Source organism: Taudactylus pleione, unplaced genomic scaffold, assembly GCF_031769625.1.
Source record: "Taudactylus pleione unplaced genomic scaffold, aTauple2 ptg000061l, whole genome shotgun sequence".
Classification (NCBI taxonomy): domain Eukaryota; kingdom Metazoa; phylum Chordata; class Amphibia; order Anura; family Myobatrachidae; genus Taudactylus; species Taudactylus pleione.
Window position 1 is genome coordinate 7239186 of NW_028284463.1, and position 72089 is coordinate 7311274.

The window sequence follows — 72089 nt, forward strand, 5'->3', positions numbered from 1 at the left end:
ATTTTGAGTGATTTCACATTCAATTTGAATTTGTTTTTTATTTGATTTTGCCTTTGGAGATTTACTAAAGGCAAAATGTAGTGTCAAATTGAACATAAAACTGAATCCTACTCAAATCCCACTCAAAATCGAATATTGGCAAAACATCACTACTTTTACATAGAACAACATAGAAACCCCTGTTTTACTAATATTTGGTTCGAAATTGAATACCAAATCAAACATAAAATCTCTAAAATAATAGACCTACTTTATGCTGGTGATTTTAGCATTAACAGGTGCGAATTACACAGACACATGCACAGATCAGTGAGATCTATGCATGCTTCTGTGTGGAAAAATGTGGAAAGTTTTAAAATGTAAAAAAATAACATGTGGTTCCTGCTTAAATGCACAACCAGCACTGGGCTATTCTGAGCTATTCTGGTTGTGAAAATACGGGGGGACAAAAGAAGTAGGGGTCCTCTGTATTTTTCAAAACCAGCACCAGGCTCAGTGAGCCAGTCCAAGTTTTGGAAATATAGGGAACAAAATGAGTAGGGGTACCCCATATTTTCCAAACCAGCACAGGACTTTATCTAGTGCATATGTAACGCTACATTAGGGGTACCCTTTCACCAGGTCCATGGGCCAAAGCACAATACCTTACAACTAGTCAGCATAGGCCAGGGATCACTGATGAAAATTGCATTCCAATAAAGGGGTTCCTCCTCTCCAGAGCAACCCAGGCCTGGGCTGGTTACCCTGGGCTATCCATGGGAACCCTGGCCAATGGGTGTGGTGTTGATTGTATATAAAAATATAATAAATAACATTGTCTTTTTTCAGGAGAAACTAGAAGTCCCAGCAAGCCTCCCCTACATGCTGGTACTTGTAGATCCACAAGTACCAGAATGCATGGCATTAATGGCCTACTGGTAACTCTATTTCACCTGAAAAAGAAATATTAAAATAAAGACATGACTCATACACTATGACAGTACAACTTTATTATACATACACTCACACATACTCACCTACAATCACTGTACATGTCTTTTTCTCCATGTAGGCATCCACCATCTTCACAAAACAAAAAGATGACTAAAACACGGACCCCATAGACATTACCATCCCCAAGGATGGCACTCCAAATTACAGCTTAGTCATGTCAATTCACAAAGAAAAGCATGGGTTGATCATTCATTGGCTGCAAAAAGGCAAGCCTCTGTCTCTCTCAGCCAATGAATGGTTCTTACCATTCACTTTATTGGTGATAATTGCTAGATTACCTCCCAGGGATCCCTGGACTGAGCTGACTTGTTGTCTGGTATAATACTTTGGGTACCTTACATGAAGAAAGGGTACCACAACTGTGGCATTACACCTCCACTAGAAAAAGTCTGGTGCTGGTTTTAGAAAATAAAGGGGACCCCTTCTCATTTTGCTCCCCTTATTTTCAAAGCCAGGACCTGCTCACTGTGCCTGGTGCTGGTTGTGAAAAATACAGGGGACCCTTACATCTTTGTCCCCATATTTTCACTAACAGGACAGGCTCCCAAAACCTTTTGCTGATTGTGTATTTAGGGGGGGAACCCGAGTCATTTTTTTTTACACATTTTATAAGTTTTTCCACACAGAAACATGCATGGATCTCGCAGATCTGTGCATGTTTCTGTATAAATGGCACCTGGTCATGCTAATATTGCCAGCATGAAGCAGGTCTATTATTTGGGGGATTTTGATTTTGTGTTCAATCTGGTGTTTCATTTGGACATGGGTATCCAAAATCAAACACGAAATCTCTAGTCAACAAAGTTGAACTTTGGTAAATATATAATATACAATAAATATACTTAACCACGATTAGTATTATTGATAAAACCCTGTCATGGCTTACTTATGACCATTGGATCTATTTTAAAGACAATTTTTGAGAGTATCTTTGAAGTGACATCATTGAACTTGAAGTTTAAGTCTAAAATACATCATATAATTGAAGAAATAAAGACCACTGATTGTGGACACAATATTTTAAGTTATTTCCACGTCTCAAATTTCACACTTTTTCATATCATATTTCACTGGCTTTTCTTTATTTAAAAGGAATATAAAAATGTTGTGTTTTAAATATTTTCTTGGGTCACTGGAATAGGTAGATTTTCAATGAAAATATTATTATAGCTCATCAGTCTGTAAAACTTTTTTCTTTTGATTATTAAGGTAACAGTGTTCAAGCTCAGCCTAAAGTAGAAGAAGCAGCTTTTCACAGATTTCTTTTGATTAGTTTTGGACACTGTTTGTTATTGTTAAAAATTTAGTGCACTATTGTATTATAACTCTCTAATAGACATTTCCCCACAAGGTGTATGGCAGTGCAGTATCAAGGGTGGGATTAAGGTCCTTGGGGGCCCCTGGGCAACAAACATGTGGGGGCCTCTATAATTAAAAGTTATATGTGTGTATATGTATATGTGTATGTATATATATATATATATATATATACATACACCGGGCTACCTGCCTGGTGTATGTATATATATATATATATATATATATATATATATATATACACCAGTATACAGCAGCATTCCATGCATGAAAGAATGAACCAGGTTGGTTTGTCCTTTCTTGAAAGGAATGCCACAATATGCTGGTTTTGGATATATATATATATATATATATGCACATATATATGTATATATATATATATATATATATACAGACATACTGTATATATACACCTGTATACATACACTCACACACATATATTACTGCTTGCCTGGTTTCAGAGGCAGCAGCAGAAGACAGCACTCTTTGCGGGTCATTAAAAAGAGGGCAGAGCCAAATGACGGGAAGGGCAGGGCTTAATCGCATGCCGCAGCAGGCAGCTTCATTAAAAGAAGAAAAAAGAGGATCATCTAAGGTATGTGGCTGGAGGCTGGGGCCCCGCTATGTGTGGGGGCCCCAGGACGACCGCCTCTGTCACCCAGCCTATAATTCAGCCTTGGCGGTATCATATAAATTAAATATAGGACTTACTGTGTTATTTTCACATATTTGTTTATTATATGAATTACTTGCTTTAAAGCAAACATTAAAAGAATAAAAGCTAAGAATTAATTTTAGAAGATTTTATGTCCCCAGTATAACAAAGACTGTCATTTTAACTTAATATCTTTTGAAAATCTAAATGATTATTTATTAATAATTATATGATACAAAAGCTATACAAAGTTAAATAATAGTGCATTAATGTGATAACAGGGCATTTAGTTGTCAGCTTTAAATAAACTTTAACCTAGACATTTTTTAACACATAAATTTAATCCCTGTAGTCTCACCAAAGCCCTTTTCACATATTTATTCCATAGACTGTAGATAAGAGGGTTTATCATGGGTGTAATAACTGTGTACACTGCTGTAAGGACTGGTTCAAGGACATCAGAATATTCCGATGGTGGCATCATGTATGCAGATACAGCCATCATATAATACATAATGACAATACTGAAGTGGGATGAGCATGTGGAGAAGGCTTTCTTTCTGCCATCCTTAGATTTTATCTGCAAAATCACTCTGAAAATATTTATATAAGATGCCAAATTGAACATAAATGGGAATAATCCATATACCAAAGTGACCAGATAGATCATAATATAAAACTCATCACTGCCAGCACAGGAGATGTCAACCAGAGCTTTAACATCATAGAAAAACTGGTGCATGGTCTGTGACTGACAGAAGGACATGTGTGAGGCTGGGATTGTAATCACAAATGAATTTAGGAATCCTGATATCCAAGTGCCAGATGCCAATAAGGTACAGTGTTTTTTATTTAAGATATCATGATAGTGTAAAGGAACACATATAGCAATATATCGGTCATATGCTATAATGAGTATAAGAACATCTTATGTAGAAGCAGCCTACACATAGAAGTGCATCTGAATGAGACATTGTATGAAGGACACTGTATAATCTCCAGATAGTAACATATACAGCAGATTAGGGACAGTAGTGGTTGTATAACAGATATTTACTAAGGCCAGGTTGCATAGAAATACATACATGGGTGTGTGTAATTGATCATCAAAGTATATAACTGTAATTATACTAGAATTGATGAATACTCCAAATATATATAGGAAGAAAAACACGCTGGTAGTTATTGATGTATATCCAGATTTTGTGGAAAATGGCACCAAGTTGAATTCTTTAATATGTCTTGTTTCCCATGCTATATTCTGATTATTCTGCAAAGAAACATTATTATTACTATTAGTGAATTAATTGTTGCAGTGGTGGAGAAGGAGAGAAAGGAGTTTGGACCTCATTCAGAGTCAGTCGTTGCGGCCGCACGGTCGTACTGGAAAAGGGTCCGGATATGCAAATGATGCACTCGCATGTTGCGTCCCTAAGTTCGGATCGTTAGCTGGCCGACCAAGGGGAGGAAGCGGTCAGAACACAAAAAATACGCCCCCTTCTTGAACGCATTACACGTCATCTCCGGCCATATAAGGATTAATCGCGAGCATCGGGAACCATCGGAACTGGTCGTAGAGCTTAAGGTTGGCCATACCCTCTCTTAAGCTCTACGATCATGTCAGTGTACAAACCTCCCATGTCATGTGTGCCACGACTCTACTTTGTTAATTATGCACTCCCATTAAATGCCGTTCACATAATTAGGCATGCCTGCATTCGGATCTCCACTCCCCCGTTTTCAAGCACCTTCCCCTGTTACCACCAACAAACACCTCAATCTGTCACTCAAACTACCGACCTGGCTGTGTTCAAGGACAGATAAATTTCTGATCGTAGTGGCTAGTTTGCGCACGCGCAATGCAAACTTTACGCATGCGCAGTTTAGCGAACATCGGTGGCGTACGACTGTGCGGCCGCAACGACCGACTCTGAATGAGGTCCTTTGTGTACAGTATCTGTTAGAGTCGTAACTAGACTTTTTGGTGCCCTGTGCCAGAAAGAGTATTGGCGCTCTCCTAATTTTTCAAAGGGACATAGGGCACCCAAAAAAGGGCCATGGCTTCATGGGGAAGAGCCAGGGAAGAGACAGGAGAGGCGAGGAGATGCTGGGGATGAAATAAGAGGAAGCTACAAGCAAGAATGATAATAAATAAAAATTTGACAGGCCCAGACAGCACCCCCTGACATGAGGTGCCCTGTGTGATGGCACCGTCCACACTACCCTAGCTAGGGCCCTGGTCTCTGTGTGCCCCTTCTCCCATTAACCTCTGACACCTTTCTACAGCATAGACACAGATTTTAGGCAAAATAGAGCAGACACCATTTTCCTGGTGATTTCTGCACCTGCCAGTTGGGAGCTATTATAGTCTATGGGTGAGCAGTGTGCAGTGTATGCTGCCCAGTCTCAGGGACCCATGTGCACAGCTCACCTTGCACCCACTACAGATAAGCCCATCAATAACATAGAGTAGAGTTGGATGTTTGCATCTTTTGGATTTCTGACCTGCACATGTGTACAATAAAATCATCTGCATCCATTAATTTGTTCATTTGATGTTTAGAGAGGTATAGGCAGTTCAAACTCAGTTAATGTCTGTTGTATTACTCTATACAGATGCACACAGGTTAATTGATGCTGATCGCGGTAAAAACGTGCCCACGTTCGTGGGAGTGCATCTCTATAGGATTGAATGGAGATGCTTTAGAACATCCCTGATCGCAGGGAGGGCGTCTCGCACCATACATATCGCATTTCGCTGTGCTATGAGCAACAAAGTTGGGCAGATATTTAGGTCCCTTTCTGTGAAAGTAAACTGTCCTACCTTTAAAAGACCAAGGCATATGTGCTGTTGTCTCACCCAGTATAAGACAAGGTAATGGTGGTTCCACTTATCAATAGAACAAGTATTTCAATCTCTTGTACACGTACATGCCCTGCCTGTTTTTTTCTTTTCTGCATTCTCAGAGATTTGTGGAAAGACCATCAGCTGTTCTGTCTTGACACTAGTTGTGGTGCTGGTCTGTGATAGGATTCACCGCACTACCCGGATTTGTTTTCCTACCCTCATCTATCTAGTCTATTTTGACAAATTATGAGAAGGAAACTAATGCTCTGGTAAAAGTCTATAATAGTTTTCAAACTCATTTTGAACTACCAATTATGTTAGTATCCTTACTAGGCATGACTAATAGCTCCTCAGCACTCTAATGCTCTTACTGCTAAATATATTTTACTGTTTAATGAGAGCTGAATTCCTAATTAGGATTTTGACAGAATATTGAAGACTTTTATCTCTCATATAAAATTAGCTGTAGACAGTAACAGCTATCTTAATTTTCCAGATAACATTTTTATGGATGAAAAAAAAATGTGCCCTGATTGTTGCCCATAATGTTATTGTAGTAAGACATTTAATGAACATTTTAAAATCAAAAGTTAAAGATTTCATAATTTGAGTATTTCCATAGACATCCTAGAAACCAGTATATAAAAATATGTTAATTTATTAACACTTATAATTATTAAAATATAAAATAAGTGTGACGTAAGAAACACATGTAGCTGGATAACACCAGTACATTAAAGCATACAAGTCAAATTCATTAAAGAAATAAAACCCAAGTGCATGCACAATACAGTCTAATGATGCTCACAGATGTTTTAGTGGAAAACTATTACTTGGGGAAACTTTGGATAGTATACAGTCTCCTTGTAAAACGTTTTCTTTTCTATTTTATATAAAATAGATGGTAAGTCTTAAAGTGAACACACACAAGGTCAACGGGTCAGGCTTTTCGGCTGACCCGTTGACCTAAGTATCTGATGATTGGTAAGCACGTACAGACCAATCATCTGTCCAATGTGCAGAGCTTGATATCACAACTGGGCGGGCATTTAAATAGTTGAGCTGTAACTCATCGCCGGGTCCCTGCAGCTTGTGTACAGGTGATTGGTACACACCAGCAGATGACCGATATACAGTATCTTTCAGAAGGAACGGCCAATATATCTATCAGTGTGAACCCAACCTTAGGCACTCACAATGGTTAGTACAGCTGTATTATTTGTGCTAGTTAGAAACAGATGGACACCAGAATCACCCAGGCAAAGTTGCAACTCACCACATGTATGATATGCAGTCTCCATGTCCGGTCTTTTTAACTTGCAGCATCACTTATTAAGGCAGTTTTTAATATATTGCCACAGTATTGAAGCCCTTTGCTTTCATTATTCCTCAGCACACAACAGCTTATTTCAGAAGTCAAAATAAAACTTATCAAGCACAAAATTCCTAAAAAATTCTGCACCTTAAAAGTGAATTTCACAACCACAATCTACATAATTTATAGTCAAGTTAAATACTATGCAAAGCTTCAATGAACATATATAATAATTTACACCACTACCTGCCCCATTGCAGTACAACACATACGCATGCACATACTGTACATCCATCTTTGTCACAAGTCAAATAAATGACACAGTATATATTTGGACTCTGGACCTCGCACAAACATGAGAAGAACAAACTAGCTCTATATAGATAAGCCATGGTTGGAAATTAGCAAATGACCCTAGAATGGTGAGTTAGCAATTGTAATCACTGTACCATCATGCAAGTATATTATACTGTAAGGGCAGCATATATATAAGGTATAAGTGACCTTATATTAAGATGAATCTAAGATGATACTAAAAAAACTTTCAAAACCCCCATCTTAGTTTTTTGACAGAGTCAAAGTAAAGATATTTAAAATATAGGTCATCAGATTTTGATACATGTATTAAGCAACATAGAACTTGTTTCCCATGTATCTGGTACAGTATGTGCATTTATCTACTGCAATGTAATAAACTTTCTCCAGATCATATGTTACCACATAGAGGGCTCTAAAGCTGCGTATGCAATAACAATGGCTAATTTATGCTCACAGCCTGTCACCCACTCTGCAATGGATACATCTGTGCGTGCGTAATTGCAGTGTGATCGCAGTGCACGTGAATGCGGCTTATATGTATTGCACAATGGCTAACAATCGCTCAATGTACAGTATTTGCATTTGTGATTGCTGCTGAATCAGGCCACAAGTGTGTGTGTGTGTGTGTGTGTGTGTTTGTGTCTACTACAGTCAGACACTAGAATACATTAAACTTTATCTATCTTGGTGCATCTGTAATAATTGCTATACAGACCAACTAGTTCAAATAGAACACAAGCACTTAATAGGATTTTAAAATATGCAAGAAAATTCCTTTATAATAAACATAATCACGAGGTGCTTCTTGGCAACATAATAAATGGATTCAGTATGATTGACCACCAGCCGCATGGCCGGCGGTTCAAATCACGACAAAAGCATCCCGGCAGCAGTGAAAATCCTGATCGTCCTAAGGTAAGTATTTCCTACCCTATTCTACCCCCTAACCCTAACCCTCACCTAGGGGAGCCTAACCCTAACCCTCCCCCAAGTGCCTAACTCTAATCCCCCCTCTAAGTGCCTAAACCTAACCTTCCCTTCCCTGCCGCCTAATCCTAAGTCCCCCAGAGGGGTGCCTAACCGTAACCTCCCCCTGGGGGTGCCTAACCCTAACCCTCCCTTCCCTTAGCCTAACCCTAAACTCCCAGAGGGGTGCCTAACCCTAAGTCCCCCCCGGGAACCCTAAACCTAACACTCCCCCCCGTGCGCATGGCTGTCAGCGCCCAGCACCCTTCTTACCTTTGATTGGTAAACCGGGTGTCGGGCTCCCGGCATAGGTAAAATGACAGGTGGCGGGATTTTGACGCCTGTCATTTAACCCCTTGCCGGGATTAGACAGTCAGGAAGCCGACGGTCGGGATTCCGTCCTTAAGGTGCCCACACACATAGCGATCTGCACACGATTAGTCAATGTGTACGATTTCCCTTGAAACTCAGGGTATGCTATCAAGGTTTAAAGCTTACAGCAACTTTGCTTTTAAACGTGAGACAGTTACCAAGCACACCTGTTGCAAAGCACCTAGGAAAACAGCTGACACAAGCTAATTACACTAGTTAAAAGGGGTGCATGAGAAAATGTGAATGGTGAGTGCCGTGGATTAGTGCTTTTTGTTTATTTTGATTAATTTTTATAATTAATCATTTTTGTGACCACATTTTCTCATGCACCCCTTTTAACTAGTTAATTTGTGTCAGCTGTTTTCCTAGGTGCTTTGCAACAGGTGTGCATGGTAACTGTCTCACATTTAAAAGCAAAGTTGCTGTGAGCTTTAAACCTTGATAGCATACCCTGAGTTTAACACTAATGTGATGGCTATGTCCATGTTATAATTCTGAGCAATACAGTAGGGACTTGCAGTAAAGTGGGGTCCCGTGACGATGGGCTGCAAGCTTAAATGCATTGATCAATTCATGAAATAAAACCCCAGTGTTTATTATGTTTATTATTATTATTAGTTATTATGGTGAGTGCAGAGCCCCTACGATTTCTATATATATATATATATATATATATATGCACAATCGCTTGCAAAGGTATTCAAACCTCAAGAAATTTACCAATTTGTCAGTATTAGAAATTACACTTATACATGTTGTTAAAACTGTATTTTTATTGTAAATTTATTTACTATTTAAACAATGGAAAATAATATCTGATTATGTTAGATAATTCATATGAATGTTGAAGGTGCCTCACATTCACTGTGTTTTAAAGATTGGCTTTAATCAAATATTGTGTCTATTGTTATATAACTGTCTATTTTTACACCTGAATTTATTTAATTGTTTCTGCAAACACAGCAATCTGAATGTGATCTTAGGCATAAACTTTCATTCCACATATATTTTATATTCTGTATAAACCAAACAATTCTGATTTGATTGATTCCTATGTATGCATAAATGCAAATGTAGGTTCACAAGGATTTGCTGATATTGGGCCTGATTCAGAGGCGCTTGTTAGCGGCTGCTCGTTCGCTCCGAGCGATGTTTGCACAACTGTGCATGCGTACGGATTTGTAATACGCATGCGCGAACCAGTCAGTGCGGCCAGAAATCGTTTGTTCACAATATAGTGAATGCCTGCTATTTTGAGTGACAGGAGAAGGCGTATGTGGGTGGTAACAGGGAAAGGTGCTTGAAAACGGGGAGTGGAGATCAGAACGCAGGCGTGCTTAAAGGTCAAAACGGGCATTTTAAGGGTGTTCATAATTAATACAGCAGCGTCATTTACCACGTCACTGGGTTATTTTATAGTCAGAACTGCTCGCAAGATTGCGGTAGGAAAAACCAACCACAAGCACTGCAAGCAGTTCATACGCTGGTTGATTAATCAAATAAATAGCGGACATGACGTATGATGCGAGCGGCCAGGGGGCGTAGTTTCCAAAAAAACGACCGCAAGTTTTGTTCGCTCGTTCAGACATAGAGGCGTGAACCGACCGTAAAGAGCGAACGGTTCATTTGAATAGCCACCCCATTTTTCAGAACAAACGACCGCAAATAGCGACCTCCTCTGAATCAGGCCCATTGTCCCGTACTCTCATATACTCAGTGACACCTGCTTAGTTTAAAGCTTGATTCCTCTGAGTATGGTAAATGCAGTTATTATGGAGGATCGTACAAAATTAAACATTTTATTTTTGAACTGAACACACAGTTTTATTTGTTTTCCCATTAGTGTACCTGACGTTTTATACTTTAAGTTGTGTCTGACTAGCAGTAAAGCACAATAAGTAATTATTCATCTCCTGCCCATTCATGAAATTAAGATTGGAGCAGAGAGCAACCTTAAGCTGGGTAATCAGATCATCAGGACACAGTAACACAACAAAAAATATGCTCCTCTTGTACAGTCAGTGACTTGTCCTATAGTCTGATTGTGTAACACAGGACCAGGGCCATCTCTTCCATTGGGCTTGTTGGGCAGTTGTCAAAGGGCTCAAAGCTTGTAGGGGCCTGCCAACCCACCCCCCTGCAGAAGTGGCCAGTTGGTAAATTTGTGATATTTTTATAAGCCGTCCACCGGTTCACTGTATTCTGATCTAGCCTCCCCCCCATGACAAGTACACACCTCATTCCCAGTTTCACTTCATCTGCTGGCTTCATACCAGTCAGACAGAGTCTCTCTGCATGTGTGGGAGGTCTGATGGGCATGCAGGAGGGTTTCATTTTATTGACTATTTAAATTTTATTCCATGAATAGGTGGGTAGGGGCCCCAGTGCATTGATTTGCCCAGGGCCCACACTGCTGTTAAGACAACCCTGCACAGGACAGCATTGTATGTGACAGGGTTAGTATTATAATGTGAGGGTAATAGCAGCAAGCAGGAGTCACACACTGATAGCACTGAGTGTGACTATAATATGAGGTTCCTGTGTAGCTGGTGTAGGGGGATTGTGGTAACAAATGCACATTTACATGATAAAGTTTATGCATCCTATTAGTTTCTTAAGATTTCAGCTGATAAAACATTTGTGACACATTAGTTTGAAGTGACAAATATTCAGGGTCCTGCACAGCAACCAGCTTTGTGGATCCTATATCAGTTATTTTAAATTACATAAAGAGTCTCTGACCATATAGGACAGTCTCTTTTCTACAGTCAGTAATGTGCTCAGCTATTGTGTCTACAGGTCTGTATTAGGATGTTCTGCACCTCACTGTAGTATTATTAAGGTTAGTGAGGTTCACAGCTGGCTAGTAAAGCCAAAATCAATTGTACAAAAGATGGACATACACTTTATAAGGTTCTATTATAATCACATATTATCTCTATAATGCAGTCTATAAACTCTCTGCATTCCCCAAACATCAGATATGGGAATTACCACACAGACGTTGCAGATTCCTGACCACATTAACCTGGCACTGTCCCTGCTGTATGCACCTTTCTGTATGCTGCAGCTTACGGCAAACACATCTTCTGTGTATTCAGGATTTTTAGACATTGAGTCCTACAGTGCCCCTTAAAAATAAAAACTACATAGGAAATTAATGCTCATCCTGCAACCACAGTTTTAGGCCCTCATTCAGAGCCGTTCGCTATTTGTGGTCGCTCGTTTAAAAACAAGGGGTGGCTATTCAAATGATCCGTACGCACATTGCAGTCTGTTCACACCTCTAAGTCTGAACAAGCGAGCAAAACATACGCTCGTTTATTTGTTAAAAACGTCCCCTGGCCGCTCGCATCCTACGTCATGTCCGCTATTTTTTAGATTAATCGAGTACATCGACCAGCGTATGAACTGCTCGCTATTCTTGTGGTTGGTGTTTGCTACCACAAATTTGCCAGCAGTTCTGGCTATAAAATAACCCAGTGACGTGGTCAATGACGCTGCTGTTTTAAATATGCACACCCATAAAACGCCCGTTTTGACCTTTAAGCACGCCTGCGTTCGGATCTCCACTCCCCATTTTCAAGCACCTTCCCCTGTTACCACCCACATACGCCTCATTCTGTCACTCAAAATAGCAGGCCCTCGCTATATTGCGTACCAACGATTTTCGGCCGCACTGACTGGTTCGCGCATGCGTACTAAAAACCGTACGCATGCGCAGATGTGCAAACATCGCTCGGAACGAGCGTACTGCCGCTAACGAGCGGCTCTGAATGAGGGCCTTAGTTTTTAACATACCTAATATTTTTGTACTACTTAATATTTTACTGTATATATACTTTCTTGTTATTACTACTACTGCGACTGACAGAAAACAACGTGTCCTATAGATATGTGATTTAAATAAAAATACTTAAAATACATTGTCACACAATAAGAGCCGCAGATCAGTCACAGAAACATTGTACATTTGTGGAATGATCATAACTCACCTTTAAATCAGCATAACATACTATGGGACACAGGGAAGGAAGGGACCTTACATATATACTGTAGTGTGGATCCCAGGACAATGTAGATTCTGTTAATAGGTTACTATGGGGACTCAAACAGAAATGAGAGTATTTCATCACCCATATATTCTCCCCATGTGTTTTAATAATAAACTTCTTAGAGTTCTGACAAAACTTTCCATTCTCTCTTTCTGTACATTGTAGATTCTGAGAAAGTACTAAGTAGTGCAAATGCAGTTTCACAGGCAAATCTAAATTACCTTTTTGACTAAAATATTGTGGAATTGATTATTTTCCATTTTATTATTCTTTTTTTTGTAAAAATGTAAGATTACTTAAATTTTAAAAATGATAACAAAATACAAAATAATGGAGTTTGCTTATTATGGCACAAAAGGAGGAAAAAAGTAGTGCATTCCCACTCGTGCCCAAATTGTAATTCAGAAGCAAATATAATAATAATAATAATAATAATAATAATAATAATGTAAAGTAGTCAGTGAGCATGACATTGTCTCATTGTTAATTAAATTTTTTTTGTGTAATACATGATTGTCAAAGTTTTTGTAAAAGGTAAAGGGATTATTGTTACTCATGATCATGTATCCTTGGTTACTAGGCAAATGGTGGTGATGTAAGGCTGTTGGTGGTTGACATCATCAAATAATAAAGAACTGAATTGACAGGGAAAACTTGCCTCCTCCTGTGCTACGTGTTGCCACTGCAAAGTCCACAGAGTGCTGCTGGTCCTGGTTTGAACATTTTTTATATTTATATATAAACTGGAACCATTTTCCTGCTCTAAAAGAATATTAGGATTGTCCTTGTTTAGCAAGATTAGTTAGATTTTAACAAGACATCTACTACTGGATTTGGTATGATTTACCGCCGGCTGCATGGCCCAACACAGGTGGAAATTTTGAACGTTGGAAGGTAAGTATAAACTAACCTATTCTACCCCCTAACCCTAACCCTCCCTTAGGGGTGCCTAACCCTAACCTCCCCCCAAGTGCCTAACCCTAATCCCCCCTCTAATTGCCTAAACCTAAGCCCCCCTTCCCTTGCTGCCTAAACCCAAGTCCCAAGGGGAGTGCCTAGCCCCCCGTTCCCCTAGCTTGACCCTAACCTCCTGGGGGTGTGCCTAACCCTAAGTCCCCCCCAGGAGCCCTAAACCTAACCCCCCTCCACAGCTGTCCGCACCCAGTGCCCAGTATCCCTTCGATCCAGATGCCGGGCGCCAGTCTCCCAGCTTAGGTAAAATGCCTGTAAACTGCTTCATAGGTTATACCTTACCTTGATTAAATTACACAAAATGTGTCCGTCTATCTCAAAATATTGCTGGTGCCATTGTTCCACTGTAGGAGACCTTTTCCACATATTTTGGGATTGCCCTGCTATTCACCAATTCTAGAAAGAAGTTTTTTTATTTATTGTCAATTAAAATGATCAGATCCTCCAGAATGAAAATCTTTAAAAGGCAATGTTCACAGTGAAATGATCAGTGAAAGGATCATTCAAAAAAGCATATGTCATCTAAAATGTACACTTAATGTCTATTGAATATTTCTCTATTTACTACATCAAAACCACCATCTTGGTGTTTTTTGTTTTTTTGTGATTCTTTGTGGGTCAGGATTGGCAGGGTCCTTTCAAGTGTAGTCTTAAGCAATCGGTAAGCCGGTGGATGCTATGCTGACCGCCGGCTTCCCGATTGCTAAATCCCGGCAAGGGTAAAATGACAGGCGTCAAAATTTCAATGTATGCATCTTAATATTGTTACTTAATCTAGTGCAGACCTGGAAATACACATGGTGAGTGCCAGTTTCTCTTGGATATGCTGTTATGTTTACTGTGCACCAGAGGAAGCTGCTTTATTATTGGAGTGCAGGCAGTTTGTGGATCTATTTATATATATATATATATATATATATATATATATATATCACAAAAATATATGAGGATTCGGCGCCAGTGATAATAAGTGACAGTGAAACTTCAATGAGTTTATGCGGAAAAGTCCAAAACTATATATGGACGTCAGCTCTTATGTCAATAAATGTAGTATAGGTGATATACTACTAGATAGATGCAAAATACAGGGGGATTGACTATAGGCGACAATTCCGCTTATATAAGATAATTTTGTATAAACAATATGAATCCCATATCCAGTTTCATGGGATAAATACAAAAGTGCAAAGTGCAATTTAAATAAAGTGCATAGTAATAACACTAAAAACATTCATCCATAAGAGTAAATATATAAATACAATTAAAGTTAAAAACACACAATTTAATTCAGGGATTTTAAAACATGAACATGATAAGAAACTGCTAAGCAGGAGAAATTCACTTAATAAATAGCCAGTGCAGTAATAAATAGGAGATAAATAGAGCAATAATTAAAAATCTAAAAAAATGTCATTGAAAATAAATCAGCTTATCTGAGTCAGAGCAGAAGTTATTTCTGGGACACAGAGAGAATAGCCCATTCGGGCTATTCTCTCTGTGTCCCAGAAATAACTTCCTGCTTAGCAGTTTCTTATCATGTTCATGTTTTAAAATCCCTGAATTAAATTGTATGTTTTTAACTTTAATTGTATTTATATATTTACTCTTATGGATGAATGTTTTTAGTGTTATTACTATGAACTTTATTTAAATTGCACTTTGCACTTTTGTATTTATCCCATGAAACTGGATATGGGATTCATATTGTTTATACAAAATTATCTTATATAAGCGGAATTGTCGCCTATAGTCAATCCCCCTGTATTTTATATATATATATATATATATATATATATATATATACAGTATATGCATCTCAATATTGTTACCTAATCTAGTGCAGATTCTTCCCCCTTGTTTGTTATACCATTACTACTCTATTGCTTGCAAAGTCTGAGGTTCCAATATATTAGGTGATAAAGGAAGCAGCACTTGTTATTTGGTAGCTTTGTAATCTTTGTATGCTTGTAAAAATGTTGCATCTCTTTTCCTGTCTTGCTTAGTGCAGGGAATTGTTACCACTTAGGCTATAAGGTGGGAACACAATTGCAGAAAAATGAAAAATGATTGACCAGCGCTTATCTTATGTATAGAAAATAAAATGCACACAGAATGTCCTAGGGTTATTCTTGCTTGTATAATCCCACTCTGGGAAAAAAGGGATTTTAATTTCCACTACATCTCAGAAAGTGCCCGGGATGGATAAAGAGAGAGATAAGAATAAGTATACAGAGTATGGGGGCCCCATAGCAAAATATCCTTGGGGCCCCCATAAGTCTACCTATACAGTGCCCCTGTAGTTGTGCCCATTATGCAATGCCCCCTGTAGTTGTACAGGAATTACAGTTTGAAAAGTAAGTGAGTGCCGTGTTTGTATGATATTTTTATGTAGATGGTGTGGTCATATACCAAGGACACCCTGCTTTTCAAATGTAAGATAAACTTTGTCCGTTATTCCCAGGTGCTTATTCTCTGATATCCCAGGGTGTGGTCCTGACTCTTTAAGCCAGGACCCATACTCATTTTTAAAGTTGTGTGCTGGCTTGAGCCAAATGTGACAGAGCAAAGATTATATATCTGAGAGTCAGTGTAGGGACTTGCCAGATGGGAAGACTGTGATGTGGTTGGTCAGCTTGCAATATTTTGGAAATAACATTCCCTGTATTCAAAGGAATTATATATATATATATATATATATATATTCCATAGACAAAAACCTTATGGTTTCACATGTCTCATTAAGGCTTCTTACACGTGATCTGAAATGTCACAAAACCAATTGAATTTCTGCCAGTCAAACTTCAAAAAGCAATGAAATGATGATCATTAAGGCTGACACCTTAATGTACGTGTTCCTTGCGTAATACAGATATGGTATGCCATGTGGTTAACTGAAGATTCAGCACTCTCACAGAGTGAGATTGATGTCACTCACAAAATAGTGAAGCTGCTTATTCACAGAATTGTGCGCTCATTGGAATACACACATGCAGACTATGCAACTGAGGTCTGAGCAGGGCATAGAGCTGAACAGATGGGATAAGGGTATGGTGGATGGGGGGAGAAGAAAGAGACAGAGTGGTGTGGAATGGGCAGACAGAAAGGCATGGAGAGGGGAAGATTAAGTAGTACAGATGTGGGTGAGACAAAGTGATGCAGATGGGATGAAAACAGTGGTGAACATGGGGGGAAGACAGAGTGGCACAGTTTGGGGGAACAGAGCAACATGAATGGGGAATACATTGAGGCATGGATGTGTAATATTTTATTTTAGAGGTCTTCACCTGGGGGACAGCAGCCTTTAAGCTCTTTTACGTGGCTGTTCCACCCCAGGGCTTCATCATCTTCACCTGGTGTGGCCCAACCCACTAGGGCTTCGGCATCTTTGCCTAGTGGATGGCAGCCCATGTCAGCTCTTTTACATGGCTGCTGCCCACTAGGACTTATGGCACTTTGCCTGGCAGCCACTAACCCACCATGGCTTTGGCATTTTTGCCTAGTGGGCAGCAGCCTGTGTCAGCTCTAATGGCTGCTGACCACTAGGACTTACAGAGTGTTTGCCTGGCAGGCTTCAACCCTCCAGGGCTTTGGCATCTTCACCTGGCAGGTGCCAACCTGCCAGAGCTTTGGCATCTTTGCCTAGTGGGCAGCAGCCTGTGTCAGCTCTTTTGCATTGCCGCCGACCACTAGGATTTCTAGTGTCTTCACCTGGTGGGCACCAACCTGCCAGGGCTTTGGCATCTTTGCCTGGCAGGTGCCAACCTGTCAGAGCTTTGACATCTTTCCTAGTGGACGGCAGCCTGTGTCAGTTTTTTTGCATGGCCGCCGCACACTGACTTCTATTGTCTTTGCCTGGTGGGTGCAAACCCACCAGGGCTTCAGAATCTTTGGCTGGCAGGTGCCAACCTGCCAGGGCTTTGGCATCTTTGCCAAGAGGGTGGTACCCTGTGTCAGCTTTTATGCATGGCCACCACCCACTAGGACTTCTGGCATCTTCGTATGGTGAGATCCAACCCGTCAGGGCTTCAGCATCTTTGCCTAGTGGGCGGCAGCATTTATCAGCTCTTTTATGTGGCTGCAGTCTACTTGGACTTCTGGCATCTTTGCATGGTGGCTGCTAACCTGCCAGGGCTTTGGCATCTTCGCCTAGTGGGTGGCAGCCTGTGTCAGCTATTTGCATTGCCGCCACCCACTAGTACTTCTAGCATTTTTGCCTGGTGGGCACCAACCCACCAGGGCTCTGGTGACTTCCTCTGGTGGGTCCTCACATGCCAGGGCTTCTGGGGTCTTCGCCTGGTGGGCACCAACCCTCCAGGGCTTCTGGCATATTCACCTGGGTGGTGGAAGCCACTAGCTCTTTTGCACAGCTGCCACCTCCCCAGGGCTTCTGTTCTCATGACAGGCGCTGGGTCCCGCCACCTCCGATTATGTTGTGAGCCATGATTGGCTCATGGTGGCCATCTTTTGCCCTCTTTGAAATTAAAAGATGGCCACCATGAGCCAATCACAGCTCGCAATGACATCGGTGGGACTCAGCAGCAGCAGGTGCTGTGCAGGCATCGGTGGCGGTCTTGGATCTGAGAGTATGGCAGTGGAGCCCATTTCAAAAATGGTGCCTCAGCGCCATTTTTTAAATACAAAGATGGCCACCGTGAGCCGGCACCATTTTTGAAATGGGCACCTCTGCCGTATTCAGCAGTAAGGCTGGCAGGGATTGGATACTCTTGGATCCAGACCATCCGCCAATGCCGCCGGTACCACCTCTGCCGCTGGGTCCCACTGATGCCAGCACCGCTGCCACTGACAAACACCTGACACCGGCACCCACTCTGCTGAAGGCCGCAACACTGCTACTGCCCACTGCAATTACTGCTAGCACCACAAAAGGGAGCCATCTTGGTGCACCCAAGAAAAGCCACAGAGAGTACGCCTGCTGGAAGCTCCTACTGAGGCTGTGCAACAAGTTGAAATTTTTTATCTATTGAATGGTGCATTCTTGAGGTAATAGTTTAAAAATTGTAACTTTCTCAATTTCAGGAACCCCAAATGGCCCTACCCTGGAACAATAGCTAACTAATAAAACAAACCCCAAGTCTAAATTTGCCCCCTACCCTGAGTTATGCCTTCCCAAAAATCCCCCATTAAAAACAGCAGAAAAGTGGTCCTAATTGAGAGTGTTAGAAAAAATTGACAGTTGGACCTTTAGATTACTCCCAAATCCTCATTTTTTATGGTTTTGCCATTAAATTTAGCATGCAGCACCGAACTACAGATCTACCCAGCCATGCCAACTTCAGCTCCGTACCTCCAACAGCTTTTGAGGTGTAGCCCCTTAAACACCATGTCCCCCCTTCAGAATTCTCTATGGAGATTTCCATTTTTTAGATGCAGCCTTAATATAATGGCACGACTGTGCCCTTATAAAAAAAATAATATATATATATATATATATATATAGACCATATGGGCAGCACACTTCACAATAAATCACATGCAAAAATGCCCGGTGCATTCCGTTGGTATCCCCCGGCAAGGGAACCCAAATAAATCCACATACAGCACGGCGGCACTTGTATAGAAAGGAAGTGAGACACAGGGGTTTCACCAACATTTCGATGCTTTATTGCATCCTAAGGAAGTTTGGTTCAAATGAAACTCGTTGGAGGTTCCTGCTCACAGTTTTCCAAAGCTTGCACCCATTGATGAAATACCATGGTTGTTGGGAGTTCCCAGAATTTGGTACCATTTTGGTTGGACTATCCAGATCCCTAGTTGGGTGATTCACATTTGTTTACATGCACTGTGTCAAGTGGTTTTTATGTACGTGTTTTTAATCCTTACTTTTTGATAAGTTTATACATACTACCCTATGTGGTTTTCTGACCTTGTTTTTGGTGCTGGGCTGCATTCCGATATTGGAGTCTTTAAGGAAGCATTGGGTATTGATTCATCATACCATTGGTCAAAATGGAATTGAGATAAGCTTAAATATTCCTAATTAATGTATGCACAATACTAATCCATAATAACCAAACAGGTTTTGAAGTTACTACATTATCAGCACCTTCTAGTCTTGTCGTTTGTATTTTTATCTTAGATCCATTGGCTGGCAAGGATTGCACAAGAGGAACAGTGATACATATATCTATTTTAGTGTCATTTATCCATAAGTGACTAATAGCACATTGAGTGTTTGTTACATTGAGATATATATATATATATATATATATATATATATATATATATATATATATATTCTCTCAAAAGGAGTAAGACTTCAGTGCTTAGAGGACCAGGGATAAGTTTGCATGAACCCATTCCATTGCAGAAATTGAAATTGGAAACTTGGGAAAATCTTATATTTGTTCAAAAATCAAAGAAGAGGCTTAAAGCAGACCCATTGGTTATGTGCCAGAATCATGTTATGCCAGCCAGGACCCCATGGCAAGCCAAAGCTTTCATTTAACATTTCAACGAAAATAAGTTTCCTCCAGATAGGAGATAAATGGGAGGGGTGAGTGAAAAGATGTAAATATTTTTTCACATGAATCAAATTGTAGGGAAGAAGTACACTGAGGCTGGCCTGTGGACCATTGGAAGCCATAGCAATAGACTTATCTTGCCAACATGAACAAATAAATACTTGATTCATCCATTTTTTGAGACATTTTGCAATATGAAAATAAATAATGTGGCTCAATTGAATTACATGATAATATTGGGTAAAAAGAAGACTCAAGCCTCCAAGTGACAAAGATATATATAGACAGTCATGATTATTTCTAGATTTTTACCATTCCAGATGAATTTATCTGCAAAACATCTGCAATGAGGAGACAAATAACCCTGGAACCAACATAGACAATGTCTGAAAAAAAGAGAGCAATCTAGGTAACACATTATTTTTCATAGCATTTATATTTCTGAACCAAGAGATGAAGAGCAGTCCTAATTGATGAGGTTCTCTTAATAAAGGCCAGAAAGGCAGGATAATTATCTTTAAGGAGTTAGTAATAATATTTTTTAGAAATGTACTCCACCAAATAATGAAGACTGCAATTGAAATGCAAATTTGAATTTCAAAGTTTTTGAAACATGGCAAGGGAAGTAGAGAGCATGTGACACAGATTTCAAGTTATTCATTTTGTAAACAGAAACACAATTTTAAAAGTCCAAGAAACTAAACAGATTGAGGGGGGAGATTAAAGGTTTGGTAAGGGTCATTAAAATGCCATTGGCCAAAACCCTGACTTTATATTGAAATGGACCCAACTGGTACCCACCTCACATCCAAACATCAGCAGATTGTAGCTGCAGGTTGTTTAATACATAGTGCATATATTGATGGGGAAAGTAGGGATTCCTATCTAGTACAATATTTTACAGTATGTTGAATAAAGAGGAAAAAGCCCATTGTTTATAACAGCTAATGAAGTGTTATGATGCCACATATTAACAGACTGCAAGAAGCCAGCCTGAAATCCAAAGGTCTGAAGGATAGAAACATGAAGGTTCATGATATCAAAGACCTTCTCAACACCTTATGCTTATATGACTGGTGAATTTTTAGACTTTTTGAGGTGAGAAATAAGGTTTATACTGTAGTTCATCTGGAATTGTTCAGTGCTTGTTGCATAGGGACAAAGCCTACAAATGCAGTATACCAAATATACATTAAACTTGTTAGCCATCACCTTTGCAAAGAGCTTAATAGCTGTATTTAAGAGAGAGATCAGCCAATAAGTTGAACAGTCAGGGATCATAATTGTCTTGACACTAGGAGTTTGATCATTTGGTTCCGGACCTCTTGGGCTAGTTGATTGCACTGGAGTGGTTTATATTATAGAATGCACATACAATTTATTTTATGCTGGATGCATTTTTAGATATTTAAAAGTTACAATGCGTGAGTATCTTCATAATATAAAAGGGATGAGACACCTGACCTAAAGTATCTGCGGATATTCAAAAAGGTTCATGTGTATTCAGAAAAATATATGGCAATTTTCTTAGAGAACATTTAATACTACAATGGAAACAGTAACAGAGACACAAGGTTAGGTTCTGTAAATATTTAATGGATCCACAAATTACAAACTATGGGCCTGATCCAGAGGTAGATGTAGTGTTGATGTTGAATGCAATGGAACAATTTTTGGCTACTGCACATGTGCCAAAACCACACTGAGCACATGCAATAATTACTTTGAGATGGCAGTTGCACCAAGTATTTTTTGTGAAGTGAGTGACAGGTAGTCAGTATTTAGGGGAGGTAATGGGGGGTGACTACAAAAGCTTAGGTGTATTGGGACCATTTTGAAGGCATACCGTAGCAAGCCTCTGCAAATTTTTAGGCAGCTGCAGAGGCCCTGGCATATTAGTAGAGACAAACATACTGAGACTGCAATGGGTTGCTCAGATGTGTGATTTGTGATCAATGTGCAACATATGTTCCCATTGTTTTGTGATTAGTATGCAATCGGCAGATGTAAGATACTAGAATTGGGTGTCTCTGTGTACAAGACATCTGCTTAATCATTAGTATATTTTCAAAGAATTGCATACACTGACGAAACAGGCTCTATGTGTTTTTTGGGCAAAAATTCTGAATTTAATGATAATTGTTCTTTTCAATGTTGGTAATTGTTGTGACTCTAAAACTGTTTTTTTTTACATTTTTATATATTTATTTTTTGAAACTGGGAAACATTTACAAACAGCAAGAATTTGTGTTCAATTAAATTTTACCAGGCTAGTTTTTGTTAAGGTACAATAAAAATGTATTCTGTATTACCTAATTAAAGGAATTCATTATGGTTTTATTCTAATATGTGTCTATAGCTTATGCAGAGATTCTGATGGATGATGGGTTAAAAGTCTTCAGTAAAAAGGAAAAATAGCTATAAAGAGATATTTTTCATATACTACGTGACTATGGGCACCGGTCAGTCTGACAAGACAAACAACAAGCTCATATTCATATTTGTTTTTAATGGGAAAAATCAATATTATATTATCTATAAAGAAGAGAATCAACATTATGGTATCTACTGGATGTCAAGCTGAAAGAGACATTCAATGTCAAAGATCATAGACGCATCATCTGTATTGCTTACTTATTCCCTAATAAGCCGACCGGAATACATGCATTATTGTATATTGTCACAGCCCTTTTCTCTACATCATGAAATGAAAAACCTTTATTGCAGTGTACATGTGAACACCCTTTTGTTAATGATTCTGTTGTTTTATGTAATTATGTGTATAAAATACCCTGTTTCCTGGTACAAAGCTACAAATCTAATTGACTTCTCATTGTACTTACTCCACATCACTCTGAACAGAAAAGTGGAGATGTCTATTTAAATAAATATATTTACTTTGCCATGAACAGACTGGGAAAATAATATTTAATTTAACAGATGTGAGCTCATCCGACTGCCAATGTCTGCTGCATCACAAGATACTGCATGCTATCTTAGTTCTTGTCAAAGCAGTGGAGTGATCCTGATCAAGGTAATATACCTATATATAAATATTTTGAAAATGTTTCCACTCTCACGTTCATTGTCAAGAGCTGAGATACAATGTCACCAGACAGTTGGCAGATTGAACTCTGGTTACATGAGTTACATTTGTAGCAAATTAAAATATAACTGAGTATATCTAAAGTATATATATATATATATATATATATATATATATATATATATATATATATATATGTCTAAACAGTGATGATTGTGGCGCTAATACATAAAATCAACCCAAGGTGAACAAATAAAATTCTGAATATAGACAATATAAAAAATACATCCTTTTTTCATGTATCGCACTCCCCATTTGGTTATGGTGGCAGCTCTATGAACAAATCCAATGGCTCACACTGGTTGGAAATCTGGAAGTAATTGTGACAAAAAGCACCTCCTAGTGCAGTATGTATAAAATCTTCTAAGTGATCAATTAAATAATTAAGTGCACACGCACCATGTGGAGAGGCAAAAGGTTTTGATTTTGCCAACATAGATCTTTTGCGTATTCATATCTCTCCCACCACAAATTATTGATGTCTTGAGCTTGTGTTTTCAGTAATAGACCATACAAATACATTTTGTATAGTTGAAAAGTATACAAACACAATTTATTAAGTGTATATCCAAACATAGTTTCAAGTAATATCAACGCATTTTGTCCATTCAAAATTACTAGGACATCCTCCTGATGAAGTCCTAGTAATTTTGAATGGACAACATACGTTAAGGTATTTCTCCTGTTGGACTTTTCCAGGCTTGCGGCTACCCTGCAATATTAATATTTTTCTCCTTGTTACACATTACAAAAATTGTTAGTTTAGTAATAACACTTAGGTGGGGATATATCAAACCTTGGAAACAGATAAAGTGGAGAGAGAGAGAACCCACAAACCAATCAGATTCTGTCATTTGTCAAACACAGGAACTATAGTGGGGCTAGAATTCACACCCTAATTTTAAAAATAATAAGTGGTGCTAAAATGCTGTGCACACTCTAACCACATGATACTGAGAAACAACAATTATAATAAACTCCACATTTTTCATGGAGTATAAATAATGTTTCTTAGCACATGTTTGCCCAAAAATGCATTCCCACCTACCACCTCTCGGTGAACTTCATCAGGTGGGTCCCTAACATCCCTATTACTTACATATTAGTAGAGATTTGCAAGATCAGTTTTATTCGCTTCTTATTGCCAAATTATTGAGAGTTCAGATTAGTTTGGATTATTCTTATTGCCTATCCAAAACACATGCAGCTGGATAGCCAATATGATGCTGTTTTTGAGATCCGAACATATCCGAGTAAATCCAAACTGCACATTTCTACATATTATATCAATTTATCTAGGACTTACTTATAATATAGCCCATTTCAATGTGTAGTTTGAAATGAAAAGACCAATACTAATTAAAAACACCTAAGAGCAGGTGGGAGGGAGCTAGTTAGGCTGATGGTGTGTATACCTTCAAGTGTACTTAATATACAAAAATACAGAGGAAATATTGGGGCAGTTAGATGCTGATAGATTGGTAGTTTATTTAACTCCACTTTATATTTTTCAAAGGTTTGATACATTTCCCACTTATTATATTCAAATATAAAATTTGCAAGTGAAAAACACATTACATAGCAAGATAATAAAACAGTACATTAAAGCACACAATTCAAATTTGTTAAATCGATGGCCACAGATTAAAAAATAAAACCCAAATGCATGCAGTCTAATGTTGCTCGCAAGTTTTCTTGAAAAAAAAAAGATTAATGTGTTATATACAGCTAGCTGGGATACCCAGCATTGTACAGTTTGAACACTGGACCCTGAAGTACAACTACAGCCTTTATTTGTTAACATTGGCCCTCATTCATTTGTGGTCGTTCGTTCTAAAACAAGGGGTGGCTATTCAAATGAACCGTTCGCTAATTGCGGTCTGTTAACGCCTCTAAGTCTGAATGAGCGAGCAAAACTTGCAGTTGTAATTTTGAAGAATACACCCCCTTGCCGCTCGCAGCATACATCATGTCCGCTATTTATTAGATTAATTGAGTACATCGAACAGCATATGAACTGCTCGCTATTCTTGTGGCTGGCAAGTTACCAGATAATGTTAGTCTATGCACTTTGGATGTACATAGCCTATATACGGGTATCCCGCATCAGGAAGGTTTGGCTGTGGTAGAATCGTTTTTGTGTGCCTGTTCTTTTGACAAATTGGACATTAAGTTGTTTATTCAGTTACTAGAATTAACACTAAGTAGGAATTATTTTATGTTTAAGGGGATTTATTATTTACAAAAAAGCGGATGTGCGATGGGTTCAAATGTTTCTCCATCATTTGCAAATATTTATATGTTTGCGCAAGACTATAAATTATTTCTGTCAGATCCTAATATTACACAGGACATATTACTATATACTAGATATATAGACGATCTGCTAATAGTCTGGAAGGGTGATGAACAAAAATTAACAGCTATCATTAACCAAATTAATGCATTACCTTCGCCAATCAAATTCTCCTTTTCAATTAATTCCAATAACATACATTACCTCATTGTTAAACTTACTATAAAAGATCATCACATCGTGACGTCGGTGTATTCAAAAGACACCGACAGAAACACTCTTCTGTTAGCCAATAGCTTTCATCCTCCGGCATTAAAAAGGGGTTTAGCTAAATCCCAAATGTGTCGGGTGGCCCGCATTACTAGTGATAGAGATATGGTAGAACCTGAATTGGACAAAGTGGTGCGCAAGTTCACAGAAAGGGGATACAATCAAGAAGTATTGTTAAAACCAAAAAGTGAGGTATTAAAATTATCTAGAGAACAATTACTTAGTGCTAAAAAGAAACAAACCACTCAGTCACAGATTCCATTTGTCACAGAGTTCACTTTGACTAGCCCAGTTATTTCCAAAGCGGTGAGGTCTTTATGGCCTATAATCACCACGGATAAGGATCTAGCATGTTTACATACTACCAAACCCCTGGTTAGTTACAAGAGAGGACGTAACTTAAGGGACATGTTAGTGAAAACTGATATTACCCCTTTAACAGCACGTGATCAATCCACCATGTATAAAAAACCAGGTTGCTATAGGTGTCCATCATGTGTCACTTGTGGTTACCAAGAGGTTGGTCCCTCCTTTAAACATCCCCATTCAGGTAAGAAATTTAACATTAATTATGTACTCTCTTGTACATCAAAATTTGTAGTATATTTAATCACTTGCCCATGTGGTTTGAATTACGTTGGGCAAACTACCAGAATGTTTAAAGAGCGTATGGCCATGCATCGCTCCTCTATCAGGGCAGCATTTAATGGTAAAGAGTCGGACCAACCAGTAGCTCGGCATTTTAAACAATCTGGGCATTCATTAGCTAGTCTACGGTACAAAATAATTGATCATGTACCTCCGCTTGTTAGAGGAGGTGATCGAGCAAAAAAGCTGGTACAGGTCGAAACCAGATGGATACACCTTTTGGAAACCATACATCCCAAAGGGCTTAATGAAAAAATCACGTGGAATGTATTTCTTTAATACTAACATGGTACAATATTGTTGCTTATTGTCTATAAGCAGTATAGTCCACTATTATGTAAAGGTTTAACATACATCCATCGTTAACAGTTTTCCAGTCATTCCATTATATCACTTAGTATTTTATTTTTTCATTCATGTAATATGTTGTATTGTTAATGTTTACATGTATTTTTATAGTCACTTATTGTTTTGTTACACTTGACATATTTGTCATTTACGAATGTCACACTTGTTGTCCTCTCCCCAGACGCCGCGGTATGTGTTGGACAGACTGCGGAGAGTTATGGACAGTGTCCTAGGTTGCCTTAGTTACAGACGAGCGTGTTCACACGCGCCGAGCATGACGTCACCCATGCCGCGACGCCGGGACGGAGTTTGGACACGAGATCTGACTGGGTCACTGTTAGATGCATACACTATTTAAGGTAAGCACTGTATGTGTTCTTTTGTTACACCCTGAGGAAAAAGCCGTTGTGGCTTTGAAATGTCGGCTTAATAAACCACTTTTGTATATTTGATAAGTCCGTTGGAGTGCCGCCTGGTCCTTTGGTTATGGACATTTGCTGGATATATATATATATATATATATATATATATATATAAAGAACAGAAAACTGCGGCACTTAGAGGCTGATATTAAACAAAATATATAAAATGGTGTTACAAAAAATCCAATGTTTGGGAGCTCTGTGGCACCTTTGTCAAGGTGTATATATGTATACAGATAGATTGATCTAGAGAGAGAGAGAGACAGAGAGAGAGAGACAGTGGCTTGTAAAATGTTTTAACCCTCTAGAAAGTCAACAACTTGTCAGATCTAGAAATGACACCAGATTGTAGTTTTATAATGAGGCAATTTTCATACTCATAGTTCATTATAATTCTTCAGATGTATTTATTTTTAAATAAAAACTGAAAAACACCTGTCCCAAAACTAAAGTTACAGAGGCTTGGTAACTTTTTAAAGTCATCTAATATACAATAAGGAATGTTTTACCCATACACTGTAAATTGCCGCATAAAAGAAGGAGTGGAATAAATACTGTATTTCCCATACTCTAACTTTACATAATGAATATGCCTCCACTCTCCTCATAAAGTAGACCTTTGTTTAATGAACTACATAACTGCAATTAATAAATGATTTCAAATAATGTCTATTTATGTTTTAAAATTGATCTGAATGTTGAAGGTGTCACAAAATCACTGAGTAAGAAAAGGATGCAGTCAATATCCTGACTTTGGGGATTCATATTGTCGGCACCAAAATCCCAATACTTCTCAGATTCCCGGCAATGGCATTCTAGCCGCCGGCATCCCAAAGGTAAGTAGTGGGATTGGGGGAAAGGTTTAGGATTAGTAGCTAGAGTTAAGCACTAAGAAATGGATCAGGGTTAGTCACTAAGGAGGAGGGATAGGTATACAGTGTGGGGAGGGGGAGGTTATTTTTAGGCACTGGGGGGAGTTTAGGGTCAGGCGTAGGTAGAGAGTGAGGGTTAGAATACAAACCAACAGGTGCAGTATTATAACTCTGTCAGGATGCTGGCTTCAGGATTTTGACTACCAGTATCCTGAGCACCGACATCCCATACCCATTCCATAATGGAGATCTGCCTTGATCACTTCCTGTGACTAGTGTTATGAAACTATTTTTTGCAAGCACAGTGCCATGAATGTGAGCTTAGGCATAGACTTTCTTTCCACACACATTTTATGTTCTATATGAACCAAACAAAGCTGATTATCACATGATGCCTATATATCCAGAAAATAAAATGTTGGCAGTATTATGTTTTGTTTTTTTCCATTAGTATACCTGAAGTTTTTATACTTTTAGATGTGTTTGAATAGGTGTAAAGAACCATAAGAAGTTATTCTTCATCTGCTGCCCATTCATGGAACTATGTTTGAGGCAGAGGGCAACCTGAAGCCGGGTAATCAGATCATCAGAACACAGTAACACAAAAGATAAATGTGCTACTCTTGTGCAGTCATCAACTTGTTCTATTGTCTGATTGTGTAACACAGGACAGCATTGTAGGTGACAAAGTCAGTATTTTACTGTGAGTAGGAGTCACACACTGAAAGCACCAAGTATGACTATAATATGGGTGTCAGGATGCCGCCTGGGATCAGCCGCTAATCACCTCTGCACTGGTTTCCTTGGGTTTAGTTGTCCAGATGCTGGGAGTGGTGACTGCGTATTCTCCCTGGGGTCCGCTAGGGCTTCTGTGCCTATGTCCTGGATTCTGGGATGCCGGACATGGGCGCAGCCATGTTGGCTCATTACACCTGACTAGTATCTCCAAGTGATAGTACTGTGGTCACTCAGCTGATCCTCTGATCCAAAGATCAGCTACCCAGGGGTATTTTAGTCTGACTCCAGGAACAGGAAGCTGCTGTTCAACTTCATTGTTCCAGTGCCTGTGATACTCATCAGTGTTGCTCTGTGCTATTTCTTTCAGAGTGTTGCTCAGCCTGATCTCAGTTCTCTAAAGTTTCCAGCATTAGCTTCCATGCTATTCAGTATCCTGTCTTTCATGTTTTCTATGTTTGTGTGTTTTGTAATGTGCTGTTAGTTTTGTGGCTATTACCCTGTGTCACTGAGGTGTCAGATTACCTGCTATCACTATTAGCTCCCAGCTGCACTTTTTAGCATTCCCAGCCTGTCCACATCTCTGTGTTTTTCTTTGCAAATCTGCACCTGCATATGTAACTATTCCCAGTATATGCATGTGTCCAGTCTGCTCTATGTTTGTCTGTGTAAGCCAGCACCTGCACATTTAGCAATCTCCAGTACTTGTCTAAGGGTACACCCATCGAGGGTACACCCATCGAGGTCTCAAGGCTCAGACAGACTCAAAGAAGGGCCATGCATAGCAGACTATGTGTTATAGCTGGAGTGGCCACCAGTACCCATATACTCCACCCAGTTCCCTCATAGTCTGTCCTGGACACTGCTGGGCTTGACTTACCAGTGGCTCAGACATGTGCTGGGCAGTATATGACCTTACAGTAAGCAATACTGTGGCATGAGTCAAAGGTCACACCACTACACATCATCCCCATCAGACACACAGTGGACTGGACTGGTGAGAGGCTGGTTGTGGAGGAAGGGGCTGGTTGTGGAGAAAAGGGCTTGGTGCAGAGGAAAGGACATGGGGTGGAGGAAGGTGAAGAGGTGTGGGGCTGAGAAAGATTAATGTGGTTGGGGACTGATGAAAGGAGAAAATGACTGGGGAAGGTGATGGGACTAAGGGCTTGTGGAGGTGAAGGGTGTTGTAAGCTAAGGAAGGTGATGGTGGTTTGAGGATGGTGATAAGGGTCTGAGGCTGAGGAAGGTGATGAGGGGCTATTGGGCTGAAAATAGTGATGAGAGGATGAATTTGAGGAAGGTGATGAGGGTCTGGAGACTGCAGATGGCTGGCTACAGACAATATCCCTCCTACCACTGAGGCATCAACAGCACTGTCATCATGAAGACCTTGAAAGAGACAGCAGACAAGAACTACAGCCTGCATCATCAGTGACAGAGAGACAGTGTGGTAAGTCATATTGTATTTTTATTTTATTTAAAGGCTGGCATATCTTTCTGTTAACACATCATGCTTCACATGTCACACTTGCAGGGGAGATATGTGTAGGTGTTGGGTCGGAGCTGGTAGTGAGAACGTGGGGCCTCCAGAGACCTCAGTCTATCGGGCCCCAAGATTTCTGTTGCTGGCCCTGATCATGGTATCAAATACTAATTTACATGATACATAAAGTTTATGCAACCAATTAATTTCTTATGATTTTAGCTGATAAAACATATGTGACATATTAACTTGATGAGAAAAAAAAAACTTTGTGAATCTCATATTGGTTGTTTTAAACAACATAAAGTGTCTGAGACCATATAGGACTTTCTGTTTTCTGCAGTCAGTAATGTGCTCAGCTATTGTATCTACACTTCAATATTAGGATGTGCTGCACCTTATTATAGTAATATTAAGTTTAGAGAGGGTCAGCTGACTGGTAAAGCCAAAGACAATTATACAAAATATACAATTATACTTTATAAGGCTCCAAAGAAATCACTTATCTGTGTAATGTAGTCTGTATACAGTCTCTGCATTCACCAAACATTTTATATGGGATTTACCACACAGACATTGCAGATTCCTGCCCACATAAACCTGGCACTGTCCCTGATGTATGCACTTTTCTCTTTCTTCATTAGTTTGTTTGTTTTGCCCTTGTAATGCTGGCCATACATGCTATAATTATCGGGACAATCTGCTCGATATCGGCGGATCACCGCGATAATTGTAGCGTGTGGGGGGCGACCGAGGGTTAAATATTGCTCGGTCGGGCATGCTGGATTGTCCAGCATGCCCGTCCGATGCAATATTTAGCGGGTAAACTGTCGGCCGCATTGGGCAGTGTATGCCCAGCGCAGCGGACAGACAGACATTTCCTGTGTTCCTTCCTATGGAAGGAACAGGGAAATGTCTCCTCCCCCAGGGGCGGAGCAGAGATGTCTGCCGAATACACTGTGAGAGAAATCTCACAGTGTATGCCGGCGACTTCTGCGGCTGGCAGCCGGCCAGATAAAATGTCTGTCGGTCTGACAGACATTTTATCTGGTAGTGTATGGCCAGCATAAGAAAGGCTACATTTATTTTGCTTTAATCAGCACTTGTTTATAAAACATCCTGTACCCTATGGCAATCACATATTGGGGTATATTTACTAAGGTGCGGGTTTTTAGAAGTGGTTTTGTTGCCCATAGCAACCAATCAGATTCTACTTAACATTTATCTAGCACCTTCTAGAAGATAATAGCTAGAATCTGATTGGTTTCTATGGGCAACAAAACCACTTCTAAAAACCCACACCTTAGTAAATATACCCTATTGTGTGTAATCAGGATTTTCAGACATTGAGTCCAGCAGTGCTCCTCAATAATGCTCTTATATAGAAGTTTTTTTCTACTTCTGAATCTTTTATGTATATAGTACTTTCTTGTTATTACTACTTCTGTGACTGACAGAAAACAATGTTTCATATGGATAAGTGATATAAAATATAAATACTTAAAATATGTATTATGCTTCACAATAACAGCCACAGATCACTCACAGAAATATTGCACTTATATACTGAAGTGTGGATCTCAGGATAATGTGGATTCTGTTAACAAGTTACTATGGGGACTCAAACAAAAATGAGAATATTACATAACACATATATTCTCTCCCCTTGTGTTTTATTATAAACTTTTTAGAGATAAAACAAAACTATCCATTCTCTCTTTCTATACAAAGTAGTTTATAATAATATATAATTAGAGCAAATACAACTTCACAGGCAAATATTTAAAAAATAGTGTTTTATAACTGAAATTATTATGTATTTGATTTATTTTCCATTTTTATGCTCTTTCTTGTAAAAATGTAAGATTAGTTACATTTAAAAACTGATAACAAAATAATGAAGTTAAGCTATTAAGGCAAATATGGAGGAATCATTAATGCTTTCCTTCTATTTGCTAAATTTACATTCAGAAGTAAATCTATGCAATGTATTATTAGGGGCATTAATGGAGGAGGAGTTATGGAGAAGTTAGTGTAAGCACACAAGATAAAGATAATATTTTGTTGAGTCACTACCTACTGTACCAAAATCCTCCATCACTTAAATATTACATAATTTAACTACACATCAAAAAGTTAACTAGAGCTCTATTTAATTTATACAATATTTTACTGTATGTGTTCAGATTAGAAGTACAAGTAATTATTGGGTGTAATATTATTGGATGTATTGGACCACTACCTAGTGTTCAATTCTGGCATCCTGTATTGATGGTTATTGGTTAATACCAACCTTTGGAAAATGGGAATGTACATACTGTAATTTGGCAAAAAATTGTTACTCTAGCTGGAAATGTTCCTCAAACTTAAAATGGTTCAATACATTTATAAGTGGCAGCAAATGTTAGTTAAGGGTGTATCTTCTGCTGTGTGCATGGTCAGGCTTCCTTGGTAAGGGGCACATCCAATTGGTGATATTAATGAGCAATTGCATGATTACGACATCGTAATCATGCAATTGCTCATTAATCATGCACTATGTCGTAAATATTAATGAGCAATTGCATGATTACGACATCGTAATCATGCAATCGCTCATTAATCATGCACTATGTCGGAAATTACCAGCGATGTGCGCTCCCGCTAGTCGTTTCCGACATCAATCATCGCCCAAACATGCCGGTCAATCTGCCGATAATGACAGATTGGCCATGTTCGGGGATGGTGAAGGGTGCCTACACTGAACAACATATTGTTCAGTGTAGGAACTGCAGGGGATAGGGAAAGATGGCACGATTATGATGTTGTACTGTCTTTCCATAGTTAGCATGTTTATATGCGCCTTCCACACTGAGTATATATTGCACTGAAAAGGAGCATTTACAATCTTTTACATGCTTGCACAGAAATTGCCTCCTTTCCTGTTTTGCTTAATACAGAGGATTTTAAACCCCTGTGGTGTAAATCTTGGACATATGTGCAGATGCTGCTCCAAACATGAAAATCCATCCCAACATGCCAATACAGTCGCCACCATAAATTATGAGCTCGTATAAGTGCTAAGGTACATGTAGTGTAAAATTCGGAGACTTTCTAGGGCAGTGGGTTTGGAAGGAATCAAATACCATAAATCTTGAAAGTGTTTTCCTTTAGGGAAGTGTTAATAGAAGATTTGGTGACAAGCTGTCTGATAAGTAACCACTCCTCTCGATCAAGAGGCTTGTTCAATTCACCCTCCCAGGCCAGCTCAAATGATTCTGGGGCTACTCTGTAGGGGGTAGAACTAAGTGGCAAAGGAGATATATAGAACCTTTGCAACCCACAGGCAACACATAAATACATATTATCTCTAAAAGAGTAAGATATCACAGCTTAGAGGACTGGGTATAAGTTTTCATGAACACCTGCAGGAATGGAAATTGGAGAGACTGGGAATTTTTATATTTATTACATAATTCAGAGAAGAATCTTGGAGCAAAGTCATCGGTCATGAGCCAAGGTAAGGCAAAGCTATAATTTAACTCTGCAAGGAAGTGTGGGTGCTTCCAGATAGGAGGCAAAGGAGAGGTATGAATGAATAGATCATACTGGATCTTCAAAAATTTTTGTCCCTTAAATCAAGAGTGAATTGAATTGTAGGGAAGGAATACACTGAGGCTGGCCTGTAGACCCTTGGAAGCCATAGCAAAAGACTCACCTTGTCAGCATGAACAAAGAAATTTGAAATATCCATCCATTTTATGAGACCTTATGTGGCTCATGGGTTTGGGTTTGAGACGGCAGTCATGTCAAGGATTTTTCACAAAGTGAGTGACAGACAGTCATTGTTTAGGGGAGGTAATTAGGGATGGTTACAAAAATGACATGTTGGGACCACTTTTTGGGTGTGCATTCTCTGCTAATTCCTATGTAGCTGCAGGAGCTAAATCATTAGCATATTTTTTGCAGAACCACTGGGTATGAAATTGTTATTTGCATTGCACCTCTGATTAAGGCCAAAATTGTGAATTTGTGGTATAATGTTTTATTTGAATGTTGGTAATTGTTGTGACTCTAATAATGGTATTTTCCCTTATAATTTTATTTTTGGGTAATGGAAACAATTTTCAAAAAGTAGGATTTTGTGTTCAATTAAGTATATAGCAGGTTAATTAGATACATTAGGTCAATGTAATATGTTATCATGATGTTAAAACAAAATGGAAAACACAGATTCATTTACTCGTAGATGGATAGTGGCGTAAAGTAATTCATGTAAATTGTGAATAATTTTACTATTGTAGACAAAAACCTTATTTAGATTCTTTGAAAAATCCGTTTTTAAGGCAGTAATAATGTGTCAATTTGTATGTAACTAATATGCACTTAAATATGTCTTCTTAAACAAATATAAATGTTGATTCTTGCATTGTTATATATGTATATAAATGTTCTAAACACTGTTATTGTATTTAATCTTTGTACTGTTTCAACTGGAAGTAGGAATCTAAACTGTGGTTAGTCAGTGTCACCAATGACAGCTTTGACAAATGGATTTAAAGTGGCACCAGAAATAAATGCTAAAACAGGTTAATTTAACATTTGCTGCTGTTACTGTTCTAAATTCTATGGTCAAAGCATATTATTGTTGGATGCTTTTAAAAACACTACAGTAACATTTACTAACATTTTCCAAGGATTAGTTATTAATTAATTTATTAACAGTTTATTATATAGCGAAGCATATTCCGTTGCACTTTACTATTAGAAACAACATAAATAGAACAAAACTGGGTATAACATACAGACATAGAAGTAAGAGGGCCCTAGTCACAAGCTTACAATCTATAGGGAAATAGCCATCAATACACAAGTATAGGTTCTGCATATTGCAAATTGGTCCAGCCAGATTGCAGAGGTTCTTGGTGGGCTGCACGATCCTGTCACTTATGCTGTGCATACACTCTACAATTATCTGTCAGATATCTGTCAAATCAGTCTGGTGGAAAGGAAAATCTGGTCCATTTTCTATTGTTTGGGAGCAAATTTCTATTGTTATTTGCTCCCATACATTACCAGATTTTCCTTCCCACCAGACCAATTTGACAGATATCTGACAGATAATTGTAGAGTGTAGGACCAGCATTAGGAAACTTAGCATAGGGTTGGGAGGATGTCAAAGTGATGAATGAGAAATATGTAAGGTTATGTGTGGACTGTAAGAAATGAAGTAATTATATAGGGAAGGTTATGTGGGCAGTCCTGGAATCTACTAAGTTTGTTTATAAAAAATAGTGACTAAAGTTACAATTTTGTAAAGTTGGATAACAGCGATTAATTTTCTTAAAGCCTATCAGCTTAAAGTGGTGTGAAGAAGTACAGTACTTTACTCAGAGCCAACCCTAGGCATAGGCAATCTAAGCGAATGCCTAGGGCGACTGGAATGCCTAGGGGCATCCACAGCCAGGGTTGTACTGGCCCAGGAAATCCCTGGTGGGCCCCACTGATTATAGACATGCCCATTATTACTGGAGGGTGGGGCCTAGAGTAGGGAACCGACAGCATCATTTACTATAGCCGGCTGCAGCTGCCACTACAAGCAGCAGGTTCCAGCTAACTGACTCTAATATGAAGTGGCCTGGCACAGAGGTGGAAGGGAGTCAAGGACTACATCTCCCAAAAGCGTCTGCTGTTGGATGATGCAACGGTTGCTGGATGATGTAAGTAACCATCGGGAACAGGGACTAGCGGCACAAATCATACTGGGGCAGTATAGGCAGGTTTACACCACTCTTTATCTAGGCACCAGGCTCCTCCCATCTGGCCTTCTCCATCCCCTGCACACAGAGACAGCGCTGGAAGTAAGAACTTGAAGAGATGCAGCTAGACTAAAGTAAGTGAGGCCAGGGTGGCATTAAATTGTCTAGGCTAAACAGATTGCTGCTTCGTGCATGCTGCCCTATACACAAACAAACTACCTGGCCCTTTGTTTATTTCCTTCTTTACTGTCATATGTCCGTATACATTTGCTGAGGGTGGCTTTATGTTTATCTATATGTGCTGTGACTGCATGTGTGTCTAGGTATGTATGCTGAGATCATATTGTGTACTGAAACTGACAACAATCATATTCATGTATGTCTCTATGTATGTGTGCAGAAACTGCATGTTGTGTGCATGTGTGCTGAGACTGCATGTATGTCTCTATGCATGTGTGCTGAGACTGCATGTATGTTTTTGTATGTGTGCTGAAACTGAATGATGTGTGCTGAGACTGCATGTATGTCTATGTATGTGTGTTGAGACTGCATGTTGTTTGTATGTGTGCTGAGACTGCGTGTTGTGTGCATGTGTATGTGCGCTGAGACTGCATGCTGTGTGCATGTGTATGTGCACTGAGACTGTATATTGTATGCATGTGTATGTGTGCAGAGACTGCATGTATGTCTCTATGCATGTGTGCTGAGACTGCATGTGTGCTGAGACTGCACGTATATCTTTGTATGTCTGCTGAAACTGAAAGATGTGTGCAGAGACTGCATGTATGTATCTATGTATGTGCGCTGAGACAGCATGTTGTGTACACCTGTCTGTGTGGGCATGTGGTTACTTGTGTGTGTGCGCCTGTCTGTGTGGGCATGTGGTTACTTGTGTGTGTGCGCCTGTCTGTGGGCATGTGGTTACTTGTGTGTGTGCGCCTGTCTGTGTTGGCATGTGGTTACTTGTGTGTGTGCACCTGTCTGTGTGGGCATGTGGTTACTTGTGTGTGTGCACCTGTCTGTGTGGGCATGTGGTTACTTGTGTGTGTGCACCTGTCTGTGTGGGCATGTGGTTACTTATGTGTGTGCGCCTGTCTGTGTGGGCATGTGGTTACTTGTGTGTGTTCGCCTGTCTGTGTGGGCATGTGGTTACTTGTGTGTGTGCACCTGTCTGTGTGGGCATGTGGTTACTTGTGTGTGTGCACCTGTCTGTGTGGGCATGTGGTTACTTGTGTGTGTGTGCGCCTGTCTGTGTGGGCATGTGGTTACTTGTGTGTGTGCGCCTGTCTGTGTGTGCATGTGGTTACTTGTGTGTGTGTGCGCCTGTCTGTGTGGGCATGTGGTTACTTGTGTGTGTGCGCGCACCTGTCTGTGTGGGCATGTGGTTACTTGTGTGTGTGCTTATCTGTGAGGGCATGTGGTTACTTGTGTGTGTTTGTGTGTGTATGCACCTGTCTGTGTGGGCATGTGGTTACGTGCGTGTGTGTGTGTGTGTGTGTGTGCGCGACTGTCTGTGTGAGCCATCTTGTTTTTGATATGTCTATGGCCAATTTTGTTTATGGTTTGATTTTGGGTAATGTGTTTCCGCAATAATTCTATTTGCTTCTGTTGGCAAACATACATTTCTTGCCAGAATGTGGATTCTGGCTGTGGAGGTGGAGGGTGAGACGCTGGTTGTGCTTGTGGTGTACACAGCAAAATGGGTGGAGTGGATGGCAGAATATTTGATGCTGGCATCATTGGAGTTGGAGGGATTATGGTTAATGTAACCGTGTTTTCATTTTCAGAGACTCCATCATCATCCAGAAAGGTGTCTGCAGGAAGACCAGGTTGTTCTGGTGAATCTATAATAGAAATTTGGGTATTTATTTTTGGTATTAAAATTAAAAGCATACTTTTTTTTGTCTAAACCAGTTTTAGTTTTTTAGACATAAAAAAATGTATACATGTAAATCATTATCTTTGATTACACTCATTAAAAGGCCAAATTAGACTATCTACACCTGTGGGCCGGTGTTTTATTGTTTCTGGTGGATATCAATGAATGTCATGTAGCTAAAACACATGAAGGTGAATGGCACATAGATTACAACCTGCAAATGTTGTTTATGTACCAACCAATAAACTTACAAACCCCCCCCAAAAAAACATATTCCAAAATAACACCTCGACAGGTGTAACAGGACATCCCCAAGTACCAAAAACCACAAACAACATATGATGTCGTTTTCAGGACATACAACTCTATTGCATGGCCAAAAAAAGTCACAAAGGTAACATAACCACCATAAAATAACCAAATTGTCTCACCAATTAGGGATGTTTTTTAAGCCTAATCATGTTGGTATGAAACTGAAATATATGTGTAGACATTAAGATGCTTTCATACGCATATCAGATTATAATCTCATAAACATACTAACTAATTTTAATTTTCATACAGGGACAGTTTTAGGAAACAGACAAAGTCATCCTTTTACAATCTAAAATTAACATATTTTACCTTATATTTAAGTACCTAAGTTTACACTTGAACCCAGTACTGCAAGTGGAAGTCACATCAGTAATCACCATTGTGTTTCCAGGCCCAAAATTTTAGATTGAAAAAAAGCCCCTTAAAACAAGTGTTAAAAAAATCACTAAAAAACAAGAATCAGCTAAGCAAACATACAAACATTTGTGTTCCTTAAGCTGACAATTTATCTAAAAATTATTTAAAAAAAACAAGTATAAAAATATGTACTAATAATTATGTATATATTTGTATTAACAGATCCACACAAGCTCACCATCCAGAACTTCCTCACATATTGGTGGTGGCGTTTGCTGCATCAAAAACTGGGGTGTCAGACGCCTCTTTTTAGGTGGTAGATTTGATGGTCCTACAGAACAACATTAACATTGTCATTGTATCATTTACATTACTGTCTACAGACAACTAGTGGGCCGAAAACTTCCCAGCCTCCTCGGACTCTTGTTGCTGAAGTGTTTGTTGGTGCTGCTGCTCTTGCTGGGGTTGTTGTTGCTCCCTTTGTGGGTCAGATGTTTTTCTCCTTTTCTTTGCTAGTATATAAATTAGGGGTGTGCACCGGCCACTTTTTGTGTTTTGTGTTTTGGTTTTGGACCTGGAACTTTCTTCGTATTTTGGATCTGGATTCTTTTGAAGAAAAGCATAAAAACAGCTAAAATCACAGAATTTGTGGGTTTTTCTGCTCCTATGCTATTATTAACCTCAATAACCTTCATTTCCACTCATTTCTAGTCTATTCTGAACACCTCACAGCTCACAATATAGTTTTTATGGCCAAAAGGTTGCACAGAGGTAGCTGGATGACTATGCTAAGCGACATGAGTAGGCGGCACAAACACATGGCCTATCTAGGAGTGACACTGCAGTGGCAGACAGGATGGCAGTTTGAAAAACTAGGCCCAAAACAGTACATACTGCAAAGAAAAAAAACAGGTGCAAGATGGAATTGTCCTTGGGCCCTCCCACCCACCCTTATGTTGTATAAATAGGACATGCACACTTAACAAAACAATCATTTCAGCGCCAGGGTCTGCGACATGACAGTGGCTGAAATGATTGGTTCGTTTGGGCCCCCACAAAACAAGCTGGCAATTAATGTGTCCCTGCACAAACTGGTTCTACGGAGGCAAGATGTCGTCCTCAGCATCCTCATCCAACGATTCCTTGGATAAAACATGAAAAAGGGATTTAGGTGTCCCTGGACTGCTTACGGTCTTAGCTAAAGTTTCTGAACTTGACAATAACTTTTTATGAATGCGCTGCAGGTGCTGTATAAGTGAGGATGTTCCTAGGTGGTTAACATCCCTACCCCTACTTATTTCACCTTTACATATGGTACATATGGCAAGACAGTTGTCTGGATTTGGATAGAAATATTGCCAGACTAAAGAGGTGGAATGTTTGGTCTTCTGCCCAGGCATGACTGTGATGGACTTTTTCATCCCACGGACAACAACTGTCTCCCATCTCCCCCGAAGCCTGATTTAAGCATACCACATCACCATCAGAATCCTCCTCGCCAACTTCCTCCTCAGTGCCAGCTACACCAGTATCCTCATCCTGTTGTACTTCAACAGTGACATCTTCAATTTGCATATCAGCAAGTGGACTGTGGGTGCTCCTTTCAGCACTTGCAGGGGGCGTGCAAATGGTGGAAATAGCCACCTCTTCCAGTCCAGTGCTGGGAAGGTCAGGCATCGCAACCGCCACCACACTTGGACTCTCCTTGGGGACTTGTGATATCTTCTTAGAATGCACAGTTCTTTGCTGTGCTTTTGCCAGCTTAACTTGTTTGATTTTTTTAGCGGGAGGAGGGCTTCCTTCGCCATGTGAAGCTGAACCACTAGTCATGAACATAGGGAAAGACCTTAGCCGCTCCTTGCCACTCCGCGTCATAAATGGCATATTGGCAAGTTTACATTTCTCTTCAGCTGATTTAAATGTTTTTTTCAAGGTCATTTTCCTGAACTTTGTCATTTGGGATTGTATGTGCCCTTTACTATGACATTGGGCATCGGCCTTGGCAGATGATGTTGATGGCATGTTATCGTCTATGTCATGACTAGTGGAAGCAGCTTCAGCACTAGGAGGAAGTGGTTCTTAATCTTTCTCTATTTTATTTTTATCGAAGAAAGTTTGGTCCTCCATTTATGTTATATTGATATATACGTGCGGCTAAGGCGCACACAAACACAGAAAATATTTTTTTATTTTTGTTGGAGACTAGTGCACTTTGTGGGTTACACCACCCATTAAGAAATGAGCCAGCTGGCCCTTTACTTATGGGACACATGCGCACGCTTGGCACTGCTCCTTTGTTGATGCACATGCAACTACAGCCCACACAATTCACAAACACAGAAAATATTTTTTTATTTTGTTTGGAGTGCCCTTTGGGGGTTACAGCACCCTTTAATGGACAAGCCAGCTGGCCCTTTATTTATGGGACACATGTGCATGCTTGGCACTACTTTGTTGATGCACGTGCGGCTACTGCGCACACAATTCACAAACACAGAAAATATTTTTTTTATTTTGTTTGGAGTGTACTTTGGGGATTGCAGCACCCTTTAATAGACAAGCCAGCCGGCCCTTTACTTATGGGACACAGGCGCATGCTTGGCGCTGCTCCTTTGTTGATGCACGTGCAGCCACAGTGCACACAATTCACAAACACAGAAAATATTTTTTTATTTTATTTGGAGTATACTTTGGGGGTTACAGCACCCTTTAATGGACAAGCCAGCCGGCCCTTTTAAAAACACAGAAAAATATATATATTTTTTGCACTTGGGGGGAGCACCCCTGATGGACAGAGCACCCCCTGGACAACACTACAGCACCCCTTTAGGACTGGGACACTGCACAGGACTTTGGAGTGGACACAGCCCCTATGTACAACTGACTGCACAACACAGTCCAGCCAGCCCTTATGGACTTTGAAGGAGTGGACACAGCCCCTATGGACAACAGCAGCACAGCGCAGCACAACACTACACTGCACTACACTACACTACGCAGCCCAGCCAGCCCTAACTCCCACCCTCCCTCTTCACTGTCCACAGCTGAGTGAGAAAATGGCGCCGACGTGGTTACCTTATATAGGATCCAAAACCTGCGAGAACCGGAAGGCGGGATGATGACGTTTTGCCTCGATTTCAGATCCAAGTCAGGCGGGAAAAGTTGAGCCTGATTCGGATCGGCCTCGGATCGAGGGGGCTCAGAGGGGTTCGGATTTTAGAAATCCGAATCCGCTCACCCCTAATATAAATGGAACACATTTTTACATTAAGCAAGTCCAAATGCATGCCATATCTATGTGCTAAGAAGGTACCATAATAAATAGTGCAGTGATGCCTCATTAATGACATAGGTCTTTAAGAAAATGATTCATGTTTCATAATGTGTGTTGCAGTGGTACGTACTTTATGTATCCTGGATTATCGAACCTGTTGTTTTGAGCATTTAATTGTACACTTGAAAATTTTACAAAAACATTATAAATGTTGGTAACCCAATTTGTATATTTCACATGTGTGGTTAACTTCTTTATTGCTTGTTATTTAAAATCGTGACAAACCTAAATTGACATGCCGAAATGAAAACACATGTTTCTACCTAACAAATGCAAAAAACACAGCAAGCTGTGTGCAAACACCTAAGACAATGCATGAGATAGTAGGGAAAAAACAAATAAAGGAACATTGGTTGCTGTTGGTTACCACACTCAAATTAATTAATATTGGAAAAAAAATATTAGACAATTACACTGGACCATTAAGGAAAACCAATACACATTCTACATTGATAAAAAATGTAAACAAAAATAAAACATACTCACATGTCTGCATATGGGCATCGGTGTCATGGACAAAAGTTTTATGAACAACCTCAGGAGGGATCATCTGGTTGACGGGTTCCTCATATTCTAAATAAATAGAATGATATGGGGAGCCTCTGCCAGCACTACTGGCATACCTCAGCTCACCCGCCATTTTGCCCTTAACATGGCGCTTAATATCCAAAAATTGTTTTGTCCAGTGGTTGGCATCACACTTAGTTGTCCCCACTGCATTTACAGTATTCGCCACTCCGGCTCAAATAGCATCTTTATGGTGTGCAAAGGTGCGGACAGCCTGTCTACCAAACAACAAGTGCTGGTGCTTAAGAACCTCACCCACAAGTGCCATATTCTGGTCAAATTTAAATTTTACGTTCCTGCCTGTTTTTGTCTTTCCCCTGTCACATACCTCAACCTCACTCTCCTCACTGGAAGAAACATGAGGCTGGGTAGCCGACACCTGCAGACCCTCTATCTCTTCCTGGCTCTCCTGCTGGGCAGACATCAGCATCTCCACAAATACACAAATAACTTAAAAATAAAAGACAAATGAACACAAAACAAAGCCACCACAACTACCTATGTACCAAACACACACACACAGACGCAGATTACCACTGACAGGACGAAATTAAAAAGACAATAGACAAAAATATAGACAATTACAAAAAATGAACTAGACTACAAACAGACACAAGACAAAATTCACTCACCAATCAACAATCGAAAATAGCAACTCCGCTTACAATATACCACCAACTCCTCACTGTCCTTCTCTTCTCTAACTCCTGCCACAAACCCACAAGGTCCGGACATCACAGGGTGTATTTATATTCTGTGTGAACATTCCAAAACAGGTGACCATTTCCACCAATCGAAACTAATATGAAATGCGTGTTTAAAAGGTATCCGGTGTTCTCCGGCGAATTATTACACTTAATTAGACGGAACTTGGAAAAATAAAAATAAAACCAGCCAAAAAGCAAACTTTCAACAGAAGAGAGATATCTCCCCCTAATTAAAGCAAAACTGACCCGAGAAATCTCGATTTGCTTCACCATCAGAAAACTGACTTTCAGCTAAACTCATTTCTAAGTAAATTTTCAAAAGCAAAAAAAAAAAAAACAAGCCCGAGTTTAGGCGATGCAAATCAGGATTAAAAAAAACCTCAACCTATCTCCATTCTTAGTAAATTTACCCCCAAGTGTTAAAATATTTTACATTTAGTGCAGTAATGTATTATATTTTCATTTTCATACATTTTACACTATACTATAATAGCAAAACCAAACACCTCTGATACAATTGAATAATCTATATCCGCAGTGCTGAAAAGAAATGACCAATTACTGTAATTAATTTTCCTTTGATGTTATAAAGTGGCACTGTTGTTTTCTTTTAATGGTAGTGGCCTTTGTAGGAGCGTTGTCACTCTTAATTTACATTCTAAAATATTTGTGACAGTCACTGAGAGTTTTCTTTGGGAATATAAGGTCCCATTGATCGTAAATCTGATTAGCAACCTCTAACAGCTCAGAATATCACAGTAAACAGAATTTCCCCACAAGGTGTCTAGCATTACAGTATCTTCTACATTAAATATTGGACTACCTGTGGTGTATTCATATATTTGTGTATTGTGGAAACTACTGCAAGCATGAAAAGCATTAAAGCTAAATATCTACATTGGCAGGAATTTGTCTATGTTCCCAGTATAACAAAAACTCCCATCTTAACTTAATTTTTTTTTAATTCTGCATGATTTTTTTTTATAATAATCATATGATACAGACTATACAAAGTTAAAGTGATAATAGTGCATTAATGTGATAACAGTGTATTAAGCTGTCAGCTTTAAATGCACTTTATCCTAAACATTTTTCATACATAGTTTTACCACAAGTAGTCTCAGCAAAGCCCCTTTTACATCTTTATTCCGTAGACTGTAGATTAGAGGGTTTATCATGGGTGTAATAACTGCATACAATGCTGTAAAGATTGGTTCTAGGACATTGGAGTATTCTGATGGTGGCATCATGTACACAGACACAGCCATTGTATAGTACATAATGACAATGGTGAGGTGGGATGAGCAGGTGGAGAAGGCTTTTTTTCTGCCGTCCTTAGATTTTATCTGCAAGATGACCCTGATAATTTTAATATAAGATGTCACACTGAACATGACTGGAAAAAGTCCTAATACTAACATTTCCATATAGATGACAATATAAAACTCTTCACTGCTAGCACAGGAGATGTTAATCAGAGCTTTAGCATCACAGAAAAACTGGTGTATGGTATGTGACTGACAGAAGGACATGTGTGAGGCTGGAATTGTAAATAGAAATGAATTTATGCATCCTGATATCCAAGTTCCAGATGCCAATAAGGAGCAGTGTTTTTTATTTAAGATATCATGATAGTGTAAAGGATCACATATAGCAACATATCGATCATATGCCATAACGAGTATTAGTAGATTCTCTGTGGAAGCAACCATAAAATAAAAGTACATCTGGGTGAAGCATTGTATGAAGGACACTGTATTATTTCCAGATAATAACATGTACAGCAGTTTAGGGACAGTAATGGTTGTATAACAGATATCTACTAAGGCCAAGTTACAGAGAAATAGGTACATGGGAGAGTGTAACTGATCATCAATATATATCACTGTAATTATAATAGAATTGATGAGTAATCCAAATACATATAGGAAGAAAAATACACTGGTAATTAATGATGTATATCCAGATTTTGTGGAAAATGGTATCAAGTTGAATTCTTTAATATAAGTCTTGTTCTCCATGGTATATTCAGGTTATTCTGCAAATAACCATTATTACTATTAGTGGTTACTCTGGTGGGGACATATTGTTGACTTAGAGTTGAGCAAGTATGTGGTAATTCATCTGTAAAAAAACTAATTTGAAACAATATAAAAGATAGAAAATAAAATAAAAAATAGAACAACATAGATGCTAAAATCGGCCTGCCCTAAGTTTGAGTCTACATGCTAAGTTCAGCCCTCATGGTAAATAAAATATGTAAAAAGTAGAAAAGCAGAACAATGAATATTCAAATCAAATCAAATTTAATGTCACATCCACATAAAATGCATCAGCGAAAGTAAAATGCAAGATACTCACAGTCAACAATTACATAACACCCTTTAAAATATTTAAATTAACTATAGCAGCAGGGAAAAAACTATTCTGCATCCTTCTAGTACGACACTTGAGACATCTAAGATGCTTCCCAGAAGGCAAAAGTGAGAGTAGAGAGTGACAAGGATGACTGTGGTCAACAATCATCTTGTTAGCTTTAGAAGCACACCTTTTAACATAAATGTCCTCTAGCCTAGGTAGAGACTGACCAATTGTTTCTTCAGCTGCCCTGATCACTCTAGACAGCGATCTCTGCTCCAAACATGTGGAGTTCCAATACCAAACAGTAATCGCATAAGTTAAAAGGCTCTCAATTATACCACGGTAGAAATTTACCAGCAACGGCCTAGATAATCAACCTCCTTTTAATTTCCTAAGGAAATACAGGCATTGCTGAGCCTTTCCTACCACTAAAGAAACATGCGACGACCATGACAGGTCCTCCGAAAATGTAATACCAAGAAACTTAAAATCACCAACCCTCTCTACTTCAACGCCATTCAGAATTAAAGGATGGGGAACATTTCTTCTTGACCTCCTAAAATCAATCACCACCTCGTTAGTTTTTTTTACTGTTTAACAGCAACTTATTGTCCTTACCCCATCTAATAAGTTGATCTACCTCTGCCTTGTAGCCGTCCTCATCCTCGTTAGTAATCAGACCTACAACTGTAGTATCGTCAACAAATTTTATGATCAGATTAGATTCAGAACTAGAAACACAGTCTGATGTATACAAGGAATAAAGGAAGGGACTAAGAACACAACCCTGTGGTACTCCTGTATTCACAACAATTTGAGATGAAAACTGATCTCCCAGCCTAACCGACTGCGAACGGTCAGACAGAAAGTCCAGCAACCAATTGCAAATAGACTAATCTAAACCAATTGCTAACAATTTAGCAATAAGTAAAGATGGGACAATGGTGTTAAAAGCAGAGCTGTAGTCTACAAACAACAGTCTAACATACGAATCCTTATTCTCTAAATTGCACAATACCCTATGAAGGACCATAAGAGCAGCATCTACAGTAGATCTATTAGATCTATATGCAAATTGATAGTTATCAAAAGCATCTGGAAAGTTACCCTTAAGGCGTACCAAGACCAAATGCTCAAAACACTTCATGATTAATGAAGTAAGGGCAATAGGGTGATAGTCTTTTAGCCCAGAAATGGACGTAGTTTTCGGGACTGGAATAATTGTGGTAGTCTTAAGACAACCCGGGACAATACCTTGAGCAAGGGACAAGTTAAAAATAATCGTGAGAATGCCAGATAGTTGATCAGCACACTCACGCAAAACTTTGCCGGGAATACAGTCAAGGCCAGCAGCCTTCCTAGAACTGGTTCCCCTCAAACAAGACCTGACATCGGCCTCTGCCAAGATCCAAGAACCCCCTGGGTCTTTAAACGGGATAGCACAGATATTATCCACACCATCAAACCTAGCATAAAATGTATTAAATACGTCCGCCGAAGGGCCACCCACCTTGGGACCACCTGAATTCAAAGCTTTATAGTCAGTTAAGTGCTTAATTCCCTGCTACAAGGACCAAGAATCAATCACCAGATTAACTAAAGTGACACTCTATCCTATTCGAGTAGGCCTTCCTAGCCAGTCCAATACCCTTCTTCAATTCAGACCGAGCAGTGGAGTAAGCTAAACAATCCCCTGATTTAAAAGCAAGGTCTCTGGATCGTAGCAAGGAATGAACATTACCGTTCATCCAAGGTTTATCGTTGTGAAAAAAGCGTATAGACTTCATAACTGTTCCACTTTCGATACAGCAGTTCAAGTACAATAAAACCATGGAAGCTAACTGGTCCACATTTATATCAGGACCCATCCTAGCTTCCTCTAAAAACAAATCCCACTCGGTCCAATCCAAGCAACCTTGTAATTTCAGTAAGGCCCCTTCTGGCCAAACTGTAACATTCTTAATGACTGCCCCAGATCGCCTAATCAAAGGGGAGTATTTTGGTACTAAAAAAATAGAAATGTGATCGGACTGCCATATATGAGGACACAGAACAGTTTTATATGCATTTTGAACATTAGTATAAATATGATCTAATATATTAGCCCCACGCATTGGAAGCTCCACATTCTGAATTAATTTTGGAAAAACCAACTTCAAATTTGCCTGATTAAAATCTCCAGCAACAATAAAAGCACAATCTGGATGCAAAGACAATTGTTTTGAAAAAACGTAAAATAAAATATCCAAAGCTAAGGTAACATTAGCCTGTGGTGGAATGTATACTGCCGCTAATAAAACCACAGAAAATTCCTGGGGTAAATAAAAAGGCCTACATTTAAGTAGCATAAATTCTACATCAGCTGTACACTGTGACTCTATCATGATAGCATTAGTACACCATTTATCATGGACATAAACGCAAAATCCACCACCCCTTTTTTTCCGGACTCCAAGGTCCTATCAGCCCGGAAAGGAGTTCTTTCTGGAAGCTGGAAAGTATAATCCAAATCACTGTCCCTCAGCCAGGACTCAATCAGTATTAATAAAGAACAGTTATTAAGAGACTGATTACAGCCTAGTCTAAGTCTAATCTCATCCATTTTATTGTGGAGAGATCTGACATTAGCCAGAAATAAACTAGGGAGAGAGGGATTAAAAGGGTGAGACCTAAGTCTCACCTGAATGCCAGCTCTCTTATCCCTATTTTGCCTCCTCTGCCTGCGAGGGTGTCTCTGGAACAGTCCCTGGTTCCACTGCCACTCCTGCCTCCACCGCCGACCCCCGCGACCTCTACTCCATCTCCAGTGTCTCCAGCTCTGCTCCTCCTGGCTGCCCAACTGGTTACCTTTCTCTCCAGAGACAGCGATATTATCACCTCCTTCAGCAGCAGCGCCCTCCGGACCTCCATGGTGCCAGCCACCAACCATGGAAGCCTCAGTGTCGGCAGCATCATCAAGCCTGGCTGCCAAATGGAGGCCTCGCCAGCCATCCGCAGCGGCCCCAGCAATGGCGGCATCATCAAACCTGGCCACTGAGAGGAAGGACCCCACAGAAGCACCCGCCGACAAGCCAGTCCACGTGGTTCCTGACTCCCGCAGCCTTAGTAATGCCAGCCGTGGATAACAGATGCGCCCAGAGCCTTCCTGGGGACATGCCCAGAACAGAAGGAGGAGCAGCAGTGGCCTGCACCTTCCCCGACCCACAACTGTGAGTATTGCAGCCACAGCGTATGCACGTGCTGCCATTCAAAGTCCATTCAGATGTGATGAATGACACAAAGGAGCACGCCACAGAGCATACACACTAGCTTATTACCTACTAGATGACAGATTTGTTGTTATTTTAACACAGGACTACCAATGGCCTAACTTCTGCAAAGTCCTGCAGATGTTAGCCCTCTGCATATGTGAAGGCAAAACAAGAGGGCTAGTACAGTAACTCAGTATCAGCAGCTCCCTGTGGGTAAAGCAGTAAAAAAGCTATAAAACAGACTAGCAGGAGAGGGACACCAATAGACAGAAAAGGACTTCATATCCCAAGGCGGTAAGCAACTGGTGGCAGAAAACCACAGCCATAACTGGTGCACCAACTACTGCACATGAAACAAGGGGAAGATGCCGACACAATTACTGCAGCACCAGTGGCTCTCCACCAGCAAAAAACTACCAGCTATGCAAAGGCAGATGCACATGCCAATATATGCAATGCCAACAGGCCTGTGTCCCTTTAAGTAACAGTGCATGTAAAATGCAATATCACAAGAATATCATTAGAATGTAAGCTCTCAAGAGCAGGGCTCTTGTTTCTCATGTGGTTCTCCTTACTTATACTTTCATCTACTCCTTACTCCCCACAATGGCACTTAGCACATCATTACTTATGCCCTATTACTTATTTGAGTGTTATGTGTATATGCCATGTACTTGTCCTTCATTGTAATCAATAAAAGAATGAAAAAGCAAAATGCATTACTGAAAACTTCACACAATAATGTGGGACATTGTACAAAATACAAGTCTTGCAAAATTACTGCCCCGCTGGAATAGACCTTTAATCGTCAGGGTAATCGAGCCACAACTGACCCAGTCCACCTGCGGGCAATATGCCAAATGGTGACCAGTAGGTAAAAAACCCACTTTCATCACAAAACCGCCAAGGAGGTGGGAAGTGTGATAACAAATGTAGGCTAACAGAAAAGCAAAGAATAAATATAAAAACTAAAAACTACCAAGCGGCCACATACAGCATAAAACTATATACAGGGTACATGCATAATACACAGTATGAAGAAGTCAGAAATACCCTGAAACCACCATACGGCAGCACCACTGACCCAGGTATTAATGTAACATTATAAGCACACAAAAAGAAAAGAGTTTCCAAAAATAAGCACACTGGAGGGTTGGAGCATACTGATTTATATTAAAAACATAACACTTTATTGATACTTCTTTAAAATTCTAAATCATTTGGAGAACTGATTAATTACAAGAAGTGATTTATTTTGTTTTAAATGCAATAAAGATTAAACCATAGTAATTATCCATTTAAAACAAGGCTATGCACTACCAACATGCATATATTTTATATTTGTTATCAGACAATAGAGTGTGAGTGTATATTATTATTATTATTATTATTATTATTATTATTATTATTATTATTATTATTATTGAAATCTCATCAGATTTTCCGTATCATATCCCATATGTATTAGTAAAAATTCTGATTGTTAATCTATATATTAATATAGAATAAATATTCTTATAAAGCCCGTGATTAAGCGATCCAAACTGAATGTGTATTTCTTGTTTGCTGTATCAAGCAGTATTTTTGTACTACTTAGGTAATAATTATATTGCTGTGCTACTTAGTTTCCAAAAGTTTGTAATTTGGAAACTAAGTAGCAGAGTAAGTATTTGTCAAGGAAATATTTATCCTTGTTAAACAAAATTGTCTGCTAAAGGACCTCTATTACTTGCTTCATAAACTCAATGTTGGAATCTTAGTTGTGTTATTATGGACAGACTGCCTGAAATAGCATGGATTATCACAACTTTATGTTCTGTACATTACATCATAAGATTAGGTAACTGCCTTCAAAAACTTGTAATCAAAATGTGCATCAGCATTAGGCTTAGCACTACCAAATGCCATCTACATAACTGTTCACAGAGAGCCCTGTACTGTAGTTGTGGGGATATATTCTCCCTGGACCAGGTACTAATAGTGACAGCCATGTATAAAGACAACCAATAGGCTGAAAAAAAGGTGTGGGGGGTGACTAAGCAGCCAGTAAGTAACCTAGCAGGCCAATCACAGGAATAAATGAGAGGTTGTATGCATGGATAAAGTTGACTATCTCAGTACCACAAACCAGACCCCCACAACAGACTGCAGAGTTTGCAAACTAAAGCATGCAAGAAGTGAAACAAAATATGGGCAGCAGAAATAAGTGGTAACGTTTGCCACTGATTACAGCAGTACACAGCCCAAACCATGTACCCTCCTGGTAAATGCAAGCACAAGCAATATTACATATAAATGGGGGAGAAAAGAAATAATGGAACTGAACCAAAACAAAAAATCCTCAGAGTCCAAAGTGGAAGTAGGAAGCACTACATGGAACCCACCATCTGGGAAAGAAACTCTCTCACAGGAAAACCCAAAGGAAACCATAAAGGTCCCAGAGAAGGGAACATACAGTATGTCCGTAAAGGATCATATGCTGAACACATGCACCAGGTGTACACTGACCACACAACTGTACTGCTGGAGTTATTAATGGCAAGGACAGAGAATAGGAACCCCAATGTAAACTATCAACAACTGTCAAAGCAACTTAGGCAAATACAGTAAGTGAGAGCATTGAGTATCATCAATTATCACCCAACAAGTTGGTGAACTATAAATCAGGCTCGTGTGGGACAAAGATGTGGGCAATAAGATTAGCCACAGTATCTGAGTAGGCCAAAGTGTGGACAGCCACTACATACACTATGCCACCATGTATCACTAGTCAGTGTAAATGCACCAGAATATGCAGGCACCACAATCAACTGTACCATCAACTATAAAAGGCACCAGTGATAGATTTTTGAAGACAAATCTACTGTGGACCTTTAGTTTTGCTTGGGAGTGTCTACTGTTTTATTTATGTATTTATTTAAAATTGTATGTGGATCCCCCACTGCATCCAGTGCAGCAGTGACAAAGAGGCAGCATCAGCAATAGGTATATTGGGTTATGCGGAAGCACCCAACAGAGCTCTCTGTGCTGAAATATATGGGAGCAGGGCGCTTTTTGTAGGTAAAAACTGGAGCTGGCAAGGGATCATTGCAACAACAAAGAAAGGCAGGATGATGGCCCTGGAACCCACATGGATGGGAATAAGAATAAGCCCTTAATTCACAAGCGGTGCAGTAGCATATACCTCCATAGCAAGCCATCCAGTGGTATGGATGCTGAAGGTACTACAGAAGACATGTAATGTATATAATATATATATATATATATATATATATATATATATATATAATCAGACATATATACAAAATACAAAATTTGGACTTAGGTAAGTTTCATTTAATAATTATCACATATTCATGTATTGATTTATTCATCATATATATATATATATATATATATATATAATATATATATATATATATATATATATATATATGTATATATATATATATATATACATATATATATATTATATGTAATCAAATATATAATATACATTTTTATGTATACAGGGCCTGACTCATAACGGATCACTATTGTGATCACAGCTGCAATTATGCACAGAGGTCCACTGTGAAAGTATGCTTATGACTGCAAACACAATGCCATCACACAGCCGGCATAGAGATGCCCACTACTTCCCACTACTGCATTTGCACATCTGTAATACCTTGCAGTCCTCCAATTACATCGGTAACATCGAGTAACATTGGTCCATCACGCAGAGTTACAACAGGTCTGACCTTACTTAAAAATTGCTAAACTCGTAGTATGCAGGGAGTACTCAATTTACGTATGCTGTCGTAATGGCTAATTTATGCACACCCATGCAAATGTATTCAAACACACTGACACACCTGCGTTTCTCTGACCACCTCCCATCAACCCCCACAAATGCTCACTTCCTGTCATTCACACTGCTATGGGTCTGCATGATATCTGTGATTGCAGATGTATGCACAGTACAGTATGCAACAATCGTATGATTGCATGCATAATCACACTTGCGCTGGGTAATGAATCAGAACCACAGTCACATATATATATATATATATATATATATTTATTATTATTTAAACTCTGGAGGTTTAAGGGCAGCCACATAAAATTGGGGCCCCTATAAAACTTTGGTCACAGGTTGCAGCAAATCACGTTTCAAAATGGCACCCATCCATGTGAGCTCTGCCCACCAGGAGTATACGGGCCCCCCCACAATATTGCAGTTGCCGGTGGCTGGGCTTCTGGCTGTGACTTCAACAGCTTGCCAGAGCCCCAATGCCACCATCAAAGCACTGGCAGGTAGAGGAGAGCTGCACATGGCCAGCTGGAAGGGAGGCAGACTGAGTAAAAATAGGACATATGCTCTCAGGTTTGTTTCATTTGGCCATAATCATGGGAAACCAGAGCCCCAGTGACACAGAGAATGGTCTGGGGAGACAGGACATGCAAGTTGGCAGGATATGGAAAAATCCTCAAAGCTGGACCATGCAGAAACCAATGTCAGGGAGGATATTTTTGCTGCTTTAGTTGAATGAGCCATGACTGATCTCACCACAGAACAAATGGAGGTGATGGGGTGTGGGAGTTGGGGGTGCAGTGCAGTAAGAAAGAGAGAGGGACAGAAGGAAAAAGCAAGGAGGAATAAAAGTAAGGAGAGAGATATCTAGAAAGAATGGTGGAGGGAAGCAAAGAAGAAAATGCGTATAAAAGTTACATCAAACACCATACACATGGAAAACAGACAGTGGTTAATTAGTTCTTTACTATCCAGTCATCAGAAAATAAAGAGACCTGAGTCCCTCCACAACAGACACCACAAGACTCATAAGGCCCAGCTCCACCTCCTTCTAGCTAACTGATTGGCCAGCCACAATAGTCACAAAAGTGTCATCATAAGGAGTCTTATTCCAGCCTATGAGCCTAGGCTCTGCATCAGTGTTCAACCCTAGTTCAGTCTATATATTGTCTTTCAGACCAATAGATCAAAATGTGAAGATTCAAATTCTTGTTACACCTCAGACTGCATTCTAAAAAACCAAGGAATATATAAATCTATTCTGTTATTAAACATCTCTAATCATCTCATACAGGACAAATAATAAAACAATGGGTGCTATGTTATTTAGAATATATAATATAAAGTGTGTACAGCACTCATCTGCTGCCTTTATAACAGCAAGATCTGGAATCCTGCAATAATTTAATCCAATAAGAAAATAATAATACAGGCTCTGCTTTTGAGATGTTTTGTATAAAAAAATATGTTAATTTAGTAAAAACACTTAACCTATTCATACACATGAAGTGAAAAACACATATATAGCTGCATAAAACCACAGTACAATATATCATATAATTGAAATTTTTTAACTCTGTGGCTACAGAACCAAAAATAAAACATAAATGCATTCAGAAATAGTCTAATGTTCCACCCAACCATGTTAGTGCAAAGCTTTTACTTGGGGGAGTTTGGATATTACACAGTATCCTTGCACTTTTTTTATTTGCTACAGTATATAACATATATGGATAGTCTTAGGCACTCAATGGTTAGTACAGCTGTTTTAGTCATATTAGTTAGAAACAGTGGACACCAGTATCACCATGGCAAAGCTGTCCCTCAACAATTCAGTATATTTAACTTGTGTCACTTATGAATGCAGTTCTTAAATAAATGGCCATAGTATGCAATTACTGTGCCTTCAATATTCCTTGATTGTGTCAAGGGGGTGTGCTGTCACTCACCATCGTCAGCATGCCCCCTTTGGTGCGAGACCCCGAGCGACGGCTACCCCGTCACTCGCCGGGTCTTGCGCATGCACACGACGGAGCTCCCTCCATCGTGCGCATGCACATTTGGGTACCATCGACCCGCTTGCGAGCGTCCTGCGCTCGCGAGCGGGTCTGAATGAGACCCAGTGTTTTTGCCAAAACCAAAACATAGGGATCCATGCAAATCTCTGATTCATATACCTTCAATGAATAAAAACATTTTTTGCAAACACAGGTTTCTATGTACTATGATTAGTAGAGAGATAAAGTGGATGGAGATAAAGAACCAACCAATCAGCTCCTAACTGTAATTTCTTAAACCCAGACTGCAAAGTGAAAATTAGGAGCAGATTGGTTGATACTTTATTTCTCTCCTAGTACATAGACCCAACAATGACTGATCTGAATGTGAGATTGGTGGCGGCTGTATGTTCACTTGCCCGGTGTCAGCGAGGAGCAGCACCAGGGTTACACAAGAGAACAGGCTCCTTTCATTGAAATAACCCAGCATCTTCAAGGAATAGTGCTGGGTCTGATCTGGGAAGGGGGGTGTGAGTGGCTGGAAGGGAGCAGATGGGTCTGATCTGGGAGAGAGGGGTGTGAGTGACTAGGAGGGAGTGGGTGGGTCTGATCTTGAAAAGGGGAGTGTGAGTGACTGGGAGGAAGTGGTCGGGTCTGATCTGGGAAAGGGGGTGTGAGTGGCTGGGGGGGAGTGGGCAGAGGCTGCCTTTTCTCTTCCCTGGCAGTGCGGGGGGTTACACAGGAGCACAGGCTCTTTTCAGTACAATAGCCCAGCGTCTGCATGGAGCAGCACCGGGTCTAACCAGTGGTGGTCAGCAGCTTTATTAATTACCACAGGAGCACAGGCACCTTTCATAGTAACAGCCCAGCATCTGAAAGGAGCAGCACACGGTCTGAACAGTAGAGAGGGGGGTGAGTGGCTAGGGGAAAGCAGGCATAGACTTCCCTGGCAGCATAGGGGTTACACAGTAGCACAGGCTCCATTTAGTCTTATAACCCAGCATCTGTGAGGAGCAGCGCCGGGTGTGTGTGTGGAGGAAGGGGGTAGGCGCCGGGCTGGCTGATCACTGTGCCCAGCAGTGATCAGTGTATACGATTAGAATACGTAGTTGCAGAGGGACCAGGAGGTCCCTCTGGGCTGGGGCTGGTGGCTGCAGGAAGATTATCCCCCAACAGCCACCCACAGGGCCTTTCTGACTGGTCATATCAAATACGACCATGTCAGGGAAAGCCCAGTCTGGAATGGTCGTATTTAATACGACAGTGCCAGGTAAGTGGTTAATGCAGAGAAGCAAGTTTCCATTTGCATGGAAATGCTGATATTGTCCTGTTATTGTCCTGTTCCTTGAAATACTAGGGGACATCAGCTGAGTTGAATATGTGATTCCAATGAGCAGAAAAGTACATTTACAGTATATTACTTTTATTCCATTAGTAAACCTGAAGTTTAATACTTGTTATGCTTGACCGGGTGTAAAGCACTGCCCATACATGGAACCAAGGCCCTGATTCAGAGCCGGACGTCTGACAGATCGCTCGCTCTGAATCAGGGCCGGGCTGTTTTCTTTTTTGAAAGGCCTCCTGGCCGCTCACATAGCTGTGGGTGACCACCCACAGCTATAGCGAGTGGCCAAAATGATGGTCATGATGGTCAAGACCATCGCAACCATCGGACTTGCGACGAGACCCTTGCGGTAGGGTCTCATGGCCGCAAGCCCTGGAGTGCTTTTGGGTCTATCAGAGCCAAAAGCACTCCCACTGACATCACTTGTGATGTCAGTTTGGCCGGCCCCAGATGGTAGGCGTTCCCATGGGAACGCCTCTGTCTGGGCAGCCACGCCCCTGGCACACCCTCCAAAGGGGGGCGTGCTGTCACTCACCATTGACAGCATGCCCCCTTTGTAACAAGACCCATAGCGACGGCTTGGCCATCGTTATTCGGGTCTCAGAGGTGACTCCGTCATGCGCATGCACACTTGGGCAACATCGACCTGCTTGCGAGCGCTCAGCGCTCGCGAGTGGGTCTGAATTAGGCCCCAAGATTGGGGTAGAGAGCAGCCAGAAGCAAGGTAATCAGATCATTAGGACACAGTAACACAAAAGAGAAATGTGCTCCTCTTGCAGTCAGTGACTTGTCCTATTGTCTGTGTAACACAGGACAGCATCACATGTAACAGGGTCAACATTATACGGCAGTATAATAGGAAATAGAAACAAGCAGGAGTCACACACTGGTCGCACAGAGAGTGACTATAATATGAGGCTCCTGGGTAGTTTATGTTTCAAATGCACATTTACAGGATAAATAAGGATTTGCAACCAATTAGTTTCTTTTGATATTAGCTGATAAAACATTTCTGACACAATAGCTTAATGTTAAAAAATCAGGGTCCTGCACAGCATTTTTGTGAATCCCAAACAGTTATTTTAAATTACATAAAGTTCATATAGGACATTCTCTATTCTGCAGTCAGTAATGTGCTCAGCTACTGTATTGCATCTACAGGTCTATACTAGGATGTGATGCAACTTACTGTATTATTATCAAGGTTAGAGAGGGTCACAGCTGACAGGCAGGGCCAAAAATAATTGTACAACAGATGGAATTATATCTTATAACGTTCCATTATAATCACACATTATCTCTGTAATGCAGTCTGTATACAGTCTCTGCATTCACCAGACATCAGATATGGGAATTACCACACAGACATTGCAGATTCCTGCCCACATTAACCTGGCACTGTCCCTGCTGTATGCACCTTTCTCTGTCTTCATTTGTTTGTGTGTTTTCCCTTGTAATAAACCCTCCGCTTACATTTATTTAGCTTAATCAGCATAAAATTAAATCTTGTCATATTTATACAGGTGTATATTTTTTAGATATTTAAATATTCCACATTTTATTTGTTGTTACCTGTGTTAATTTTGACAAGTATTTTAAATAGAATTTTAGTACTTCAATAAATTCTCTTGAGAAATTAAAGTCAGCATGCCTTTCACTATTGTATGTATTTAATATTCTAGGCTTAGTAGGCTGAGTGAGAATGTGTTATACATAATAATGCCTTAAGTTTGTTAGAACCTGTGTTAGTTTTGACAAGGATTTCAAATTTAGTTTTAGTCTTAGTCATTTCTTTAAAATTGAACACAGATTGACACTGGCTGTTACTATATCACGAAGTTCAGGGCAAACATATATTGTGTGTAATCAGAATTTTCAGACATTGCATCCTACAGTGCTGCTCAAAAAAAGTTACATAGAAAAATAATGGTCTCATCCTGTTATCATAGTTCTATTTTAAAAATACCTCCTTTTTATACTGCTTAATCTTTTACAGTATATTTACTTTTTAGAAATGTCTACTACTGTGACTGACAGAGAACAATGTGTTCTATATATATATATGTGCTTTAAAAAAATAAAAATATTTATGCCACACAAAAATAACCAGTTACATGAACATTGTACATTTGTGGAATAATCACAACTCACCTGTAAATAAGCATAACCTACTGTAGGAGACAGGGAAGGAAGGGACCTTACTTATATACTGTAGTGTAGATCGCAGGACACATGTTATGAGGTTACTATGGGGACTCAAACAAAAAAATAGAATATTACATCACCTGTATACTTTCCCCTTGTGCTTTAATTGTTAACTTTTAACAGTTATGACAAAACTTTCCATTCTGTCTTTCTGTACATTATAGTTTTAGACAAAGTAATAAATAGTGCAAATACAGCTTAATAGGCAATTATAAATTACATGTGTTAGTGTTTTTAATTAAAATTATTATTGATTTGATTTAGTTTCCAGTATAATGTTCTTTCTTGTAAAAATGTAAGATTATTTAAATGTTAATAATGATATCAAATTATACAAAAATGGAATTTATCTATTAAGGAAATATAGACTCTTTCCCAAAATTACATTCACAAGTGAATCTATAGTATAGTGTACAATCTATTATTAGGAGCATGAACTGAGGAGGAGTTGTGGAAAAGTGAGTGTAAGCACACATGGTGATTATAAAATACTATGATCTGTTGTGCCACTACATACTGTCCTAAAATCTTCTATCACCTAAATATTACATTACTCAACTCAACATCAAAAAGACAACTAGGAGAAAAATTACTAAGAATCATGTTGGTGTGCGATCCCAAGTCACATGTCTTCACTGGAACATTTTCCGCAGCAAATCACACATTTACTAAGAAGCATATTTGCCTGACTTTTGGAATTCGATGGTGATACTCAACATGTTGTGGCAAGTGTGTAAGTTCACTCATATTGCAGAAAAATAGTACATGATAATGCAAATTCTGGTATCAACCATACTCGCACATCAATTCTCAAAAGGCGAATGCACTTCTCCATCTAATCAGAGAAAAATCACAACATGTTCGCAAGATGCTTCCCATTGGTTCAAATTCACACATGCTCCTGTTTTATCACCATGACGCAATAAAAAAAACTGCTAAACCACGTGCATTGGTGGTGTGTGTATTGAGTGGAGTTTCACTATGGTTGGAGAGTTTATTTATTTATTTGTAATTGCTCATTGGTTTTATAAGTTGTTTGTTTTATTCTGTTGATTTGTTTTGTCTGATAGTCTGCAATTTTTGTCTTTTGTGATGTACATTTATTCTCTTGCTATTTGTGTTATCAGCCATTTGTTAGAAAGAGTAAAAGGAGAAAACGCATATAATAAAATAAAATTACCATTTCTCTTAAATGGGCCATTAGCCATAGAGGAAACTTGAGTTCTTTAGCAGAAAAATGTTTTTCTTTTAGTGCCATTACATCCACCTTATGGGCATGAAAACTTTTCAGTTCCATTGCAGGCAAATATATAAATAGTCCGAAAACATGGGCCTGTAGCTGCACTGGGGCCTCTGGCAGATGCACCAACAAGTTTAATTGTAAAATAAAACTCACATTACAGTAAAAAAGTGCAAGAACTCACTACTCAGGGGCAGGTACCCACAGCATATGTGACTCCAGCAGCAACACTTGGGTAACAAGCCCTTCCAGTGGGATCTACAGAGGAGCCCTCCCATTGTCCAAAGTTTCAACATCAAATAGGAATACCAGCTAGAGCTGTCCCCAGGTCTCCAGAAGGGGTGGTGGAGAGACGGCAAGCAGATGAAGTAGCCAACAGCATAGGAGCATCCTGTGTCTCCAGAGGAGAATGCCACAGTGAAGTCTGTAGGTTCAGTAATATTTCAGTGGCAATGCACAGTCACAAATATGTTGTCTGTTAGTCTCTCAACAGTCAAGCCTGGTGTCCATAGAGCTCTGAGACCTCTGTAAATTAACTTTTCCCTGTGATTTGAGATTGAGCTCATCAAGCTGTGTGCATATTTAATTCTCATCAAGCCATAACCCTCAAGACTACCTAATTTTAATTTGAATAATTTGGTTCTTGCAACAAGATCAATTTGGATCAAAGTATCCAAATTGTTTTTTTTGTTTGTTTTCTCAAACCTATAAGTGATGGCAGAACCATTATTTGTTATTTTGTAGCATTATAATCTTGTATGCTAAAAAGAAAGTTGGAACTCCTTTCTTGACTTGCTTTATGCAGATAATTTTATACCCCTGAGCTAAGAAAATGTTCCACCAAACATGAGATTGAATCCCAACATGACCACACAGTCTCCAGCGTCAATTGTAAGAGACAGGGTACATCTAGTGACTTTGGTAGCAACCAAGTAATATCTTGAAAGTGTATTCCCTTAGTGAAGTATTTATAGAAAATGTGGTGACATTCTGTCTAATGAGCAGCTAGTCCTCCCAATCTAGAGATTTGTTCAAGTCACTCCCTCAGGCCAGCTCAAATGATTCTGGGGACTATTCTGTATAGGGTGGACTTAAGCGCTAAAGAATGTCTATAGCACCCCTGCAACCCACATAAAATACATAAATACATTTTATTTCAAAATTGTAAGACATTGGAGCTTAGAGAACCAGGTATGAACCCCTTCATTTGCAGGAATGGAAATTGGAGAGATGGGGACATTTTATATTTGTTTAAAAAATCAGAGAATGAGCTTGGATTACAATAATCAGTGATGTGTAATAACCATGATATGTCAGGCAGAATCCATGGCAAGGACAAGCTACCATTTTATCCTGCAGGGCCAATTGGGTGCCTCCATATAGGAGGGGTGAGTGATAATTTCCAAACCATTTTGTTACATAAATCAAGGGTAAATCAAATTGTAGCTAAAAAGTACACCGAGGCTGGCCTGTGGACCATTGTAAGCCATAGCAAGATTCATCTTGTCAGCATAAACATAGAAATTCTAAATATCCACCCATTTGTGAGACCAAGTGCAAATTGACAAGAAAGAATGTGGCTCAGTTGAAATGCAAGCTAAAATAAGGTAATTAGAAATAGACCCAAGCTATACTATAAAAACAGTAATTCTTAATTCTATGTTTTTATCATTCCAGATTAATTTATTGCAAAGCATCTGCAATGAAGACAGGAATGACCATGGGACCAATACAGGGCAATGATTTAAAAAGACTGATCAACCTAGGTAACACATTAATGTTCACTGCATTAATCTGTCTAAACTGAGAATTGAAGAAGGGTCCAAATGTGGTGAGGTCCTTCTTAATAAAGGCCACAAGGGTAAATTGTTGTAAAAAGTTAGTGATAATGTTTCTAGAAATGGAATCCCATATAACATGAATTCAAAGTTTGCCATTGGAACTCAAAGTTAAACTTAAAGGTTTTAGAGACATAAGAGGAATGAAAAGAGCAGCTACCTTAGATTTCAAGTTATTAATTTAGTAACCAGAAACACAACTATAATAGTTAAATATTCTGAAAAAATTGGAGAGGATGACTAAAGGGTTGGTAAGGGTCAATAAAATGGCATCAGCAAAAAGTTATATACATACAGTACATATGGCATATATAATTGGGTGAAGTGGGCATCTCTGTCTCATGCCATTATGATGAAAGCAAAGGTAATAATTCCATTGGTTAAACTTGTTGATGAAAGAGCAAAAAGCAACCCTGAAAAGTAAAATTCAGCTTTTTAAAAAAACATAATGGGCCACAATAGCTTAGCAAAGGCCTTCTCAACATCTAATGCTAATATGACTGATGGAATTGTACATTTATTAAGTTGGGAGATATGGTTTATAATAACTCTGGTGTTTACCAGTGAATTATGCATAGGGAAAACCCTTCAAATACATTATGCCACATATTTAATAAACCTGTTTACCAGCACTTTTGCAAAGAGCTTAATGTTTACTACAGTGTATGTCTGTATTCAAGAGTGAGATCAGTAAATAATTTGAACAGTTAGTGGGGTCCTTATAGGGCTTGGAGAGCATATATGTCATGACTTTATGAGTTTGATAATTCTTGAGCTAGCTGTATATGTTGGAGTGGTTAATGTTATAGGATGCACATGTGATATATATTATGCTGGATGCAGTTCTAGGCATTTGAGAGATTGAATGTCTAAGGATTTTTAGAATATAAAAAAGGGATTATAGACCCCTTACTTATTTTACTGAATTTAAAAATGCTCATGGCTATTCAGAAAAATATATGACAATTTAATTAGGCAGAAAACATTAATTACTATGTGTCCTGGGGCCTGAAATTCTGAATTTGAGGTAAAATAGTTTCTTTGAATATTGGTAATTGTTGTGACTCTATTACTGGTCTTTTCCCTTTTATTATATTTATTTTAAATGTAAAAATATATACAAATATAAGGAATTTGTATTCAATTAATTATATACCAGGTTTATTTTATACATAAGGTCAATCTAATAAACAGATGTGTCCACATACACCTTAGCTCCGTGCGCTTCAAGTTGTGTTAATCATAACGCATGAGCACAGTGTGACTCAGTAGCACCGAGTATGTTTCGTGCAACTTTTTACCTTCAAATGCAACTTAATTGTCAAGCGATGTGAATTTCTTGCACACGCAGCTTCTGCTGATTAAAATGATATGCGACTTGTTTACAGTATATTCTGTGGGTGACTGTGGGGACATCAGCATGCGAGGTACTACGTTACAGTGTCAGTGCTGTGCAAATAAGACACATTTGAAGTCACACAAAAAGACACTCTGCGCTACCGAGTCACGCCATGGCATGGTGCGACTATAAGGTTTGTTTAACTCACAAGGAAGTAAGATGTATGTGGACACATCTGTAATATCACTCAATTTAAAGAAATAGACAAACACAGATTCTTGCCTTATACAGTATATGGATAGTGGATGTAAAGTACTGTAAGTGATGTAAATTGTAAATAATTTTAACTAGTGGAGTTATTTAGATTCTTCCAAATATATATTCTTAAGGGGATAATAATATACAGTACCAATTCATAAGTAACTAAGAGCCACTTTAATATGTCTTATAAAATAATTATAAATGTTGATTACTGCATTATGTATGTATATAAAAAGCTGTATACACTGTTATTTTATTTAATATTTCTATTGTATTTTATATTTGTCTAATTTGATGAAACTGGAGATAGGAATCTAGGAGGTGTAATTATTAACCTGTATATAGTCAGTGTCACCGATGATCGCCAGCTTTGACCAAAGGATTTAAAGTGGCAAGATAAATAAATGCCCAAACAGGTTGGTGTTACATGTATTTCTGTTACTGTTCTAAATTCGTTGATCAAAGCATCTGATCATTGGTGGCTCTGACAAACTGCAGTTTAGTAAATTTTTTCCTAGATTTATAAAAAAAAAAAAAAACTGACTTAAGTTACCATTTTGTCAAGTTGAATCATGGCATTTATTTATTTTAAAGTCTATTGGCTTAATTTGGAATGCAAGGAAGTACTTTTCCCTCACTTCTGGTGCAGCCAATAACCTTAATTTCCACTATCATAGAAGGAAAGAAAGCTGAAGTTTATTTAAGTTCCAGTTTGTATCTAATAGTATTGTGGAACATGTGATCATTAATTAGTTTTGCGATTGGAAATTTGCACCAATAAATAGGTCTTTGACCTCAGTGCTACTACTGGTGGGGAAAACGTTCAACACTTGGACAAATCACATGAGTGGAGTAAAGGAAAGGATTTTCGATAAACTCCAAAATATACTATCAAGGTAGAAATTACTTGTGACATTAGTAAGAACCCAGATCTTCTCTGATTTAGATACAGAACATTACTTTTTTTTTCATTTCCTATCTGTAGGAGTCTAACCATGTATAATCCTGTGTGATGTGATATTTATTGAACCTCCCTCGTAGAATATACTGGAGAATAATTTATATCTAAATATACACTAACAGTACATAAAAGAGATATGTCACTATATTAAAAATATTTTGATACATTAGCTGAGAATGACACACCAGCTGAAATTTATATATTGTGTATTAAATATAATAGTGCCTATACACATGGGGCCAAATGTAATACGGTGTCAGTTTTGGTAAATTGCGAGTTTGGTGCTAAAATCGCAATTTTTCACAACTCTCCAATGTAATAGGGTGTCTGTTAACTAAAACTCACATTTTTCAGAGTTACTAAAACTCCCCATTCTCAAACTCACATCCAGATGTTTCACATTGAAAACAATCAACTTGCCCAATGTAACAGAGTGTCTGTTTCACCATTGAAGTCTATGGGAGACACAGGCTGGTCGCATTCAGCTAATCAGGGAGCTGCTCCGATGGAGATGCTCCCTGATTGGCTGGCGGTCTCTTCAATGATGGGGCACACATGTGCCCCGGTCATTTACATGGAGCAAAGGTATGTGTACACACATACCTTTGCTCAGTCTGCATGGTTCATTTTTTTTGGCGTTTATTATATTTTAACCCCTGGATTGCCTACTTGGACAAGTGGATGTGATCTACGCATAGGAGAGGTGAGTATGGATTTTTTTTCAGGTACCCCTATGGATCACTTCGGATACTAGGTGAGTATGTGTGAGTGTGAGTGTGCATGTATGTTTTATTAAAATTTTACTTTCACAGTATATGTTTATTTATTTACGTATTTCTTTAGTTGTGGAACTACAAGTGCCAGCGGGCCCATAATGCGGTTCTCCAAATACCAGCATGCAGGGGAGTCTTTCTGGTACTTGTGGTTCTACAACTAAAGACAATATGGAAACTTTAATTTTACACTTTACACTAACAGTATCAACCCGGCACCCATGACCATAGGTTACTGGGGATAGCCCCAGGCTATCAGTCTAGGCATGGGGTGCCCTGGAGAGGGGTACCCCTTTTTTGGGGGCTACATAACTCCCAGGGGTTCCCCGGCCTGGATTGACTAGTGGTCAGGGATAATGCTTTGGCTGGGACAACCGGTGAAAGGTTTTCCCTGGCTGTGGCATTAACCGCCCACTAGACATAGTTCGGTGCTGGTTTTGGAATTTTCAGGGGACCCCTACTCGTTTTGTCCCCTGATTTTCTAGAACCTGGACCAGCTCGACAAAGCCCTGTGCTGGTTCTTAATATACAGGGGCCCCCTACGCATTTTGGCCCCTGTATTTTTAGAACCAGAACAGGATTTATAAAGCCCGGGGCTGGTAAGGCTTTATGGGAGGGGGTGCATGTGTTTTTTTTTTAAAACACACGAAGAAGCCATCACTTATCCCACTGATCTGTGATGGCTTCTCTAAAACTCGCACCTTTTAATGTCAGTTTACATAGGGAAAAACTCTCCTACACTCGCAAATGCAGTAGCCTCAAGCTGAAAAGTTTGCAGGCTATTGAATTTGCGAGTTTCAGTACAAACTCGCACTTTTTGATAGTGCGAAAAAGTGCGAGTTTGTACTGTTACTAAAACTGACTACCTATTACATTTGGCCCATGGTGTTCAAAGTCTGATTTGGGATTACATTTTTTATAAGCAATTTGCATTGTGTATACACATAAGCAAATTAAATTATTCTGATAAACAGTGAATACAGAGCTATGTGTGCTTTATTTTAAAAAAATATTTCAAAATATGTGTGGATCACACCTTGTACCTCTGATTGTGATGCAATTTAAATTACTAAGTATGGAACCCATTAAAAGGGGATAAATATGATATAATGTTATGAGAGGACTAAAACATGGAATTTAGATAACCCTGTGATTAATGTGGGTGTCCATACTATTCGTTGCAATACATTGTGTATCAGGGTCAAATATCTATGATTAGACACTATCTACTATAAATATACTTAGCCATAATTAATATTATTGATTACACCCTGTCATGGCTAACATTGTCTTTATTTACATTATACATATATTGTGACTGTGACAGTACCCGAGATTTTACAGTGGTAAGATATGGTCCCATTGATCCAAAATCTTATCAGTATCCTCTGTCACTCAGAGTAATAACAATAAAGAGCATTTCTCCATGAGGTGTCTGGCAGTCCTGTATCTTATAAAATAAACATTGGAATTACTGTGTTGTATGCACATATTTGTATATTGTGGATAGCACTTGCTTTAAATCAAACATGCAAAACATAAAAGCTAAATATTTACTTTTAGAATATGTTATTTATGTCCACAGTATAATAATCTGTTACAAATCTAAATGATTTTTATTAATAATCATATGGTACTAAAGCTATACAAAGTTCAAGTGATAATAGAGTATTAATGTGATAACAGTACATTTAGCTGTCAGTTTAAAATGCACTTATTTTTACTCCTAGTAGTCTCAGCAGAACACTTTTCACATCTTTATTCCGTAGACTGTAGATCAGGGGGTTTATCATGGGTGTAACAACTGCGTACAGAACTGTATATACTGGTTCTAGGACATTGGAGTATTCTGATGTCGGCATCATGTATGCACAGAAACCTGCTATATAGAACATAATGATGAGGGTAAGGTGGGATGAGCAGGTGGAGAAGGCTTTTTTTCTTCCATCCTTAGATTTTATCTGCAAGATGACCCTGATAATTTTTATATAAGAAGTCACACTGAACATAAATGGGAAAAGTACTAATACCAAAATGTCCAGATAGATTACAGTATAAAACTCATCACTGCCAGCACAGGAGATGTTAATCAGAGCTTTGGGATCACAGAAAAACTGGTGTATGGTGTGTGACTGACAGAAGGACATGTGTAAGGCTGGGATTGTAAATAGAAATGAATGAAACAATCCTAATATCCAAGCAGCAGAGGCCAATAAAATACAGTTTTTCATATTTAGTATACTGTGATAGTGTAGAGGATCACATATAGCCACATATCGGTCATATGCCATAATGAATATAAGAATATCTTCTGTGGAAGCAGCCAAAATATAACAGTACATCTGGGTGAAGCACTGTATGAAGGACATTGTATTATCTCCAGATAATAACATGTACAGCAGCTTAGGGACAGTAGTGGTTGTATAACAGATATCTACTAAGGCCAGGTTACAGAGAAATACATACATGGGTGAGTGTAACTGATCATCAATATATATCACTGTAATTATAATGCAATTAATGAGTACTCCAAATATATATAGGAAGAAAAACACGCTGGTAGTTAATGATGTATATCCAGATTTTGCAGAAAATGGTACCAAGTTGAATTCATTAATATAATTCTTGTTCCCCATGCTATATTCAGGTTATTCTGCAAGGAGACATTATTATTACTGTTAGTGGTTACTCTGTTGGATACATATTGTTGGGTTAGAGATTAGCAAGTATGTGGTACATTAGTAATTGTGCATCCTGTAAGCTTTTGTCCAGCAGTCTGAAGTCATATCTGAGAAAATAAAATAAGAAAGATAGAAACTAAAATAAATAAAAATAGAATAGCATTTTTGCTGACCATCGCACCATCCTGACCTAGGTGTCTGTCTACAGACTAAGTACAACCCTCACAGTAAATCAATTATGTGAAAAGTAGAAAAGCAGAACAATGAATATCACTTACTGTACATAGGATAGATCTGTTCTTATTTTAAAACTAAATCTATCTAAGGTTTCCTTCAATTGCAACACTACAAGTTGAGAGAAAATAAACATCTATGATTCTGTTCAGTTTTGATAAGCGAGTGGGGTAAGAGAGAATTTGGCATGTGTGCTAACCCCCTCTCTCACTGGCAAATGTGCTATTGACTCTGGCAATTTGCTATAGTCTGCAGCATAGACACAGATTTTAGGAAAAATAGGGCAAACACAATTTTCCTGGTGATTTTTGCACCTGATAGTTGAGAGTTAAGTATATGCTATGGGTATGCAGTCTGCAGTATAGCCCCCCCTGTGGCTATAGGGACCCACAAGCACAGCTCACTTTGGGGCCACTATAGATATTCCCAGTAATAACATAGACAAGAGTTGGACATTTGCATCTTTTTGGATTTCTGCCCTACACATGTGCACAATAAAATCTTCTCCATCCATCCATTTGTAAATCAAATGCTTACAGAGGAGTTGGGTGTTCAATCACTCACTCAATTAATGTCTAGTGTATTAACCTATAGGTCTCTTTCTGTGAAAGTAATATGTCCTACCTTCAAAAGGCCAAGGCACATGTGCTGTCACCTCAACCAGTCTAATCCTAGGTGATGGTGGTTCCACTTATCTACAGAGCAAGCAATATTATGTTTTCATAGCATAGACTATAGAAGGCGCACTAACCATTGCCGACATACGTTTCACTATCAAAAGTTTTATCAAGGTGACATGATAAAGCATTTGTCAGTGAAACATATGTCGGCGGCAGTTAGCACACCTTCTATACTCTATATCAGATGTTCCCAAATGCGGTGGTCAAGGCTCCCCAACAGTTCAGGTATTAGAGATATCCAACACACTAACTGGTTTTAAATACCTTTCCCAGGAAATTATTTATCTAATTGAAGAGAGACTTTTGATTGACTGATCAGCTCCTATTCATTGCCAGCATATTTGCACATTGATACAATGGTATTTTATTACTATTTGTAACTTCAGTTTACTAAATTGTTTCTATTATTGTCTATAAGTGCTACTTTGTTCCTTTTTTTGCAGTAGAGATATCCATGATTGAGCACAGGTGACTTAATTAGTACCTCAGTCAATTTGATTTTACCACCTGTGCTTAATCATGGATACATCTTAAACCTGAAATGTTGGGGAGCCTTGAGGACCGCATTTGGTAACATCTGCTCTATGCTATGAAAATATAATATGCACGTTGTGTCCATGCAAAATAGAGATCAATGAGGGATTTAGCACTACCCTCATCACTGTACATGATCCTATGAGACTTTCTGTCAGTATACAAGATATCAACTATAACGGAAGTTTAAATCCAGCCAGTTTGTGCTGAAAAGCATTTCATCTGTTTAAGTAAACTGCAGAGTATCGATACAAATGTGTGCTTGTCTAATACTAATTTAGCAGCTGTGTGGAAAGATTAAACATTCAGTTTGAATATATACGATCTATGTAATTAGTCTGCACAAAAAGTAATTTAATCATATTGAAATACAACTCAGAATGCAGATATGTCTGTAAATTAGATTATGTAAATCTGTGTATGAACTTTACAATTGGATGTGTTATACACTGTCTGTAATACCTATAGCAGGCTGGAAAACAGTGAAAGGAATTGGGAGCTATAAAATAGTAACCAAACTAACTAAATGTCTGTCATATATACACACACTGCAACATAGTTGTGGACCTGAATTGCAATTAAGACAGCTCTGTCAGCAGAATGGGGATTGTTGCTAGAGACATAAAAGCAAGTGAAGCTTTACAAATTAAGGGGCATATGTATCAAAGCTTGATGTGAGATATAATTGTGAGATATATATCACCAACCAATCAGCTTTTAACTTACATTTTGCAGGCTGTGTTTAAGAAATGATAGTTTGGAGCTGATTGGATGGTGATATATATTTCATAATTTTATCTCACATCAAGCTTTGATACATATGCCCCTATGTTGCCTGATTAAAAGTGTAAGCAATTGCATTAAGATATATATATATATATATATATATATATATATATATATCCGTATTCAATTTGAGGTGAAAAATCAGTTTCTGCAATACTTTTTTGCCGATGATGTCATATTCGCCTGTTTTGACTTTCCGCCGTATTCAATTTGGTAGACTTTTCGCCTAGGCGGAAAGTCAATACAATGTAATAGGCAAAAAAGTTTCACCTATGAATAGCAGGTGGAAAAAAGTGCAGAATTGTGGTTTTGGGGTGCAACATTGCAGGAACCCCCCCTTGCAGCCTTAAGACAGTCCCCCAAAGGTAAACTGTGTCAATTTTTCTTTTAAAAAAGACTTAAGAAAATCCCAAAAAATGCATTTGAAAAAGGGGATGAAAAAGGTACAAAGTTGGGGTACAAAGTTAAAAACTAGCTATATACACTACAGGGGGGTCCCCAAGTATGCCCCAGGTGTTTTTTCGATGGCAGCTGCTTGCAGAAGGTGGATTTTTCATGATTTATTTAACTTCACATTAGCAACTTTTAAATATGGTGCCCCCCATTTTCAAGGACCCCAAATTTGATGGGAATACTTATTTTGTCCCAAAAAAATTGCCAAATACTATTCTTCACCACTTACCCAAAAACGCAAAACGGCACCTATTGAGCCCATTTACAAACCCCAAATACGTTCAGCAGGGCTATTCAGGGGTACCCATAGAGATCCCCAATGTCTGTGCATCGTTTAGGGGTGTCAGGCTGATTTTCCCAAATCTGACAGCACTTTCCGCCTGTTTCAGTTTCGACGGGTGCCGTTTTCGCATACTTTCAAATTGAATACGTGGATATGCGGAGACGCATGCATTAATTTTTCACCTTCAAAACACGTGATGTAGGCGAAAAGTCTGGGAGGCGAAAAAGTTTCGCCGGACGATTCTAATTGAATACAGCTCATAGTAGTAAAAAGGGATATCACCACCTCACACTGTGTCCCATCTTATACATTTGCTACAATGAGTTTTGGGCAATACATAATAGGACAGACGTGTCCATTCACAATGTGGTACTTAGTCTAAACTGTGAGATATCATTATTACACATTGTACTCTATCTCATATAGGACAGGCATGTCCATTAACAATATGTTTGATAAATGTTTTGGATTATTTACATGAGCAATTACATCAAAATTATATTTATTATTCATGTACTAACTTTTGTGCAAGCTGCAACCTGATAATAAGGAATAATATATGAAAATATATACCCCTGGACATCTCCAAATAATTTGCATTGTGACATCCAGTGCAATGGCTGAATAGCCCATAACATTTTGTAATTGTGCATGTTATATGCAAATAAATATTTGCTTATTCTGTTTATATGAGGAATACAAGATATTAGAAGCATATGAACAAGGATTCAAGAATAACTTTTTTTTTATGTAATTTTTAGTCAATGTTTCAATAGTTTTGTAATTACTCCATATTTGGCTCTTAAAATATTTCACTGGTGAGGCATTAAAATAATTTTAATTAAAAGTAGTAAAAGTTAAATTTTATAATTCTTTCTATAGAGCGCTGAACAAAAATACACTTTTTTCTATTTTCTGTGGCAGCACACCCAGACCATTACATTGTATTATACATAGTATTAAAAATTTGGGGGCTCTAGTACAATTTTCTTGTATGATACCCACTAGTGCAGAAATATCCCCTTTGTCCCCATCTTTTCTTTTTGTATCTAATAAAACTCTGTAATATTTTCCAACTCATTTTAAACTCCCATAATGTCACCCTATGTTATGATTCTGTATCCTTACTAGGCATGACTAGTAGCCGCTTAGCATCCTATTGTTTTTATCTCTAATTGTATTCTACAGTTTACTGAGAACTAACATCCTATTTGGGATTTTGACTGATAAATAAAATAATGTCACCTATGCTGGACATATACTGTTAGATAAAATGTATGTTGGACTGTCACACATTTTATCTGACAAGCTGACAACATCAGATATTGTGGCTATACACTGAGTGGTATTGACAGAGTATAGCCATGGTATCTGCTTTTTTTCCCCTGGGAATGAAACATTTCCCAGTTACTCAGCAGTAGAGGAACAATATAAATTTTGGACTCTTGGCTGCAGCATCACATACACTGCAGATGTTGCAGTGTCATTTTTTGTGACACTTTCGCTATGTAAAACTAGTCCATTATTATACATAGATGCAATACAAGACTGTTATAGGTAATGTAAGCATTAAAGATTTAAGTGGCCAAATACCCTCTTACTGAAACATGAAATCTGGGCTGTGTTGGCAAATAAGGGGTGACTCAACAAAAATTGATAATCAGTAATCAAATGATTTTATTAGCTAGATAAATGGCATAA

At 38.9% G+C, this 72089-nt stretch overlaps 2 protein-coding genes across 2 annotated transcripts; both read right to left on the reverse strand.

Annotated features, from left to right (window-relative positions):
• Window positions 1-903: 903 nt before the first annotated feature.
• On the reverse strand, window positions 904-45391 carry LOC148534983 (olfactory receptor 2T5-like). Its single transcript, XM_088464855.1, has 7 exons — window positions 44470-45391; window positions 42919-43113; window positions 39001-39093; window positions 37833-38055; window positions 3324-3558; window positions 1017-1062; window positions 904-932 (listed from the first exon to the last, which is right to left on the reverse strand). The coding sequence occupies exons 1-7, from the start codon at window positions 45389-45391 to the stop codon at window positions 904-906; spliced, it is 1743 nt and encodes a 580-aa protein (XP_088320981.1).
• A 21049-nt stretch (window positions 45392-66440) lies between these two features.
• LOC148534984 (olfactory receptor 1468-like) lies at window positions 66441-67373 on the reverse strand. Its single transcript, XM_088464856.1, has one exon. It carries the CDS (start codon window positions 67371-67373, stop codon window positions 66441-66443), a length of 933 nt encoding a protein of 310 aa, XP_088320982.1.
• Window positions 67374-72089: the final 4716 nt, after the last annotated feature.

What these genes read in the sequence shown, in the direction of transcription:
- LOC148534983 (XM_088464855.1), bottom strand. Translation starts at nt 45,391, where the DNA reads ATGGAGAACAAGACTTATATTAAAGAATTCAACTTGATACCATTTTCC. An exon ending in ATGTGAGGAAGTTCTGGATG is followed by an intron (nt 38,056 to 39,000) that starts GTGAGCTTGTGT and finishes TTTCTATTATAG; the next exon opens with ATTCACCAGAACAACCTGGT. An exon ending in GACATGTACAGTGATTGTAG is followed by an intron (nt 933 to 1,016) that starts GTGAGTATGTGT and finishes TTTCTTTTTCAG; the next exon opens with GTGAAATAGAGTTACCAGTA.
- LOC148534984 (XM_088464856.1), bottom strand. Translation starts at nt 67,373, where the DNA reads ATGGGGAACAAGAATTATATTAATGAATTCAACTTGGTACCATTTTCT.